The 72,089-nt window shown below is 38.5% G+C and overlaps 1 protein-coding gene across 1 annotated transcript; it reads left to right on the top strand.

Moving 5' to 3' along the window:
* Positions 1-30,465: 30,465 nt before the first annotated feature.
* Positions 30,466-68,671, top strand: PPARGC1A (PPARG coactivator 1 alpha). The gene is made up of 11 exons (XM_057726373.1): positions 30,466-30,660; positions 32,301-32,423; positions 33,320-33,524; positions 37,518-37,563; positions 37,673-37,746; positions 49,023-49,938; positions 50,514-50,618; positions 50,771-50,891; positions 60,159-60,280; positions 60,612-60,763; positions 67,185-68,671. The coding sequence occupies exons 1-11, from the start codon at positions 30,613-30,615 to the stop codon at positions 67,286-67,288; spliced, it is 2,016 nt and encodes a 671-aa protein (XP_057582356.1). The 5' UTR covers positions 30,466-30,612; the 3' UTR covers positions 67,289-68,671.
* Positions 68,672-72,089: the final 3,418 nt, after the last annotated feature.

Below are 72,089 nucleotides of genomic sequence, written 5' to 3'. Positions count from 1 at the left end.
TGAAGTATTGACCAGGGTATTATGGTAACAGTTACACTGCTGATTGAATGAAGATAAATGTCCAAGAATGCAACTGGTATTACCAGGCGCTATTGTTATTCCTGGGACCCTGGTCATCCCAGGAAGGCTAAGAATGGTCAGTGGGTGAATATGATCAAGCAGAGAGCGAGCTACTGCCCGCCTGGAACCACTGTTTAGATTTTGGCCCTTATATTGTCCTGCTTTTTCAGTCGTTATTTAGAATTCCTCGATGTTTTAGAATTCTTCTGTTGGTCCTCACTCCTTTTTTTCCTTCTCGCTCATATTTTCATATTTTCTTCTCACTTGTTAGTACTCATATTTTCATCTGTTTTTTGAAGGATTGTGGAGAGACAATAATTTCCATATTGACATCTAATTTCCCCCTCTTGAATTTAATGGCGCTTCCTCTGATAGCATCAGGGAATTCTTAATTGTCGCATATAAAGCCCTTTATCAGGTCCCCATTCTTCTGGAATTTTCTGTGCTATTTGAATATTCCCTATCGACCCGGATGTAGTAAAACTCTTTGCTCCCTTTGTATTTTATTTTAAATGTTTCAGTTGTTGTTAATATTCCTCTTTATAAGTCTCCTAATTTTCCTCCTACTTCTCTGAAGGCATCTCTTCTCTTTCCTTTGCTTAGAAGAGCCTAACATTCATGACCTGTCGCTTGCACTTTTGGTGTGCAGGCTGAACCAGAGCTAACGGTTCAAGCCAACGCTCACATCTGCGCTGGCTCTGTGGATTGTGTTGCCATCACTTCCAAGGTGAGCCTTGTCTTGGTCTGACTTTGGGACTGGCATTGTAAGCAACATCACCCTTCCCTAATTAACAGAGGCAACCCGAGGAAGAATGGTTTATGAAATGATGCTTGAGCAGGCTCCTAGTAGAACTTTATTTCCTGGGGAGAACACAGAGTGGATAATTGGTTTGAAGAGTATACTGGAGTGGGCTGATATTAAAAGTTATTATAATAATAAGGTAATTTATATTTAAAACTATATTTATTTGTTATATAAATTGATATTTATGTGTTACCTTAATTTATATTTGTTATCTTATAAAATATAAATATGAATTTTTACCTTACATTTATATAATTTACACTTATATAATTATATATTTATATGCCTTAATTTCTATGTATATTTCCAGTTACCGAGTCTGTCCATACGACTTTCACTAATTTTTCCTGCCTTCCTAAAAGGACTAGAAAGCAAATGTTTCGCAGAGTAGGGCTCAGTCTCAGAATTAAGAAGCTTGACCGTCTATGAGCTAGCAATGGCAAAGGCGGCATGTGACTCTCCGTCCTCTCTCCCAATTGTAGCATATTATCTCTACAGTGGCATTTTCGCATGTGTACGGAGGAATTATGGAAAACCTGCAAAAAACAAATGAGGGCCATATCTCCTCTTCACAAAAGGACACCGAGACTCAGAGGGCCTTGCCCAAATTCCTAGACATCAGCAACCTCCTTCTCCTCTGCATCCCAAGAACCCAAAGGCATAACAGGATGGTTAGGAGACTGGGTCCTGGAGTCAGACAGGCCTGGGTTTGAAATCCTAGTTCCACCACTTATGTGCCGTGGGGCCATGGATACATTTACGTAACTCCTCTGAGTCTCAGTTTCTTCTTTCATATACTAATGCCTGCCTCGTAGGATTATTCATTCATTCAGCAAACATATACTGATAACTTATTACATGTGAGAAATCTGCTGGACACTGGGGATTCAGTAGTAAACAAAGGAATAAAAACCCCTGCCCTCCTGGGGCTTATGTTCTAGTGGATTGTTGTTAGGATTAAATGAGATGATGCAATGAAAGTGCTTTGCACAGTGCCTGAACATGGTTGGATATGCAAGAAATGATTTTTAACAAATAAAAGATCTATAAATAGCTGGAGGTGATGCTATTTGTCCTTCATCCATAAGGGTATTCATAAAGACAAAAAATGTAATATGAACAAAGACTTAAATTTTCCCAGAATCAGTCTATTCCATGGAAACCATTCACAAGTTAACCATAATAGTTGGAATTTAGAATTTTTGATTTCTTTGGTTGTGAACAAGAGAATTAAAAAAAAAAAAAAATCAACTCCCAAGCAGAGAAGCAAAAGGATATCAGTGGCTGATGGAATTGATGAGAGGGATTGAAGTGAGCTTAGAAGCCTTGGAACAGAACTACAAGATGGCTCTGATCACAGTTCAAATCTTAATAGTTTTCTCTTGGGTTCTGTGCCAACTCCTGGGTGGTGAGCAGAGAGTGGGACTTTGGCTTTCTGGCTCTCAGTGTGCATCTAGCTGAGGAAGGATCATTTGGTAAAAGGAAACCATGGTGCTACTACAAACATACAGAGAAGTCAAGAAATAAGCCATGAAAGCTACAGGGTTCCTAAAGGTGGTTGGAGGATCTTGTCGGCACAAAATGCTTGACATTGAGGAGAGGAACAGGGTTCTTGCTCCCAAATAAACGGTGGGAATCCCACCACACTGTGACTCTCCTCTGAAGTTCCATAAATTAAAAGTAGCACTGATATCTTAATTACTTGTGCCTTCAAAATATAAATATACATTCATACATACGTATATATACACACACACGAAATACATTGTTTGAAACCTTTCTTCTGACATTATCTGCCAAAGTTGAGCCCTCTGTCGTGTGGTCTGTATATCTCATTGGCATTTGGCAGTGTGCACTTATAGGCTTTTATATAGCGATCCAACAGTCCCAGAGACACATACAGAACATCAGCAACGAGCCTCTCTGTGAGCCCAGTGGCATGCTGGCTCTGCAGGTGCAGAGGAATGTGTGTTGCGTTACATTCCATAAGCACACATATTTTGTTATCCCTGAGAAATCATTTGTGTGTCTCTACCAAAAAACATTAGTCTTCTCATTTAAAAATGTTTTTCAAATAATGTATGTAGAAATAATGTAAGGGAAGTGCATAGTTCAATGCTCGGATCTAATTGGTAGTCAATAAATGGCCATTTGTAGGAACATTCAATACCCCAAGCTTCCTGGATAGCTCTGTAAAACCCAAAGTGTCCTTGGGAACAAAAAGTGCAAGAGAATTCTGGGCAAGATTCAAATTCTGGGGAAGGAGTGTCCAGCAGCCTGCCCTGGGCTCTGTGCCAGCCCGTCAGTGATGAATGGGATGTGGGGTTTCTGCTTACTGACTTCCTAGTGTGTGTCCAATGCATACCTTGAATCCAAGGAGGGAGAGGCCATGTCTCTTTTATTCACCTCAGACCCTGCACTTCGCATGGTTCCTAGCACGTGGCAGGCACCTAAGAAATATTTGTTGAAAAAATGACCAAACTGGGAAGCTCTAGACAGAGGCCGCAGGGAAATGACTAAGCTACTTGCTTGAGTGGCTATCAATGCCTAATTTTCAAAAGCGATCCTAGAACGGGTGAGATGTTTAATCGCTGTCATGAAATGTAACCTTCGGAGGGAAGACAAGCACAGTGTGACTTCTCAGGGTGTCCTGCAGCTTTGAGCATGGCCCGGCCTCTCTCCCTGATGTGGCTGAGGAGAGCCAACAAGCAAAGGCATTTTGTATGTTAAAGTGGACCCCATTGAGTCAATGATATTTGTGATGACTAATGAGTCCATGGTAAGGGGAAACCAAGAAGCAGTGGCCTACACTACAGAAAATATCGACACAGGGAACCTTTGCTCAGAATACTGCTCGCAAAAGTTCAGCATTTGGCATCTGCAACGGCTGCTGTTTGATTTTCTTTATGATTGCATGGGCACGTTTGGGAAAGGCAGTAAGCTCTAATCTATGTTGTGTGAGTGATTTGGGGTGGGGTAAGGGCATATAAATATTTTTTTGTTTTGTAACTATATAATACATTTATATTATGACTATATAACAAATGCCCAACTACCATTTATTTTGGTTAAGTGTGGGAGTACCCGGTGGTAGTTAAATATTTAATGGGCCCCATAATGTAACACTTGTGTAATCATTCACTTATTCAGTGGTTATTTATTGAAAGTCCAGTAGATGCTAGGCCTGGTGACACTTTGGGTTTTTCTATGTGTAAGTTATACCATTTCGTTTAGATGTAGCACATCTCTTTGTTCATCTCTTTTCTGCTTGACTAATTTCTTATTATCATGCAGACTTCTGCTTCTACATCACCTTCCCTAGGCTCTCTCCCTCTGGTACCCAAGACATCCAGGCATCTCTACCATGTGCCCCCATAGAAGCTGTACTTTTCCCCGTGATTTCTCGATCTGTTTCTAATCTATTCTGCTTCTCCCACTGGATGGGAAGCTATCTGAGGGTCTGAACTGTGATTTTCACTAACATAGTCCCATTACCTAACTCAATGTCTGAAACATAGTCAGCTCTTATTATGCATATGTTGAATGAGTAAGGCATTAAAAAATCTGAAATTATTTTTGGAGCACATTATGAAAGGTACAATGCTAGGTATTAGGAGAACCATCAAACGTAAGTAGGTACTTGCTTGTGCTCAAGGAGCTTACAGTTAACTCAGCCATGCTCATTTTTTGTCAAGTGCCTTGAGAATGCCTACTATGTTCCAAGTCATTATCTATTTAGAAGTAAAGATGGGTATTTAATTAATTAATTCATTCATTCATTCTTTTGGCTGTGCCGCTCGGCTTGCAGGATCTCAGGTCCCCAATCAGAGATTGAACCCGGGCCACGGCAATAAAAACACTGAATCCTAACCATTAGACCAGCAGGGAACTCCCAAGATGGGTATTTTAAAAGATAATTAATATTAAGTGCTGTTTGTCTCGAGTGATGATGGGTTCAAATAAGACAACGAGAAATGAAGAGTGGCACCATGGGAGGATCGCTTAAAGGGACAGGTAAAATATTTGACCTTATTTTATTTCGAAATAAGGCCTTTCTTTTTCTTCTTTCCCCTTTTTTCCTTCACCTCCATTCATTCATCCATCTGGGATTTACTCAGTATCTGCTGTATCAGAGGCTCAGAATACAAAAATAAATGGCACATCCCTCCCTAGGAAATATACACAGGTAAACAGTTTTTAAAGTGAGCCCTGCCTTTGAGCCAAACATTTTAGTATAATGAGAATTATCAGTATTAAAATGTATCTTTATTATTTGAGATTCAGGTAATGAACTAAAGAATATAAATGATAGCAAACCTATGTATCACCATTTTTTTTGTTGTGGGCTGGTAAATAAATGCCAATATGTGAAGATTTTTATATGGAGTTGATTCTTTTCTCATATAAGTTATCACAGAATATTGAGCAGAGCTCCCTGTGCTGCACAGTATGTCCATGTTCGTTATCTATCTTATATGCAGTGCTGTGAGTATGTTCATCCCAAGCTCCTGATTTAGCCCTCCCTGTCACATTTCCCCTTTGGTAACCATAAGTTTGTTTTTGATATCTGTAAGTCTGTTTCTGTTTTGTAAATAAGTTAATTTGTATCAGTTTTTTAAATTAGATTCCACATATGAGTAATATCATATGATATTTGTCTTTCTTTGTCTGACTTACTTCACTTAGTTTGATAATCTCCAGGTCCATTCACGTTGCTGCAAATGACATTATTTCATTCTTTTTTATGGCTGAGTAATATTCCATTGTATATATGCACCACATCTTCTTTATCCATTCCTGTGGGGATGAACATTTAGGTTGCTTCCATGTCTTTGTTATTGTAACACTGGGGTACATGTATCCTTTCAGACAATGGTTTTCTCCAGATATATGCCCAGGAGTGGAATTGCTGGATCATATGGTAGTTATATTTTTAGTTTTTTAAGGAACCTCCATACTGTTCTCCAAAACGGCTGCACCAGTTTACATTCCCACCAACAGTGTAGGAGGATTCCCGTTTCTCTGCACCCTCTCCAGCATTTATTGCTTGTAAAGAGAACATACTTTCCCCTCCCCCAATTGTGGCTTTCCATATCAATGTTAGAGCATTCCTAATTTGTATACATGCTTCTGACTTTACTGGATAATAATGGCCAAATACTCCTACATTTGTTATAAAAGGTAATAGATTGTTAAAAAAATAATAAAAATAAAAATCACCTTTGTGGGACAAGGGAATCTTCGTTTATGGAGGTTTTCTTTTTTTCTCTCAAGCTAGGCTTCTTTGCTAAGCCTGTGAAATTATTTGGCTGCATGGTCTCTCTGTCTGCCCAGACGAGTTGTGAGGCCATTGGGAACTTGTACATGTTTCTGGTAATTGGATAGATTCATAATCAACTTGAGTGTGAGGTCTAGATGTGCTCACCATGAGCCTTCATTCACAGGTCAGAGGGAACACCTAGATGTCTTAGCATACCCAGACATTAGGCGAGGTCTGTTTTGTGATTGTTGTTGAAGGGATTTCCATGATGAAAATAATGTAACTGTGCTAAAAATGCTATGACTTTGGTAAGAAATCCCTTGCCTGGATTCCTGGCAACGTTATGTAAAACTAAAAGTGACGTTCCCTTCTCCGAACCAACCCTCAGTCTCTGGATGACTTACCTGGCGCATGTCGTATATCCGTGGCCTTGTGGACTTAGTTATATTTTCATTGTTCCCGTCACACTTCCTTGACTAGATTATAAACTCATTCAGGATGACAAAGATAAAACTTTTAACTTTTGAAAGCCTCTATGTGCCAGGTAATATTCTAAGCGCTTTACCTGTTTTAATTCACTGAATCTGTACAACCACCTTGAGGCAGGTGTTTTATAATCATCTTCACTCTAGATGGGGAACCAAGTTGTAGAGAAGTTCAGCAGCTCACCCTAGCTCCCCAGCCCCAGTAAGTGTCACAGCGAGTATTCATGCCCATACAGTCTGACACGAGCTCCTGTGCCCTTAGCACCTTCGTTGTGTGAACTCTCCAGCTATTTCATGCATTACTGCATGATGACTCGTACGTGGAACGGGCTCCAAAAAAATGAAATGATTGGTTTAGCAAATAGTTTTCCAAATGTTTTCATAATTTTATCAAGCTCTGATGTATCCTTCTGGATAGAAGATCTAAGGCAGTTATCACCTTAAAATTCTGGGGAGTTTCACTAAGGAGCAGGGATTATTTCCACATAAGAATTTTCTGCAGAAATCCCTCTTCATTTTCACTACTGAAAATTCATAGCGGCTAAGTGTCCATCAGGTTCAGATATGGAAACATGTCTGACTCCCTGATTTGAGGTTCATCTAGTATGCTTTCCCTCCTCAACATGTATCTCATATTTTTCCCCCTTAGGAAACATAGTAGATATAACTTAGGAAATCTTTCTTTTCATCTGTTTAATAAGTAATAATTCTTTGGCCCATTGTCTTAGAGCATATAAAGTATCACCACCCTGATATAAATATTGCTTTTAGGCTGAATTTTCTGTTCCACCTGCCTTTCCTACACACTTCTCACACTTCTCCATCCTAAGAGATGTTTCAGAGTGTGTCTTCCACTAAAGATGATCCCCTCTGTCTGTACTTACCTTTAATCAAGCTATGACATTCTAAGTAGTTAGAAGTTTTGACTATGTCTTTGCTTTCTATAATCCAAATCTTCTTCTAATATAGAAAACCAGTATTCTAAGTGCTAAATGCTTTAAAAAAAAAAAAAAAACTAACTTTAAAAATCCCTTGGGCTTCCCTGGTGGTGCAAAGATTAAGAATCCACCTGCCAATGCAGGGGACACAGGTTCAAGCCCTGCTCCAGGAAGATCCCACATGCCGTGGAGCGACCTAGCCCGTGAGCCACAACTACGGAGCCCACGTGCCTAAAGCCTGTGCTCCGTAACAGGAGAAGCCACCACCATGAGAAGCCCACGCACTGCAGTGAAGAGTAGCCCCTGCTCACCACAGCTAGAGAAAGCCTGCCCGCAGCAACGAAGACCCAATGCAACCAAAAATAAATAAATAAATTTATGAAAAAAAATCCCTTATACAAAAAGGAAAACCTCTGAAAGGAGGTCTATCATAGCTCCAGCATAAAATTAGCAAATAATCTTGCTTATAATTACTTCCTGTGGATTATCCTGTTTGTTTGCAAACACCATGGCATGTTGTTAATTCCTTGAAGACAGTGACAGTCTAGTTAAAAGTTGTGGTAATTGGTATACAAATGCACACACACAGACACACACACACACACACTCTTTTATGCTTATCTGAGTTTGGCATCTATCTATTTCACTACATAGATAAAGACTGATAAAAATGTGCTCATGAAAAGATAAAAACTAGGCTTTACACGGCAAGCTTAAAGTATAATAGGATGTGCTAAAACACTTGAAAAGAGCTATGTTGGTGTGCTTAAGTAATATTTAATGGGACAGGAAAAATCAAACAGGATCTTAAGCCATACCTAAGATTTATATGAGGGGAAAAAGTGGGAAAAAGCACTTTATATCAGAGATACCATAATGGGTAGGTAGGAAAATGGAGAGAAAAGGAAGATCAGAGGAGAGAGAGACTTTAATGCCAGTGGGAAATACAATAAGAAAGGCCACAGAAGCTCAGTGTGAGAACTGTAAGCGGAGAGAGTAGAGACCAATGAGGACATTCCTTGTGTAAAGTAATCAGCTGCTCCTCAAATCTTCCAATTTCTTTGGAAAAACAAAAGTTTCAGATGAAATCTCCACTTTAGTAAATATTATTACCCAGTCTAATAATGTGTAAAACCTTTTGTAGGTAAACACTGTGTTATCCAAACAAAACATACGTCTGGGCTAGTTCTGGCCCGAAGACCTCCAGTTTGAAACCTGAGCTAGAATGAGTGAAATGACATAAAAATCCAAGTCTTCATTCAAAATGTTACGGCGTGTCTTTCTAGTCACAATTAGCTGTAATAAACAGATTTTTTTCCGCCCTGAATGATGGGGACAAGTACTAGAGAAAATGTGCTGAGTTGATGAAGAAAACTTGAGACTTGCTACTCAAACTATGGTCCATGGACCAGCAGCATCGGTGTCATCTAAGAGGTTGTTAGAGACTCAGAACCTCAAGCCAAACCCCAGAATAAGAATCTGCATTTTATCAACATCATTGGGTGATCCGTGTGCATGCTATTGTACGGGAAGCACCTGATTTAGTACACTTGATGTCCTTGTTTGTAAATGGCCCCTGTAAGGCAAATTATACAGCCAGAATTTGAGCAGATAGCAAAATTTCCAAGAAGCTTTAGTGTTGCTAGCGGAACATGGAACTGAAAAAGTTTGCTCTTACTGAAGCTTGAACAGAGCAGTTAATATGGTAATGTTGACATATTTAGTAATGCTTTCACACTGTTAAGTTCTTTACAAGAACTTGGTGAGCCAAATACAAGACTCCACACAGGTAATGCATTTATTCAGTAATCAGTAAATTACCTTATACAGTCAGTAAATGTGGCATCCTGGACAACTGGTAAGATCGTTGGCTTTCACATGTTTTTTTCAATATTGTGCTCAGCCTCAAGTATAAATTGAATAGGGTGACCTTTTGATACTCTGTGAAATTGACTGTATTTCCTAAGATTCTGTGCTTTCAATTACCATAAATTCTTTTATATTGGGTCTTCAGCCATTGCATTGGTCCCAGCATAGCAATATCTTATCATTCTGATAATGCAGTCGACAGCAGTGGGGCATGTTGTCACTAACATGTGGCAACGTGCTGGTGTGTGTCCCCAGTCAGAATTTCACATCAAGTACAGGAACAATATGCAATTTACTCAGTTCAGATCTACTCACTGAGTGGATTGCAAAATGCAAGGGAGTTTTGGTCCAGCGATGGAAATTTTGTTCTAGGGTACTAGCTGAATCTTGAATTTGTGAGATAGATAAGTCCATGAGTGGTTCCTCAGTTTATTAGCAAACTTAATTGTCAGAACGTAATGGAAACTTCTGAGCTGCAACAATTCCTTAGAACCCGTGAAACATTTGACTGTTTTTTTTCTAGAGGAATATTCAGTGAGCTGTGTTTTTTTTTCCCGAAGAGATCTTGAAAATAAAATTATATTTAAGTTGAAATCACACCTGTGAAGGTATAAGAGTTTTGAATTCTGCCACTGGAAAAATGCTCTAGAAAAGTTAGGGACACTGAAGAGAAGGGGATCCCGGGTTCAAATTTCCACTTGGTCACATGTTTGCAATGTAAACTTAGGCGAGTTTCTTAACCTCAGTCTCTTTATCTGTAAAATGGTGAAATAATCGCTGTTTCAAAGGATTGCTTACAGATAAAAGGACATAGCAGGTACAACATCCCTAGCACAGAGCAAGAGCTCAAAGACTGCTGTTCTCTTTTGTCAACCTAGATATTTTTCTCCCCTTGCCCTTTATCTTGAAATAAGCTTGATTTTAGAGCAACCTTATTTTTTTCAAGATTAAATATATAATCATTAAGAAGCATATAGCTATTGTATTATCTACTAGAAAGAGAGCTGAATCTTGCTGTCATACTTGTACTTTACAGAAATGGACAGTTTCTGCCAAAACAAGGCTTTGCTTTTTAGTTCCCTGGTAGATTGTGGTTTGATTTTATTTGGCCTTTCTGGCAATAATACTCTGATCACTGTCACAGAAGCTCAAAGAAAAATCTTGCTTCTCCTCTAATGTTTTATTATAGCTGTAGCTCCCAAAAAAGATCTTGGCAACATTTAAGAATAAAGAGTTGAAGAGTTGTGTGTGGTGATTAAAACTTTAATTCACATTTCAAAGACAGTAATTATTTTCTGAAGCCCACAGCCCAAACAAAGAGTATAATATGAAAACAGTATTTTATTTCTAACTAGAAGTGATGATAAAATTTTGAATCATTCCCTTCTCCTTCTAGTTTTCTTTTCTTTGATTTTCAATTTTCTTTTTCTCCATCTTTTCGTTTTTTAGTCTATTTTTTCCTTCGTTTATTGTTTAAATAATTACATTAGATTCTATACCAATGACTGCTGAGCAGCTGGGATGCTGTAGACACCTGAGAACAGGGATGGTATCTGTTAGAGCCACTGCTGTGTGTCTGAGACACTTGCCATTTAAAAAGTATTTTCTAAGTATATAAATGAATAAAAGGGGGAATGAATGAATACAACCACATAGAACATGGCTATGGACTTCAGAATGCTTAAAAATGTGTTGAGGCTTTTCCCCCCTGTTTTAAAAGATATTATAAAAATTAAATACCTGGTATATTTACTGAAGACTCGATTTTAGCTAGTCTTATTTTTAGATAAGATGAATCAATTATTTCTTCCCCTTACCATCTTCAAACACCATAACCTTTTCTTTTCTTATAACTGCTGTTTATATTTCCTTTGACTCAATGGTACTGAATTTTTTTAAGTGATATTTTGGTCCTAGTTCAGCTATTCCAAATTGAAGGCAATGTCTGTAACATTTTATCAGTTACTAAACCCAATTTATTGTATAAATAGAAAGGCTATTTAATCAGGGGCAAAGATTGGGAAATGACTCATCTTAAGTAATAGATTAAGTTTTTGTTGCATAGGGTTTCTTAGGATATTCTCTTAAGTTTTGCTCTTTTATTGAAAGGGTAGCATTTTGAAATGATTTTTTAAAAGGAATGTCACTGGAGAAATAGTGGGAAATGGTTACATAGTGTTTTAGAGAGCCCTTTTGCCCAATATCTCATTTAATCCTTACCCCAATGTTACGAAGCAGCTGCCTCTATGTACAGTTGAGAGCAATGAGGTAACAGGGCCCACATGTCTTCTCTAAGGATATAGGCTAGTCTGGGACAGAATCAGAACTTGAACCCTGTTCTTCTTAGGCCACGTCTCATGAAATTTTGACTCTTACTTTGAAAATACTCAGAGTGGACATGATATCAATAGGAACAGAAGCAAAAGGAGGGAACTTGGGTTCATGTTTCAGGAATATTGAACCACTGAGCACTCTACCAGGGACCAAGTGAGCAGCGATGGATGCTGTGATGGCTCAGAACTGTTGTGCTGTCAGTTGCTAAAGCCACGTGTTTTCATATTGTGCCCAGAGGTGAAAGGATTTACTCCAGGGCCACCCTTAACTGATAGCATCAGATCTTTCACCCCTGAACAGATTACAGCAGGCTGACATCATGCCAACAAACAGACCTGGAAAGTCTGTCTACAACCATTGATGTCAGCTGGGGCCACACGGGTGTCAGAGTCATTTCTCAATCCCCTTCCCTGGCTTTGCTATAGAGTCTTCCAATGCAATAACCTTTTCCTTTCCTATATGTTTGTATTCCCTATGACTCAGTGGTACTTTTTTTTTTTTTTTAATGTTACTTTTGTCCTAGTTCAGGCAGTTCTGTCATGGTTCTTATACAGGTTCTCAACTCTTCCTCAGAACACACAAGTATTATGCTGTTTCTGCTTCCAATAACCTTCCGTGATGGCCAGGGCGTATGTCACTGCTGCCATTTTACAGTTGAGAAAATTAAGGTCCAAGGAAGGTAAATTCTAAGCCAGAGCCACAAAGCGGCGTAGACCTGGACTGATCTGGATTAATTCTTTAATCACACAAACTTTCTCTCTTGTCCCTTTTACCACGTTATTACACGTGCTTTTTGGTTTTATATTTTTATTCTACAAATATGAAAGTGATCGCTACAGAAAGATGAGAAAAAGACAACTTGAACTAAAGTCATCTGAAGTCTCACTTTCTTGTAATTTTCGGTGTTTATTCTTTCAGATGTTTCCCCGTATGCATGCATAGATCATGGGCTGAACAAGTGCTATTTGCTAAATTTCTTTGTTGATTTAATAGGATTTAATGGGTACGTTTCATTTTAATGGTGTACATCTGTATCATCATTTTCATGGAGGTAGCATGTCACTGTGTGTGTTCTCCTGGGCATCTTTCCACTCCAAAGCCAAGCTTTCATAGCCTTCCCAGCCTATGGGGGAAAGGCCACTCTAACGTGGTCTATGATGATTTTTTTTTTTACACTTTATATATACACAGTTTACTGTATGTCAATTATACTACAATAAAATTCTTAAAAAATATATTCGGTAACATTTTTTTATTTGTTTTTTGTTTGTTTTTTTAAGCTCTTTATTGGAATATAAATTGCTTTACACTCTTGTGCCAGTTTTTGAGGTACACCAAAGTGAATCAGCTGTATTTATACATATATCCCCATATCCCCTCCCTCCCACGACTCCCTCCAGCCCTCCCTTTCCTGGCCCTCTAAGTTATATGATGATTTTTTTAACGAAGGGATCCAATGGTGGCAGCAGGCATAGCAATGAGGCTCTTGGCTGGTGCTTGTCCCTGCCATATGCCAAAGAGGTCTATTTTATGGACTTATGAGTACTGAAGAAGGATCCAGCGCTGGAGAGAGAGATGGATAGGAACTAACCCAGGGGCTCAAAGGTCAAACCTTCAGCTCTTAGTCTGAGTGGGAAATTGAAGTGAGAACTGGACCTAGGACAGAAGGCCTCACCTAGCAAAGGGGCCAGGCTTGATGTGCACTGGATGCAGGTGAAGCATCCACATTCTGTGGAACATGCGAGAATGCAGGGTGACTCAGTGTGGGACACTGGCCTGCACTGATGGAAAAGCCCATGAAATATAGATCATAGCAAGTATTTTCACCTTCCCTCGAGGCTCTATCATTAAGTCCTGGCTCCCATTAGAATCCTGCCAGAGGACCTTTTTATATGTATGTGTAAATGAGATGGATAGACCTAGAGTCTGTCATACAAAGTGAAGTAAGCCAGAAAGAGAAAAACAAATATTGTATGCTAACTCATATATACGGAATCCAAAAAAAAAAAAAAAAAGGTACTGATGAACCCAGGGACAGGGCAAGGATAAGGATGCACATGCAGAGAATGGACTTGAGGACACGGGGCTAGGGTGGGGGGTGGGGGGTGAAGGGGCAGCTGGGGTGAAGTGAGAGAGTAGCATAGACATAGATACACCACCAACTGTAAAATAGATAGCCAGTGGAAAGTTGCTGTATAACAAAGGGAGATCAACTGGATGATGGGTGATGCCTTAGAGGGCCGGGACGGGGAGGGTGGGAGGGAGTCACGGGAGGGAGGGAATATGGGGATATGTGTATAAATACAGCTGATTCACTTTGGTGTACCTCAAAAACTGGTACAAGAGTGTAAAGCAATTATATTCCAATAAAAAATATACTAACTCCTTCTTCCAAAGATACTGATTTAATTGCTCTGGGGAGGGGGGGTTCAAGCATAAATATTTTTTTAAATGCTCATGTGATTCTAATATATACCCAAAGTTGAGACTCACAGATATCTTTACTTTGTGTAGAAGACATCAGGAAACTTTTCTCTGAGTCAAGTTTTGTTTGTTTGTTTTATTTATTTATTTATTATTTATTTGAAGCTCTTTCTTGGAATATAATTGCTTTATGCTGTTGTGCCAGTTTTTGCTGTACAACAAAGTGAATCAGCTGTATTTACACCTATATTCCCATATCCCCTCCCTCCTGAGACTCCTTCCCACCCTCCCTATCCTAGCCCTCTAAGTCATCACCCATCACCGCGTTGATCTCCCTGTGTTATGCAGCAGTTTTCCACTAGCTATCTATTTTACATTTGGTAGTGTATATATGTCAAAGCTATTCTCTCACTTGGTCCCAGATTCCCATTCGCCACCCCCCTGCCCCAACCCCGTGTCCTCAAGTCCGTTCTCTACATCTGCATCTGTATTCTTGATGAACTCCAGTGACAGGGCAAGAATGAGTCAAGATTTTGTACTAATAATTATATTTTCAACAGTTTAAGTGTTTCTACGTTATCCCAGTATGAAATATTTTCTAAGAAAAAGTCATGCCCTGTTTTGTAAATAAATCTGATTTTTTAAAATATTTGGCTTTTCTTTAATAAAAGTAGAATTCTTATTGATTTATCCAGTCATTTATTCCTCACAATTGTTTATCTCATTTACAGTAATTTGTTTTGTTAACCATCTCTCTTCCCTTGCTAGAATAAGCTCTGTGAGGGCATGGACACTTAATTACTTCGTTCATTTTTAATTATTTTGTTCATATGCCTGGTGTCAAGAATGCCCGACACATAGGAGATACTCAATAAATATTTGTTAACATTTTTTGACACTCATTTTGACGTGCAAGTCATGATTCCTGTTCCCAAGAAGCTTATGGTCTATTGAACAGCACAGACATAGAACTTAACTGTAGTCCAGCATTTCTGTAGAGGACTGAAATGGGAACTTTCCATTTACATTATTTTATTTTATTTTTTTAACTTTTTATTTTATATTGGGGTATAGCCGATGAACGATGCTGTGATAGTTTCAGGTGCACAGCAAAGCGACCCAGCCATACATACACATGTATCCATTCTTCCCCACACTCCCCTCCCATCCAGACTGCCACATAACATTGAGCGGAGCTCCCTGTGCTATACCATAGGTCCTTGTTGGTTATCCATTTTAAATACAGTGGTGCATACAGAGAAAGAGAAATATCCTGTGATATCCCTTACATGTGGAATCTAAAAAGAAATGATACAAATGAACTCATTTACAAAACAGAAACAGACTCATAGACTCAGAGAACAAACTTATGGTTACCAGAGGGGAAGGGTGGGGGAAGGGAGAGTTAGGGAGTTTGGGCTTGACATGTACACTGCCATGTGGGATATTTTAAACAATGTTGAAGCCTAAAGAATGCAGGTTTAGATCAGTTACTAATTGGCCTTGGGAAAGTCTATTTAACCCTTTGGGGATCAGTCGTCTAATCTTCACAATCCTGTGGTTGGGTGAATTGACTCTTTTAGATCTTATTGTTTGGTATTTCTGTTACTGGGCTCTTTCATTATATGAGGCTTGTTTCCTCCTTTCTGTAACTCTCAAATTTTTATCTGGTTTGGTTTGTACTTCTCTTGTCATTTCCCAAGTTGTTAAAGGCACATGCATTTTTATTTTTATTACTATTTTTTTAAAATAAATTTATTTATTTAGTTTTACTTATTGGCTGCATTTGGGTCTTCACTGCTGCGCGGGCTTCCTCTAGTTGCCGCTAGCGGGGGTTACTCTTTGTTGCAGTGCGTGGGCTTCTCATTGTGGTGGCTTCTCTTGTGGAGCACAAGCTCTAAGCGCTTGAGCTTCAGTAGCTGCAGAGCATGGTCTCATTAGTTGTGGCTTGCAGGCTCTAGAACGCAGGCTCCGTAGTTGTGGCCCATGGGCTTTGTTCCTCTGTGGCATGTGGGATCTTCCCGGGCCAGGGATTGAACCCATGTCCCTTGCATTGGCAGGCAGATTCTTAACCACTGTGCTACCAGGGAAGCCCAAAGGCACATTTTTAAAAATCCAGTTATCAAGACCACTTTTGAAAATGTTACCTTCGGTATTATTAGCCACTTTGTCTAACGGGATGTCCTAGGCTACCCTACTGTGCGTGCTAACTGTGTATGCATAGAAATCAATGATAATCATGAATGATTCTGTATTTAGATGGAATTCAGCATAAAATATTTAAAGATTTTTCAAGAGGGTTGCACTCAGTCTGGCATTAAAAGAAGCTCAGTCTCTAAATCCTAGGAGATTGCAGACTTATACGCTTTGGAAACCCAAACCTATGTGAAATACTTAGCTACAAAGTCATCGAAAAGATGAACTTCTCATATTGTATTTATTTGGCAAGTGTATATTGACAACCCACTCTTCTGTGCAGAACACTTTAATGGAAAATGAAAAGTGCTCAAGGAGCCCAAGGTCCAATCTCAGGATCTAAATGACTCCTATTCTCCTGGGGACAGGCCAAGGGTGGCATAGATTATCAGGAAGCACTCTTTGATTTCCTTTACCCTAGATGGCCCCATAGAGAGGACAGCCTTGCCTCTGATTAGCCTCTAACCACCTTGAGACAATTTTCTCTCATTTCAGTGCTATTGCCAGAATATTGCAGTAATCACATCATTTGACATCGCCTGCCTCTTGGCATCCCCAACCTTAATATACCATCCAGATCCAGGTGCCAGGCATCTGCAGCTGCGCGGTTTGCACACATAGCTCATGGTGCTAAATCTTTAGGAACAAATAGCATTGGCCTCTGTAATGGTGCCTTCTAAGCACTTCTTTGGGGCAGAAAATGTACTCAGAGAGAATTTATTAGTTGTAATGGAAAATTATTATCCATGTTTCTTACAGAGTCAGTCTAAAAAACATTGCTTACGCCCAGGGTTAGTATAATCTGCTTATTTACAAAAATAAAACTTTATGAGTCATTTAGAGTAAGCCTCCTTTCTGAAGTCCTAGTACTGCTGTTCTGATGGATCAATGCTCTCGTGGAAGCTTTGTTAAATATTTTCAGCATTCCCTCCCTCATCCTTCTACCAATATGTAAGCTGGGAAAAAAATTCATGTCTTACTCTTTGCAGGTTTGTACCTCAGGACCTTTCTACTTACTCTGTCCTTTGCCTAAAATATTTCTTTCTCAGGCATCATGGCTTGCTATCTCAAATGCTTTCTCTCTCTCTCTCTCACTCTCTCTCTCTCTCTCACACACACACACACACAATAAGGTATATATACAATACATATATTCACCCACATATATTCCATTCTTTAACTATCTATATGCTCCAAACATTTTGTCTGCTTCTCTCTCCTTATGTATGTATGTATTACATACATGTATATATATAAATGAACCAAATATATTCTCTCTATGTGTATATATATATATATATGTACTCTCTCTGTGAGTGAGTATATATATACTCTATATTATTTATATATAATATATGTATACATATATTTATACATATGTATATATATAGTCTAATCTTTGGAAGGTCTGCCATCCTCTCTCTGTCAAACTAAAATGTAAGTTCCTAGAAAAAATGGTTACAGCATGTAATAGTCACTCAATAAATATGCATAAGTAATGAAAGCATGTATTCGTAAACATGCACATGGATACAGTATTTATGCATGTGTGTGCACAGGTGGAGGGTACATCAAGTGTAGATATGAAAGTTCAGCTTGGTATGGATTTCAGGTGGTCACTTCATGTAATAAACATACAAGTATCCAGGGATTATGTTAAACCATGCCTGTTAATCTGGACATATCAGCCTTAACAAGTAACAGGTAGGCAATGAACTTTACACAAATTGTAGGGATTTCTGAGCATTCGTATATTTAATAATTCTGATCCCACATTTAAAATCTCTATATTGTGTCAGTTTATTGAGTAGAATGGTCTTCCTTTTCCCCTTCATTTTTTTATACCCTATCCCTACCTCAGAGTCTACTTTAAGTGTTCCCACTGTATTATTTTTTCAACAAATTTATATTTTGTCTCAGTTATTTTGAACTCAACCCAGCGCATGAGGACAACAATAACGAGACTGTGAATAGCAGCAAATGTACGTCCTTACTATATACCAGGCTCTGTTCTACATGATATGCATGGATTGGCACAGCTGAGTCTCAAAATTACCCTACAGTGTAAGTCTTATTATTATAACGCACTTCTCAGACGTTAAATCTGAGAGCCAGAGAGGTTAAGTAACGTGCCGACAGTCACAGACCTTGTGAAAATGAGTTCAGGATCCCAACTCAGGCAGTCTAACTTCAGAATCTATATTTTGCTTCACTGCCTCTTTCGTAAGAACATGAAAATCTTATAAGGCTTTTATGTGCTTTTGATCTTTAAAAAAAATCTTAAGAAGTCTAGAAATGTTTAGGAACTCTGTGAAAGTATATAGAAGAAAATCCTCAAGAATCATTTGGCATCTAGTCTATGTAATCAAATCAACTACAAAATGAAAATGAACTGTACGATGATGATGATGGCCAGAAAATGCTGCAGAAAGAGGAGAGTGATTGGCAACAAAAAGAGTAAAATGCCATAGAACTAATCCAAAAGAAATTCAGGGAGTAAATAACCAATAAGCTGCAATCAACAAGGAAGCACAGACTGTAAAACATCTAGAAACATTAATGTAAGATATTAGAAATTAGCATTCACGTAGAATAAATTAAGAATGTTATTAATAACTATTAAGCACTACTAGAATTGCATGTGTTAGAAGTGATAAATCCAACATACATAGAATCGTATATTCTAACTTGATTTACGCACTTCTCAACAGTCACAAAATAGCAACTTACCCACACTTTCATGGTTATCAGAATCACTTGGGATGCTTATCAGAGCTACAGAATCCTGGACTGTTCCTCTAGGGAAATTGTTCTCAATTAGGGGAAATTTTGCCTCCTGGCAAATTTTTGGCCATATCTGGAGACAATATTGGTTGTCACAATTGGAGAGGTTCTATAGACATCGAAATAGGTAGTGGTCAGGGAAACTGTGAAACAGCCTGCCGTGCGCAGGGCATCAGCCTCCCAGAGCAAAGAATGATCTGATCCAAAATGTCAACAGTGCCAAAGCTGAGAAACTCTGATCTAGATGTTTTCATTTGGTGGTATGCGGTGAGATCCAGAAATCTGTATTTCTAGCCAGGAATCCAGGTCATTCTTATAAAGACCTGAAGACATCGGTATGAGTTGGATTTGCTGAAAAACTTTTCATTAAAGAGGGACCACTTATAATAGACTTTGAGGTGGGACTCAGAGATTTGAAAAAAAATGACGGGGAAAGGGGAGATCATCCTAACAGAAGAGAAAATCACACCCAGTAGGACTAAAGATAGGCAGTAACACTGGGCCAACAATAGGTAGTAAGAAGCAATCTCAGAGAAACCACCTCTTTCTACATGGAAGGCCAGCTCTGCTTCATGGGATGTAACTATATTTCTTCACCTTAGTTCTCACCTGTTGATAATGAACTGGTATGTCTTTCCAACTCATTTTGTACCCCCAAATGTGAATACAGATTAGACTAGCCCATGCTACCTTCAGTTTTGTTCTAATAATTTCTTCCATAAAATCCCAACATATAAAAAAAGGGAGAGAGATCAAGTTTTTATCACATGTATCTGGTTTGATATCCACCTCTGCTTCTTACTAGCCACATGAGTTTGGGGCTACTAATAGGGTTACTGGTGGTCTACATGAAATAATATGCATAAAAATAACTCCGCACCATGCTCATGAGAAGCACTTAGTAAAGGTCAGCTGCTGTTTACTATTTTCTAAATCAAAATAACAGTTATATGTCATAATATTTTTGACACTATTTAAATGAACATAAAAAAGTGAAGTTGGATTATAATGATTGCTTTCTTGTAGCAATCTTAGCAACGGATTGTTTTGTACTTTGTTTTGATTGAAGAGGACTGAGAAGACCCTGCTTCATAGAAAGGAGTATTTGTAAACGGCTTCAGGTTTTAAACTGCTCATGTGCACACCTCAAGATATTTTTAAATCTTAAAACCAACACCAAATGATTCAGCTTGGCAGATTAAGGCAGAGGTGGTCTCCACTGTGTTTATGATAATACAATTGTGTGCATTTTGCTTCATAAAAGCAAATTAATTATATTTGCATATGAATTCAATTGAATGAAATACATCACACACTAAAATATTTACAATCAGTCCTTGCAGCAACTGTACTGATGTCCAGGGTTCCATGGAACACAGTTTGATAAACCCTCTGGCTAAGAGTAACATATATTCCCAGCTTGTAGATGAGTATGTTATAAGGCATGGAATAAAGAAGCTCACTCTAGTCCAGATAGATTATATCAATTGTTTTCTCTTGATTGGTGAGCCTGATGCTCCTGCATGGAGAAATATTTAGTTGGTCTGGCATGATTTTTCTCTTGGCTCTTTTGAGATATTTACAAATTAATTGCTGAATAATGCATTCCAGTATCTTTCCAAACACCAGAATTGGTGAGAGTAAATCTCTACATTTACAAGATCCATCCCAAACCCTTCCTTTACAAAAGATGGATTTACAAAAAATGAATGAAAAATGAATGGAAGCTAATTTTAAATCAGAGCCTAAGATAAACGTTACTAATAAGACAAATCTGCTGGGGGTGAGAAGAGGTGGGGATTACAGAGGATACAACAGTGGCAATAACCAAAGGAGGATGAAAAGTCACATTATATTCTTAGAACTGGTTAGACTTTTTAGTTATTACTGATTCATTTTTATTAAGCTTCTACTATAAGTCGCATATCTTAATAGCAATCAGATAGACCTTGCAGGGCTTCTATTTTAGATAGACCATAAACAATAGTCATTAAATATATATACTAAGTTATAGCAGTAAGTTTCAAAGTGAAAAATAAACCAGGAAGGTGGATAGAATGTGTCTGGAGTGGTTGGGAGTGTCTCACTGAGAAGGTGACATTTGAGTAAATGAGGGGATAAAGGATGCAAGCCATGTGGCCTTCTGGCAGAAGAGCCTTCTAGAAAGGAGACAAAGCAGGTGCAGAGCCTTGGGGCAGGGGAATGCCTGGCATTTCTGTGATCTAGTAAGGAGCTCAGAGTGTTTGGAAAGGATTCAGCCTTATAAATGTGGGTGTTGAGAGCATCAGAGGATGTAGGACTGATATAAGGCAACCAAGCATGCATCTCAGTTAGGCTGCAATAGCCTTGGTTAATCCCCCAGTGGTTGATTGTTGCTATTCCCACTGACTCTAAAAAGTGTTCTGGCTTGGGTGATAAATTATATGGTGATCCTAGGCTAGTAGGTTATTCTTAGAACTTTGACTCTTAGAGACATGGGAAGCCATGGAGGGCTTGGTCAAAACTAAGGCAGGATAAGACTTATGTTTTATCAGGATCACTATCTTCTGGGCTGAGAATGGACTGTTGGGATGGGGTGGCAAGTGGCTAGGGTGAAAATAGGAAGCCACTTGGGAGGCTGTAGAATGATCATCCTAGCATGTGCAAGGCAGCCAGAATTGACTTTGACTTGGGCCATACAGATAGCTAGTGGTCCAAATGGGACCAGGATCCGTTCTCCTGACTTCTTTTCAATCTGCCCAGTTTCTCTCCTGGCTTAAGCTTGAGGACAAATGGAATGCCTTACTGGCACTTTTCAGGTCTATTAAGCCTCCTCTTTGATGGCACAACCCAGTTGCTTCCTCTTCTTACTGTGAGAAATAGACATGAAACATCTCCCCCAACCCCCACCCCCGAACTAGTTCATTTTGTGAGTGCATCGACCAGGATTTTCCTAGGCCTTTCTCTTGAACTTCTGTATTTACACTTTTGGCTCATGTGACCTCTTCAGAATAATGAACTCCATATGTTCAGGACATGCTTATTAACTCATGAGTGTGTGATATAAGCTAATAAGTTAGGATAGAGCCTAAGTACAGATGTGAACCTACATTTTATGCCTGCTTAAATAGGAGCATAAGTATTAACAGGCATTAAATGGACTCCCACAGGTGTAAATATATCTACGAAGGGAATCCTTCAGTTTTGCTTGTATTTATTTCCGCTCGATTCTTATTTCATTTTTGCAGGAATTATCATCAGTTTTTGTTCATTGCTTTCTTCAGTTAGAGTGGATAACTTGGAGGAAGAATACACACACTGATTATACACTTACACAGTCAAGGACAATTGAATATGTAGAATACACTCAAGAGATTGAGATGCACATATACATAGATTCTATTTAAAATATGTCCTTGACGTGCAAACTTGTAGGTGTTGAAGGGTGTGGTGTGTATAGACACATTTACATACACGATATTTTAAGTAGCCTATAGGTCCTTGGGGAGTTGCCTAGACAGTGAAATTAAAATTTGTGTTCTTTCTACTATAGCCTCTGCATTGTACAACCAGGAACTCTGGCATCTGACAGGGCAAATACAGTGGCACCTAACGTACTCATTGTATCTCTCCTGGGAATAAAATAGAGGGATAAGCTAACTTTTGGGGTGTTTGTAAAAAGTGAATAGATGCAAGTGTTTTTTTATAAGAAATGTGTGATGTGATGGTTAAGTTGGTCTTTATTGTCTTGATTATTTTTCTGTTGGGCATATATGCTTGAGATTTCTTAAGTTGTGTTTTTCTTTTCCACCTTCAAGTGACCATCCCATTTTGAAAACTCTTTATTCCATATGCTAAACAAAAAAATAGTGGATTATTTTAGAGACTCTTCTGTCAAATGGGGTAGGAGTTAGCAACCTATAAGCAGTGACATGTGGGGATTCTGCCCAATTTGGAGTGTCAGAAGGTGGACAGACATGCTGTTGGTACCCATGCCTGGGTGTAAGAGAAACAAGAAAAACCACAATGGATTGTAGAGTATTCAAGGAGAGAAAGAGAAAAAAGAAAGAAAAAGAATTGGTTGAAAGCGGTATTCAAAATGTTTAACAACCTCTTCAGCAAAGACTCAGACCACTCAGAGCAGACATGTGCAATAAACAATTAGTGAAGTGGTATCTGTCCTCATTAAGATGGTTTTAAAACAACTTAAAAACCTCAAATTCTATTTCAGGAGTTTAATTTGAATTGTTACTTTTTATTTCATTTCAGAAAAAAAAAAGCTTCATTTTGAATTCAGCTTCTTGCTGAATTCAAAATAAATCTTGACTCAAACTTTACACATCAAAACCGACCTTGATACATGCAAACATTTTTTGTCTTTTTGTGCATGAAACAGAGGTACAGCACTTTATATACGGTGATTCAGGAAGGGAACTCCTGTGATCAATTGTATTCCTTATTTGAGCTCCTTAATCTATCATAAAATTCACTTTCTTATTTATTTCAACTCCTGGTGGGGTCTAGTGGAACAAATAATCCAAAGTAGTGGATAATCCAAAAATGTCATTTATATTTGGCTTCAGAATACATTACCAGATGTTACTCTAGCAGATTTCCCTTCTTAATTAGGCCTCACTTAAAGTAGGAGTTAATTTTGTATTCATTAGCTGCTTCCAAATCAGCAGGATGGGGCAAGAAGGAAGCCCAAAGCATGCTGGGAATTTGGGAGGACGCTGGACCAGGGCTAAAAGTCGGCCGTAGAACATGCTCGAAGAATGACGTTTGAATATGGGTCATCAAGATGATGGGCACATGCACAGGAGACGTTTATTGAGCACCTTCTTTAAGAATTCTCAGGCCTTTATTACCTTTTTTTTTTCTCTCCTGATTACTCATGAGTGCAGCAAAATTCTGTAATAGGAATTCGGCAGATAATAACTGGAAATTTGATATAGTAAAAAAATAGAGGCTCAGAGAGGTTAAGTGACTTCTCACACAGATTGATCTCAGAGTAAACAGTACCTAAGGTACTGAAACCGATCAATGAATGATAAGTAGACCCCACTGTTTCCTTCTTATTGATGATTTGAATAATGAGGAAGAATTCTCCTGGCCGAACTCGCATTGAGAGCTAAGATAGTGAAGCTGTGGTTAAATGGCTATTAAACTATTTTTATCAAACAGAGATCAAGCGAGTGTGAGAATCTAGGGATGCAGATTGTAACTGCAGTTCTACAAGATGTGGAAAAATTTACTATCATGAGCAGGGCATGGTCCTTCCAGAACAGTCTGCGTTAAAAGTCTTTGGGATGCCTCATGCAGTTTTCACTCTGTGTTTCTCCCTTCAGGTGTCAGCATCTCAGAGTCCCTCATCTCCTCCTTAATTTAGTGGATTTATTCACTCTGTGTGCAGTTGGGTGAGTTGAATGCATTGTCTGCCCCGCCATCTGTATCTGGTTGGAAGATGCTTTTGCCAACCGCTCACCAAAGAACAAGGCCCAGATATTGTACACTGGATCCCAGATTTCAATCTTGAGGTGATTTGGGGTGTGTGAAAGGCCAGAATCTACCTTCCTTCAACTGTACCTTTTGAATTGTATCACACTTAGCGCAATTCATATAGGGATCTGGCAGTCCCAGAGAAAGGTAATGAATCTTCCTGTTTCATTGACTGTTCTGAACTATTGTTTGTTAATGACACTACATGGCTTCAGATTTGTTGCACATTCTAAATTGTGGGCTGTTAGTGTACATGTATGTGTATCTGTCACTGGAAATTCTGTACACCTTGAGTTTTTGTTGCTATGCCTTCTTTATTCCTGGAGAGCCCTTAGAGATTGAAGTGTTACAGTCACAAGGACCTTTATTTAGGTCAGAAGAATAGCAGCGGACTTCCTTTATGTAAGGAGAGGCCAAGGTTGAAACCCATCGTAAGAAATGTGGCTTGATAGCCACAGAGCTCCACGTGGACTGCTCCTGGCCGCCTCCCACCCTTACTTCTGCCCTTCTGCCCCCCACTGAGACAGAGCTGTTTGTATAGCTGTAGATCACTACCCAACTGGTGATCTGCACTCTTTTTCACCTCTCTGCTTTTTTTTCCCTAACTTACATGGAGCTTATAAGTATATTTTTATAAAAACAGTACTTTTGAGCAATTAGAAAGCAGCATCAGAGCCAAGTCTTGGAAAGGTTATCTTGCAATGTCATTTTCCTGACTCATGTGTTTCCACGCCCTGTGAACAGACGTGTTCGTAGGCCAGTGGGCTTCGTCTGCAGCAGCTTTGATTTATTTGCTCTGTAAATTGGGACCAAAGCAATAATGGCAAGTGACATTAATTGTTTAACAGAGTTCTTTTTGTCGCATGCATTGCATTCTCCGGGGTGTGTGATTGTTGAAACTCATGCCAGATTAATTGAAATTGTCAGAATGAGGGACAGTGCCCACACAACTTTCATGTATGAATGTCTGTTGAGCTTCACACAAAAGTGTCACCAAACTTTCTTCCCAGTCTGCTATGATGAAAGAAAATGGAAATTGAAATCATAGCATTCTTTTCTACCTTAATTCAGGAACAACTTTATTAAAACAAATGGTCTTGGAGCACCTCTCTGAATCACACATATATAAGGTGATAATAAAAAGGTTTAATAATTATTTCTAATGGACACTGACTGTAAATAATGATTACAGTCACACTGTTCCATACGGATTTAAGAACAGCCTGCCCTCCTCTCCCCACTACTCACACCAACGCTAGTCTTTCATTCCCCCTTCCCCCACTGGGGTTTCAGCAGAAAGAAGAATTTAAATGGTGGGTGGTTTAATCAGGTCTTGTAAATTAATTATGACATTATCAAGTTCCAGTATTTCTGCCACTGTATTTGGTGTACATTCACCCAGGCTTATTAAAGAAATTGGAGAAAACTAGTTGATTTAAGTGTTCTTGTCATTTTGACTTGCTTGGAATTATCATCGTTTGTTTGTGCTAGGGATAGAACTAAGACACTATTGTATTATGTGATTGAAAGCAAATAGGGAATTGTAGTACTGCTGGGAAGCCAAACACAAAATTTAAATAGGAGTAAACAAAATTGCTCATTTATTGGTAAACATGCTTAACTATTTTTCCTGAGCTCTTTTTGAACTTCAGTGAAATAAGCCTTTCTGAAAACTGGGATACCTGGAAAAAATGTCCAATTTATTGAAAGTGTGTGCGCATATGCTTCTGTGTGTGTGCACACATGTGTGTGTGTGTGTGTGTGTGTAAGCATGTGTGTGTATGCTTGAGACATTTTCAAAGATCATATTTATTAGGTAATATGTGGATAATTTATATTAGTGTAAATCTCATGATTTTGAGATGACTTAAAATATATATTTCATTTAAATATAACTTTTAATCAGAATAGTTTAATAACCTGAATTTGGGTCTTGGTGCATAGGGGAATCTAAATTAAAATTAAAAGGGAGATGGGGCTTCCCTGGTGGCACATGGTTAAGAATTCACCTGCCAATGCAGGGAACACGGGTTCAATCCCTGATCTGGGAAAATCCTACATGCCACGGAGCAACTAAGCCCGTGTGCCACAACTACTGAGCCTGTGCTCTAGAGCCCGCGAGTTGCAACTACTGAAGCCTACACACCTAGAGCCCGTGCTGTACAACAAGAGAAGCCACAGCAGTGAGAAGCCCACGCACTGCAACGAAGAGTAGCCCCTGCTCGACGCAACTAGAGAAAGCCTGCGCACCACAACAAAGAGCCAAAGCAGCCAATAAATAGATTAATTAACTTCAAAACAATTAAAAGGGAGAGATTGGAATCTTTGTATACCAGATTATGATCCTCTGCAGAAAATAGGGGCAAATTATTTCAGTATATTTATTTATTTATTTATTTATTTATTTATTTATTTATTTTTTAAGAACTTTTATTGAGATACGGTTAATAGACAATAAACTGCATATATTTAGAGTGTACAATTTGGTATTTTTTTTCTTATTAGTAATGTATATATGGCAATCCCAATCTCCCAATTCATTCCCCTCCCAACCCTCTCTGCTTTCCCCACTTGGTGTCCATATGTTTGTTCTCTACATCTATATCTCTATTTCTGCCTTGAAAACCAGTTGATTTGTACCATTTTTCTATATTCCACATATACGTGTTAATATACAATATTTGTTTTTCTCTTTCTGACTCACTTCACTCTGTATGACAGTCTTTATGTCCATCCATATCTCTACAAACGTCCCAGTTTCATTGCTTTTTACAGCTGAGTAATATTCCATTGTATATATGTACCACATCTTCTTTATCCATTCATCTGTTGATGGATATTTAGGTTGCTTCCATGACCTGGCTATTGTAAATAGTGCTGCAATGAACATTGGAGTGCATGTGTCTTTTTGAATTATGGTGTTCTCAGGGTATATGCCCAGCAGTGGGATTGCTGGGTCATATGGTAACTCTACTTTTAGTTTTTCAAGGAACCTCCATACTGTTCTCCATAGTGGCTGTATCAGTTCACATTCCCACCAGCAGTGCAAGAGCATTCCCTTTTCTCCACACCCTCTCCAGCATTTCCTGTTTGTAGATTTTCTGATGATGCCCATTCTAACTGGTGTGATGTGATACCTCATTGTAGTTTTGATTTGCATTTCTCTAATAATAAGTGATGTTGAGCAGCTTTTCATGTGCCTCTTGGCCATCTGTATGTCTTCTTTGGAGAAATGCCTATTTGGGTCTTCTGCCCATTTTTTGATTGTGTTGTTTTTTTGATATTAAGCTGGATGTACTGTTTATATATTTTGGAGATTAATCCTTTGTCTGTTGATTCGTTTGCAAATATTTTTTCCCATTCTGAGGGTTGTCTTTTCATCTTGCTTATAGTTTCCTTTGCTGTGCAAAAGCTTTGAAGTTTCATTAGGTCCCACTTATTTATTTTTGTTTTTATTTCCATTACTCTAGGAGGTGGATCAAAAAAGATCTTGCTGTGATTTATGTCAGAGAGTGTTCTTCCTATGTTTTCCTCTAGGAGTTTTATAGTGTCTGGCCTTACCTTTAGGTCTTTTATCCATTTTGAGTTTATTTTTGTGTATGGTGTTAGAGAGTGTTCTAATTTCACTTGTTTACATGTAGCTGTCCAGTTTTCCCAGCACCACTTATTGAAGAGGCTGCTATCCTGTTCCATTGATCTATATTTCTGTTTTTGTGCCAGTACCATACTGTCTTGATCACTGTAGCCTTGTAGTATAGTTTGAAGTCAGGAAGCCTGATTCTACCAACTCCATCTTTCCTTCTCAAGATTGCTGTGGTGTGGCTCAGTATCTTTATTATTAAGGTTACATGGGCAGAGTCCAGAAGTGTTGAGGGTGAGGGGATGCTCAGTAAAGTCTTATTATTGAATTGAGCAATTTGGATTTTAAAGGATTGATCAGTTTATGGAAAGAAGTGGTACAATTTTGAAGTTAACATTTCACCCCTTCTGATTAGGATTTACCTCCTGAACTAAAGTCTAAAAACTCAGAATTGTCACTCCACCCTCTGCACCCCAAACCATTTGACTCACATCAAGCTCAGGGCCTTTAGGGAGGTGGAAACAAATGCCAGAAGTGCCAAATAAAGTCTACCATGAATACATAGGGCTCTTCTAGTCTTCTTGAATCCAAAAGAGAAAGAATTCATAGTTTTACTCCTGGATGGAGACTCATCAGTAATGAGAGAAAACAATTTTTATGTGAAAATAGAATGTATACGTGATAAAGGCCTGCCTAATTTCTCTAGTAATACAATTTGATTTTCTGATTAGCTGTCTTATTCTGTGATTCTTGTGATTTTGTCAGGTCAATTAACTGGAGTTCAGTGCTAGAGAGAAAGAAAGTGTGGGCACTGCTGGCTTCATTAGATGTCAGCAGCTTAGGTGCATTTTGTAATAGAATCTGTGTGGGATAATTTAGCTGATATTGTTAATGTCATAGCATACGGAACTTAAAAAATGACTTATGAAGCAGGTCAGACTGGACAATGTGAAGTGCTAAAAGAAGGAAAAGAAAGTGATCTACACAACATATATTTTAGGCCAAAAAAATGCAGATCGATGAATTGATTCAGCAAGTAATCAATGACTGTCTATACTGTATGCCCAGCACTGGCATTGGTTGCTCAGGTACATAAGAATATAGCATATGGCCCTGTAGTCAAGGTGTATAAGCTCCAGTTTGGAAGATCTGAGTTTTTTTTACAGAGTGCTGAAATAAATAAATATTCTGTTCTATAATAAAGTGTTACTGTCCTTCCTTGAGCGAGTTCTCAGAGGGGCAGAGTTTTGTCTTGTTTCTCTTTGTGTCTTCAACACCTAGCATGGCCCTAACATACGGTAGGTGTTCAAAAATGTTTGTGTGATGAGTAACTGAAGATGAGCTCTCCAAGGATGTGCTGGTGGGAATGAGTATGGCAGGTGGGAAAATGAGTTAAACCATGTTTGCAAGAGCTCCCATTAGAAGGCACCTTGCGCTAGAAAGTACCCCTGGTCACAAGAAATGACTTGTAAGGCTCTGCCTAGCGACTGGCCAGGTACGGAGGACTCAAGGCAGTTCCAGAGTTTAGGGTCTGAAGAATTATTATCCAAATTCAGAAAGTCAAGACAAACAGCAAGTGTTTGTTTTTGTTTTCTCACGGAAGGTCCTAAGTTTGGATTTTGAGATGAGGGAGCTCTTATCAGGTAGAAATGTCCAATAAGCAGTTATGGATTTATGACTAAAGTTGGGAGGGATGTCAGGGAGAAAAATAAATGACTGTCGAGCGTTCAGTTATGAGATTATAACTGAAACCATGAAAGTGTAGAGTATTTTTTGGTATAGTTTCAGTTTCTGGTGGTGTCCGAACAGAGGGTTATCTAAACATTTTGGTGGGTATGCTGTACAGGAGATTGAAACACTATATCTGAAGATGCAATAGATGATGGTTAAAATGCTCTCGAGCCCTGAGATTCTCTAAATCTTCAGGAAACAAGGCATAAATATACGGAAAATGATTGGGAACAAGACAGAATCATATTCAGCAGTGTTAACACTGACACAATAAATAGCTAAATTGGACATCTCCACAATCAGAGATTGGTACACTAGAGGCATTAATTGATTGTGAGATTCAGTCCAAAAGGGAATTTGGAATTTGAGGAAGACGTGATCTTCATGTGCTGACATGAACGTTCCAAATTTCACGTGTCACATACTCATTTGGTTAAACATATTCCATCTATGCTGATTAATAGATTACTCATCTCCCCATGTCTACTCACTCGTGACTTCTGCTTTACTGTTTTTTGCAGAAGATAGATGAAGAGAATGAGGCAAACCTGCTAGCAGTCCTCACAGAGACACTGGACAGTCTCCCTGTGGATGAAGACGGATTGCCCTCATTTGATGCACTGACAGATGGAGATGTGACCACTGAGAATGAGGCTAGTCCTTCCTCCATGCCTGACGGCACCCCTCCACCTCAGGAGGCAGAAGAGCCGTCTCTAGTAAGAACCCTTCCTACTGTTTAGCAGGAATTGGAGTTGCCTCTGGCTGCCCGCTGCATGGCTGTGAGGTAGTCACAATAGGTTTGGATTTTGCATTTAGACGGATGCCGAAATAATCCCTAAGCACACTCAGAGCTGCAAATTCTGTGATTCTGTGTTGAAAAATGTTGATAATACAGTCCTCATGTGGTCTTACTGCAGATTTTTAAAACTACCTTTGGCTATTTATTTGTAGGTTTTTATACTGAAATCTTTTCTTTTAAGATATATCATGAACATGTTTGTGAATTTGAAATAGATGCATAATTTTGAATGGTTGCATAGTATTTTCTTATTTGGAGATAAACTAATTTATTAAGCAGTCCCTTATTGTTGGATATTTAGTCTTTTTTCTGTTTTTTTCCATGATCATAAATTGTATGATAATTGATGTATTTGTAGTTTTATTCTCATGCAGATTATTTTAGAAATAGAAGGTAGATCAATGAGTATGCAATATTCTAAGGCTTTGGATTCGTAATTCTTATGAAGATTGAAAAATAATAGCACATTTGCAACCTAAGTTACCTAAATTTATGGTAGGCAATGAAGAGTGGATTTGTTGGCAATGAAAGTGAATTTTCTTTTCAGTGCAGTGCTCGACCAGGATTTTATTAGTTCTAAGACACAGTTTACCTTCTCAGCTATCATAGCCATTTGTCATTTGCTGTAAATCTGATGTAAGAGCACCCAATCTAAATTATGGAATGCCGTCCTGCAAACTTTAATAATGTGCTTCAGCCTGCCATTTAGGTGTTGTTTCTCTCTCATCTCTAAGTTTTTATATGTCAAAGCATTCCACATAAACCTATGGAGACCCTACTTATATTCCTTTGCACTTTGAGATTTCTGGTCCAGAGAACATCATAAGCAATGGTAACATATGTATTCCCCAATTTTTCCATGCAGCAGTGTCATTGGCTTTGCTGCCTAGGACTCTGATTTCTTTACATGGAGACCCAATGATTTTCATCCACACGATGGTTTCAACTGGGAGGGGTTGTTGACTCAGAGTCATACTAAATGTCCCAGCTGGGAGGTCCTGGGAGGCCAGTGAGTCGAATGAAGAGACAAAGATCAAGAGAGAGGAAATGCTTATCCCAAATATTATTTGAATCAGTAGTGTTTTATACTTGCTTGTGAAACATGATTCAAAGAATCACAGAATCTTTCATTTATTGCCCCTTGATTCATCTGGGCTATTGAGGGGAAAATGTAACCAACCCTGCCCCCACCCGCCCCGCCACTTCCCTGGTCTTCATTTAGCGAAGCAGCTTTTCTCACCTCGTAGGTATTTGGAAAACTTTTTAGGAAGATTCTTTTGGCTTATTTTATCTAGAAGAAAAATTAAGGTAGAAACTACTAAGTCTCATGTAGGAGAAGGTAACACTTTCACAGTTGGTAGTGTAATGCCAAACTTTTTCTTATTTTTAAAAAATGTTTCCTTCAGCGCTATTGTGCTAAGATGTGCTGTGATTAGAGTGAATTCACTTTTGTAATTATAATTAATTAATGTTAAGTTTAAAATGTCAGTAACTTATTCTAATGCTGAAAAGATGCCTAACTCTTCTTGCTTTCCCTCTTCCTTGATATGTTTCTAGCTTAAGAAGCTCTTACTGGCACCAGCCAACACTCAGCTAAGTTATAATGAATGCAGTGGTCTCAGTACCCAGAACCATGCGAACCATAACCACAGGATCAGAACAAACCCTGCACTTGTTAAGGTACAAATGTAAAGTTTTTTTTTTTTTTTTTTTTTTTAATACAGGAGGGGTGGTAACAAGGGATTTTTGCTTAAAGCTATAAAGTAAACAATGGGTTTCTATGTATTAATTCAGCTGGAATCCTGAATCATCATTAGCTTCATAATGATGAAACAGATTATGAAATGGGTTTCCAAAAGCAATACTCTAGCTGTTTGAAACTAGGAAGAGTTCATCAACGCTTTGTCTTTGGACGATTGAAATGAAAGTTCTACCGTCTGTTACTTCTTGCCTACTTTATTAATACACAGAGCAGTGTGGGCTACAATAAAATTTGCTGATAGGCTGGTATCATTCTATGAGTGACTTTAAGATGCTGGATTGCCATTTTGCCAGCTGTCTAACCTGAGAAAGATTGCTCTGGAATCATTGCAAAAGATCTATCTCTGCCATTAATTGGATGGAATGCTGGCAGTGACATAATTCGGTTAGCGGGCTGTATTAAACAATGTTTGTCTTGCCATTCACTGTGAGTGAAAACGGAACGTTAAGGGGTACTTAAGAGAATTGTGAATACCGGGCTCTGGCAATCACTGGCAAATTAAGGTTTAAACCGGCTTTTCTTTTCTTTTTTTTTTTATTCACAGTAAAGGCGCTGTAGGGTCTTGTTAGTTACATGTTGCTGAGTAGGAACATTGAAATGTAGGAGAAATGAAATAAAAAGCTGCATAAATGTCATTTAGGAATTTTAAATGTAATTTTCTTTCCTTGTTCTGCAAACAATTATTCACAGCTCATAGATCTAGTACACTTAGACTGAACACTTCATTGAAAATCTCATCTCTTCAGAAAACCTATATCCATTCTGATAAGGTTCAGTTCACTAATTTCAGCTTTCTATATGCCTTGTTTTTAAGACCGAGAATTCATGGAGCAATAAGGCAAAGAGCATTTGTCAACAGCAAAAGCCACAAAGACGTCCCTGCTCAGAGCTTCTCAAGTATCTGACCACAAATGATGACCCTCCTCACAGCAAACCCACAGAGAACCGGAACAGCAGCAGAGACAAATGCACCTCCAAAAAGAAGGCCCACACGCAATCGCAGTCCCAACATTTACAAGGTAGGCAGCGGGCTGGGACCCAGACACCCAGGGCGAGGGAGGGAGGTCAGGGCAAGCCTGCCCTGGGCTGAGGATACCCAAACTTCGGGCTTCTGTTCCATCAGTGTCTCTTGTGGAAGAGAATTCAGCACTTTACGATAGCTGGGGGAAGAAAATCCTTCCTTGAACACAGGTTGAACGTATCCTATTCAGCTGAGATGCAGCCTAATTCACCATCACCAAAAGGCACCTGACGTGTTAGCTGGGTGGGGAGCGCGGTGGCTGCAGAGAGAATTGCAACCTCAGATGAGGTTTATAGGAGTCTCTGAATTGCTGAGATAACTGAACGTCTCAGCAAGCTGGGCTAGCCAATTCATGAAAGAGCTTTTATTTTTTGCCTTCCAATAATGGGAAAAAAAAAAAAATGAGGCACTGTGATTTGCTGTCTATCCCTTATGAAATAGTAAATAGTATTTATGCAGTCACTTACAGCTATGGTGTGCATTCTTTATTTTAGACTATATGATATACTTGTAAATTTTATTTTGTAAATAAGGTTTGGAAATTCCTGCATATTTTAAAATTTGCTTTCTATTTAAAAAATAAAAAATATATATTGCTTGCATTACACTAAACATCTGGGTTGATTTTTATTGTCCCCATACATTACTAGAAGGCTGATAATTCTGAGGCAGAGCAGGGTGATTTGGGGAAAATCTCTCTTGGCAAAGATAAATTTTTTCTTTCTTCCTTTCTTCCTTCCTTCTTTCCTTCCTTCCTTTCTTTTTCTCTTTCTTTCTTTCTTTCTCTTTCTTTCTTTCTCTTTCTTTCTTTCTTTCTTTCTTTCTTTCTTTCTTTCTTTCTTTCTTTCTTTCTTTCTTTCTTTGTTTCTTCTTTTTCTTTTGTTGTGTCTTCCCTCAAAATAGTCTAATTGTAGAGGCCCAAAGAGAGCCCGTAGAAAGTTGCTGTTGCTTTACAATATTTAACTTCCACGTTATCTGTACCTCTGACTTTGTAGTGGAAGCAGACACGTTCTAAAATAGCAGTTTATAAACATCCACCTCTTTTTTTTTTTTCCTTTTGTTTCCCTAATTCCCCTTCCAGCTGCAGAGTGGTAGCCCCGATCCCTGTTTTGAACCATGATTATTTCATACAGGTATGCTGTTGCTGCTGCTTTCAATACGTCTTTTCTTTCCCAGTGTTTTGAATTTCCCTCTCTCATCCCTACCTCACCACAAACCCAGGATTTTCATATTCCTTTAATTTTTTAATTGGCTCTCACTTAGGTTTTCCCTGATGGATATCTCAAAATCACTGTCCCTCCCTCTCTGTCAGTTCAGGGAAATATGTTTATCTAAATTGCCATAGTCTCTTAGTTTGCCGCGCCCTGATTGGCCTCTCAGATGCATGCGCTGGAACCGTTTTCTCATTGCTGAACTAGCCGTGCTGTGGGATTCTAGTGGGTGACCTGACGCGAAGTCTGGACTACTCCGCATGTGGTCCTGGTCATATGTTCATTTTCTGGGGCTTAATTTGAAGCCCCAAACTTGCTGGAACTCTGTAGTCAGTGAATCTAGTCCAGCAGCACATGTTTTAAAGTGTTTTTTTTTTTTTTTGTCTTTTTAATTTATTTTTTAATTTTAGTTGGTCCTTTTGGATTTTGAGGGTTTTTTAATTTTGTCAATCCGAGTACCACTAAATATTATTGTAATGTTACAAACCATAACAGTGAAGAACTAAATTGGCCTGTAAATTCTTTAGATAAAACCTGCTGTATGTAGGTTTTTTTGTTTGTTTGTTTTAAGGTATACATCTGTAGTGAGGCATCAAAAGTGTACCAGAACAGAACAAAGCTTGTTAAACAAAAACCTCCACCCCCCCAAAAAAAATTCCTATAGTTACTAAAGGTCTAAAAGAAAATAAACATGTAAACGTGGTTGGCTGTTAACAATAGAAAATAAATGCTGAGTTTCAGGGACTATTTAAATTATTATTCAAAATTTCAATGTAGAAAGTATCAATAACTAAGAGGAATTCCTGAGGTTACTGTATTGAACATGTTGTCATTTTTTTGCACTGAGCTTCTTGTGTGCTCTCTGTACCACTGTGTGTGGGTCAAGTTCTTTACGCTTCCCCAAGGTCTGGACTTTGGCAATTGTGGAGCTCCCATTTATTCATGTATTGACTTGTTTGCTAATGCATTCGTTCATCAAAGATATGACTTTCATGAAAAAGATTCATTCCTGTCCTCAAGGATCTTAGAGTCTCTGGTCTACCAGTGATTGGAACAGCCTGGATTAAACTTCCAGTAAACCAAATCAGAGCTCCTCTAGTGGAAGTTTCTGTGTTCCTCGCCTTGCATTGCCATAGGCCTTACCTGTACCCAACTATCAGACTTTTGGGGATCTTCCTTTTTTGTGTTCCAGATAGCCTACCCTACACCTGCAAAACTGGAATTTCAGTGGCTGGTTTTCCGTGCACATTACTGTGTGACAGAGCACATAGTTCATACCTGGTGATAGTTTGTATAGAGCCTATATTGTGTTATCTTATTAGTTGAGCACCATAGAATTTGGTAAATTTCCTTCACAAGTGTGTTTTTGTGAAAGGCTCATTATATCAGTCTTCCTAAAAAATTAATGTCAAATCAGTTCATTTATTGGTATATCTGAAAAAGCCAATCGATCAATGTACCTAATTTACACAGGACAGCATGAGCTTCATATTCCTGGATGCACAGTGGATAGATGATAAACAATTCGATTGTTTAAAAATGAAATCTAAATCTACAAATTAAATATGTACCTACTATTTGTCCCAGTAAAGTACCTAATTTCAGCCTAATTTGGATGTAAATAATATTTTCACATTTCAAAGGACCTTAATTACTGCTGTTGATTAATTTACTTCAATATCTATTGAATGCAATTCCTTTTGATAATAGAAGAAAGAAAACATCTTCTGGGCCCGACTCTGCCAGTAACTAGTTTTATGACCCTGGAAATATCATTTAGCACCTTAGGTCTCAGGTTTCTCATGCATAAAATAAGAAAGTTTATTCTAAAGACCTTTTTGGTTTCCAGTCCATGATTTTCATTACATAAATGACTACCTCTTGACCTTTTGAAAGTAGTTATTTTAATGAGAAAAAATTGACGAAACCATAGATAAGCATATATATATATATATATATAATATATATATATACACATAACATGTGGATGTATATCCCAAGTATGTTTCTTATCTTGTTTTCCCCTCCTTCTGTTCAAAATACAAGACTGCCAAGGAGAAGCAATTGAAATTTTGGAGTGAGAAGAAGATTCTTACTCCACCCTTCATAATTGGGAAATGCCTCCTGTAGGAGGTAAGATTTAGGAAGCATAAAAAGAAGTGGATAAGTTCTGTTTGCAAGTCTGTAGGTCTCTCAACTGATAAACAGTATTTTTATGTTAGTTGTCTATCAGATTTGGAAATCTGAACCCCTTTTAAACTGTCTGGGTCAGTGTCCACAATTTTCCATAATCTCTCAATTTTCAGTGAATAGAATAGTTGAGTGAGCTCTGGCCTCATAGAAATAACCTATTCTCAGGGCTAGATATAAAATTATACATTTTAGGAGAAAAATCAACTGAATATTCATAACGTTCTGTCGTCGTGTAGTTACTCTGCTGTTTTCTTGCCTAAACAAACCGTGTACTATATTCCAAATTAAAATAGAAAACATTATTTCTCTCTGATGGTCTGATGCAAATTTTGGATCCTTAACAGTGCTGCTACATTTGGGGGAAAATTTTGTTTTCGTATGTATTTTCAAATGATAGTTTACTGATGCAAATGTTGTTTGTAATTTGTTTTAGCATAATGGACTGTTATCTGACTTTGATCCAATATTCAGAGATTTCCTTACTTTAGTTTTCCAGTTTCCAGTTTCCAACTTGACTGTTATAGAAAGAAAACAAATCTGAAAAGCACTCAATATTTCATAATTAGTTTCCTTTTTTTTTCCTTTAGCCAAACCAACAGCTTTATCTCTTCCTCTGACCCCAGAGTCACCAAAGTAAGTATTAAGAAATGTAACCATTTTCAGAAAGGGAAGGGGATTCTAGTACATTTGGCTACAGCAACTCCATTTCAGTTTGTTTTTATAAATGTGCCATATCTTCCAGTGACCCCAAGGGTTCCCCATTTGAGAACAAGACTATTGAACGAACCTTAAGTGTGGAACTCTCTGGAACTGCAGGTAAGCCTTACATTGCACTCGGACCTTTTTGTGTGGGTGAGTGTGTATGTGAAATATATATTAGAGTCTATTCTCTATGTGATGAATGAAATCAACAAAGAATACAAACAGTATTGGATACAAAGTGATCCAGAAATACTTTCAGTTGTTTATTTTTTTGAGGAGACATTTATTGTGTGTCAGACCTGGGCCAGACCCTCTGATGTATCTTATTGATTTGGGTCCACAAAGAAACCTTTTTCGGATTAAGACACTAAAACTTGAGCAGGAGGAGAAATTAACATTTATTCGTCTTTTACTCAATAAATATGCCAAGTGTGTAAGTGGTTTTGGCTAATTTCATAATGACCTCATGAAGATGGTGGTAGTATTTTTCATTTTTAAGTTGAGAAAATAAGGTTCAGAGATGTTAAGTAACTTGCCCAAGATCACAGAGCTAGAAAGCAAAGAGCAAAGCCTTGAACTCAGGTCTACTAATTATCAATGCTTCACTTGAAATATTTTCTTACACTCTATTATACTCAACAGTATAATGCTCTCCTATATATGTTACTGTTTTTATATCTTTTCAGTAAAGGAGAAAAATGAAAATATGTCCATTCAACAAAACAAAATGTTCTTACATATTTTAAACAAGAGCAATTTCCATCACCATTTGGACTTCTGAATTTATTTGGCCAGTCTTACTTCACATTCTGAAGAGGAAGAAGCTTTAAAAACTTGAACTAACCCCTGAGAAACTTACAAATCCAAAGAGTTCCTAGGCAGACTTCTGAGTTGGTTGCAAATGGTACCTTTGCAGTAAGTGCTTAGGTTTAGGTACTTGAACCTCACCAGAAAGTGGATCTGAGGATGTCTGAACAAGGAGTTCCTAGGCTCTGGCCATTGCTGATAAGGGTAAAGGAACAGTAAGTTAAACAAGATGCTTTCAACCAGAACTATGGTGCCTACACGCACCGTGGTCATTGTCACTAAGTTTAATTTCACACTTTGAGTTTGCTAAATTACCTCCTTGTGAAAGGTCTGTGCATGATTGCATGATTTGGTCAAGCAGTAGAGCAGTTAATTTCATAGTATTTATATATATTTTATGTGTGTGTATACAAGTATAAATATATCGTTAGACAGTACATACATATACACACATGTATTCGCACATAGAGCATATACATAAAATCATTTCTTAAATAAACTACAATTACACATGTGATTGTAAGTAACTTTTGTGTGTGTGTGTTATGTGCAGTAGAGGCCTTCTTTTCTGACCAATGATGAGTATTTGGTGGGTTTATCTAAAAAGTTGACTGAAGTATACACAGTTTAATCATTTTACTTTTGCGTAAAACATACGAATTATAAAATTCAAATATAGAATTTTCGGTATAAGACAGAGAGACCTCTGCATTGAACTTAAATGTACTGACTGCGGATCCATTCATGTTTCTGGCATGAACTTCACTTAATGAAGGGTCTCAGATGGTATTCATGTTTCATTGCTTGCTTTTCGAAGGAAAGAATTAAGGGTATTTGTGTGGTAGTCTGAGTACAGAATCGCTCTAGATTTTTTAGTATAAATCATAATCATAATTCCTCATGTTTTCCCATACCACCCACCTACAACTAATTTGACAGCCCTTCTTTTAGTAACATACCTTTATTGGGTCTTTTAATAGAAACAACTTCTCTTACTAATATTTCATTCATTTACATAATATTTCATTATCTGACATAATTTTCAGTCACCAGTATAATGGATATTAACAGCTTTGAGAAAATACACTACCTCGGCTGTAGTAACAACCCAGCTGAAAGGAATCTATTAACTAGGAGTGTTCAGGATGCCGTGCATGTAAGTCACTTTGGTTTAGAGAGGATTGAGAAAGCTCTCACTGTATATACCAATACCAAGCTTTCCATTCAAGAAAGATTTTTTATTTTTCTCTGATTATAAATAAGCTTACTATAAAAAATGTCAAAAATACAAACTAGTGGAAAAATTGTGTATAGTTCTGAATTGTTTTCTAGGGACATTTTTACATCCATCATCATTTTGTATATACATAGTTTTGCATTCTGATTTTTCACTTAAACATTTTAATAAGGAAGTTTTATATCATCACAGACCCTTTGTTATCAGGCTTTTCTTAGTGTGCTGTGTAACGTTAGTTTGAGTAGGTACATCAAAATATATCAAAAAAGAATTATACTCTTATTATACATTTAGGTTGTTTTAAAGTGTTACCATTTTGAAATAGCACTGAGTGGAAATCTTTGTTTATAAATTTTTTAAATCTTATTTTTCTCAAAATAAATGGCTAGTAGTTATTAATACGAATATAAAGATATAAATATCTTGGGGGCTTCTGATACTTTTGCCATGTTGCTTTCTGAAAGAAGTCTTTTCATGTATAGTCCTGTTATCACTATCTGGATATATTTGCTTTATTATATCCTTGCTAGCATTGCGTATCTTCATTTTTAAAATGTTTTGCTCATTTATGTGTATAACATATCATTTAAATTGAATTCCTTCTATTCATGAGATTATGGTCTTACAAAAGAACACTATTTTCTTGTCAGAAGTTTTATTATTTTTCTTATCGACCTAATTTTAATAATTTAGTTATACATTTGAAAGGTTAGTAGGTTACACTATTGGGATTTTACAGAAGATACTTTAAAAAAAATACTTAGCATCCTTAAAAATATATACAGTGGATTTACTTCTGTTGGTGAACCAGAATTCATCTTACTAGTTTAAATCCCTTTTTCTTAGTGCTTTGAAAGATTACAGAGTACAATGGAAATCAATTTACCAATGTGTATAACATACTGCTCTACACTTGCAACAGAGTGGGACTTGGGGAACATATAGCAAGCATAAGACATAGATGATATTGTACTCGGCTCATAGTAGGTGCTAAATAAATGTTCTTGTTTTCAAGATGTGGGCTTATAGTCAGTTGGGAAAATAACACATATTGTCCAAGTGGCATGAAGGGGAAATAGTACTTACTATTTATAATGTTTTGCGACTTTCTAAGGAAGATGGGCCCAGAGGTTGTTTTTGCATTTGCTGAAGCATGATGGTAATGAGTGCAGATACAAATTAGACAAGCTGATGTATGGCCAAATTGCATTACATACAAGAAGGGATTTCAAGCTACCGGAAAAGCAAGGGATGAAGAAGAACTTGGAGGCTGTAGAAGGTGGCCAGAAGGAGAAGTTTGAAACCTGCTGGGAGGACAGTATAGGGAGGAGGAGAGGGTTTTTGGATAGAGGTCTTGTGGGTTTGAAATGCTAGACCATGTGTAATGTTCATGACCTCCACCTCCACTAAGCGTCTTCAGTAAAATTTGTTGTGCAGTAGTATTTCGAGGATGTGACAAACAGATTGTGCCTCAAGAGAATCACCAAAGGGAGAAAAGAAGCTATCAAAGGGAACTCTGTAACATGGCTTCAAGTTAGATACCATGATTGTGCAAAAGATTGAAAAGAATTGTAGAGACAGTTCAGGACTGAAGGAAGCATTCAGGCAATACCATTAGGCAGTGAATGACAGAGTTGATCCATGGAAAGGAGTTTGGAGGAAATTGAGCACTCCACTGACTTGGGGAGCCTTAAGGGAGAAAAATATTTGCATCTGATTTCTAGGTGTGTGGGTAGAAAGGAGAGAAGATATTGATGGAGCAGAAGATACTACATTGTAAATTGAAACATAAAATTGCCAGTATTCAACATTTTTTGACATACAAAAAAAAAAAAAGGCAATTTTGTGTGGTACTACCTGTTAAGATACTTTATAAGCTGCAAAGCTCTAAATGAAAGTAGTCTATTATGATTTTTTAAAAAACAGACAGCATAGTTTAGTGAAGTTGTGCAAAACCTTGGTTCTGATATTGAACAAAGCCAAGTTCAAATTCTGGATCTACCCCCATCTAGCTGTACAGCCTTTGGTCAATTTAATTAAATTCTGTAAGATTCAGGAAACTTATGTATCAAATGAAACTGATCACAGTACCTGCATCTCATTGAGTCACTGTGAGGATTAAATGAAATAAAACATGAAAAAGCTTAGTCCAGTGACAGCATGTGTGTTCAATAACTATTAGCTGTTTAATTATTAATTCTATGTTAAATTCATCTCTGGAGGTCATTGTACCTTCCTGCTCATCTTTTCAACTTTTGACTACCTTTACCTGTTTCCTTTTTTGGTCTTAAGACTATCTCCTCTTTGGCACTCATATATGAAGCTATATATTCTTTTTTGTGGTAAAATTCCCCTAATTCCCCATGAAATTGAACATACACTGCTTTTGGCGTGAATGTGAGATTTACCAAATCAAGATAGAAAACTATCCTCTTGGGCATTCATTTTCTCAACAACTGGTACTTCTGCTGTTACTACAAATCCTAGAAGCCAGGTACTCTCTAATAGACATTTCACATATATTATTTTTTGACTCTCTGTCCATTTAATTGTTAAGGAAAAAACTGTATGTTGACTCTAGGTCTGTGGTGGACCCTGGGTTCAAAGCAGATCTGTCTGAGTAGAGATTATGTCTCTTTCCTGAGGCCTGAATTTTAAAGATAGTAGTGGACATCTGTTGTGTTAAATAGGTTTTATTTCACTTGCCAAGTGTCATTGATTGGTATTGGCTGCCAGAAACATTGTGTTGAGAAGGATTCTAAGGCCAAGTCCGTACTCAGTGGGAATGTCACCGTCAATTAGTAACGTCTGCCATCAGTACAGCAGGGGGGGTACACAGGGTGGGAATGGTGTTCAGGTTGTTGATTTGTTGACCTTTGGTGGTACAGGAGTAATGCCTTTAGTTACAACAGAGGACATGGATCAAGCTGTTGCCCAGGACTTTCAGGTGTCTTCTTAGTCTTTACTTTTACCAATTTTGGTGAAATTTTCCAAATGTTTAAGTGCAAATGTAAAGAGTCAACAAAATTCTAAGACCTCCAGAGTCATCCCTCTGCCCCATCTGCAGAGTCTTTGGGAAACAGGAGGGATGAGACAGGAAGTTTGCTTTATTAGGTATCACCAGCTGGTCTGACTTTGTGATTGTCCTAAACTGGCTCATTTTGACTGATAAAAAAAAAAAAAACGCTTCTCTTTTACAGGTGTAAAAACTAATTTGATTTCCAAATAGCTGTTAGTAAAGCAAGATGAGAGAAAAGAGAATGCTCTTTTGGCAGAAGGCATTTAAATCTATTGCATATGGAGATGTTCAGAGTGCTAGACTTTTTGTTTCTGAAATGGGAATGGCAAAGCAGTGTCGGCTGAACAAGATGATGGTTTTAACCACAGGACATGAAGGAATTTGATCAGGGAGCAAAGTGGATGACCCCCCAATTTTAATTTATATATATGTGTATATATATGTGTGTATGTATATATGTATACGTATATAAAAATACATATATATATATAAATGTTTTCATTGTTATTACTATAAAAGTAATAAGAATCACTATAACTATCTTAGAACTACTTAGGAAAATGAGAACAAACTCATCAGCAACCTCATCATCCTAACGCATGAGGTCTTAGCAATGTTTTCCTCCATCGATATGTACATTTTCCCCACGGTTTTCATGATGGTGGACTTCTGATTTGGTATCATTCGTTTTTCACTTAACGTTTTCCTGTGGTTTAAATCAACAGTTATTCAAATTGCACGTCAGCAGACGTCCACTTAAAAAACTCCACTCGTTAACCCTTCGGTGAGTAATTTCTTATTCTTTTACATGGAGTTTCATATCGTCGTTTTTGGACTTCCACTTAGAAGCTGATTTTGCTGGATGGAACACTGACAAACAGCATAAATTTTCTCTACCCTTTTGGTATAGACGTCTTTTGTATGTGACCTCTCTGTGGGGACATAGAGCAAAGCAAAATATGAGCAGTAGTTGGTAGTTTTAAAGGAAAGCCACAGTGACGGACAACTAGGAGGTGATTTTGACAGATCATATAATCCATCCCTGTGGCTGAAGAAGCCAAGAATGGGAGACCCAACAAATTCTCTTTACGGCCCATTCCAATGTCTGGCAACTCGTCCTGGCAGGAATTTCTTCCGTATTTCAAGTATATCCCTCATTCTGTATTTTTAATCTCATTCTTCTTGACTCAATGTCTGAAAAGCACCTCAGTTTTCTTTTCTGGAAATGGCACTATCCAATCTCTACCAAGCCAAACATAGCAAAGCAATTTTCTCTCCCACATCAACTTCAGGGGTTTGGTGGGAGACCCCTGGAAAGCCAGACTCCTCCCTCCCTCACCCCGACCCCCTCTCCTGCCCCAGCTCTGTGGGAAAGTGCCCGAGGGCCAATGAATAACAACTTGGTCTTCCCCGAGCAAGAGTTGGGGCATTAGACACACGCCATAGGAATGTTCTGCAGCTTTTCTGTAAGGCCTCAGGGGTGATATAGGAAATCCTGAGAAAAGCAGGAAAGGCAGGGGCTCCATCAGTCAGAGTGGACATGCCAGCCTGGGTACCAGAGCCAGGGGTGGGAGGCCCTTCTGTGTCAGGGGTTAACACTTCGGTTGCTGGCTTTTGTGGAGATCCAGGGAGATCTGGGGAAATTAGGGGTGAAGAGGGAGCCCTGGAGGAGTTTTTATCAACAAAATATTTTAACAACTGTAGCAGTAACAGTTCATACCGATTGAGAATCAGTCCTTCCCATGCGCCCTTGACACCCACTCCAAGTTCTTGAGGCCAAAAAATGTGTGAGTAGAACTCAAGTCACACACCTCTCTTTGCGCAGTCCTGCTTCTTCGGTGAGTTGTTAATTAGAAAATCATCTCCTCATTGTCTTTGCTTGAGAAATCTTTGAACTGGCATGTGACAGAAGAAAAACCCCACTGTCAAAACTCCAAAGCGAGTCACAGATTTAGCAGGAGGTTGTGTCAAATGTAAACTGTAAAAGTGTGTAAACTATTAAAAAAGAAAGCTTGCTGCAGTCATTGGCTGGATGGCGGAGCACAGAATACAGAGCAGAGGACTCACCATTCATCAGAGGTGTTCAATTAAACAACCAGCCTCCCCGAAAGAGAGCTCCTCAAAGGAGGTCGTTTTATAGCACATAATGAAACACAAAACCAAACCAAACTTGTCTCTGACTTTTTTTTTTTTAAAAGGCTGTTTAAAAAGATAACTAGAGAGTGTGGACCACTTCCCCCAGATTTGCTGTGCAGAAGTACATAAGTGTGAGTGATGTAGAGGTACTTGTTTATTATAGAGCACATTTCAATGCAGTAATCATAAATATTGCTAAGGTTGTGCTCTGTTGAAATATGACCTACATACTCTTGATTGTTTGTGTTACGTGATTTGTCTGACACCCATTACATTCTGGGTAATAGCAGCCATTTGTTGCTCTGCACAGCAGGCTCTTTTGACAAAAGAAAATAGGCAGCAATAAAAAAGCTATAGTCTGAATTACATTCTGCACAGTGCTGCACTGCTGAGAGTTTGTGCAAGTGTGTTAACAATGTTCTGAACTGCCTCTTGTCAGCCTTCAGCCTGTAATGGCCATCTGTCCTCACATAAATCTGTCAAAACCTGCTAAGTTCAAGAGAGAGCATGGAATATACCTTGTACTGTCAACACCAAAATGTACACATTCCCCAGAAAATCAACACACAGGAAATAATCCAGAGGTTACGGGAGGCGTGAGCACTGTTGATTTAGCTTGTGGGATGAGATTGAGAGTCCCGCGATTAGCGGGAAGACGACAAAGGTAGTGGCGCTGAGGAATTGAGTATCGACTGCCCTCCTGCCGCAGGGGAAATCGCTCTGGGTGGGGAAGTGGGGTTAGAGAAATATAATTAGTTCAGGGGCAGCAAAGGGTTCCCTGTCCCATCCACAGCTCCTCAAAGTTGGACATCACGTTAAAAGAAAAGAAAAAAAAGCTTCTCACACTTTTGTTTGGCTTTGTTTTGTTTTGCTCTGGATCTCAGCTCTATCTGGAAATAGATTTTCAGTGAGGCACCGGTGACAAGAAATGATCATTAAGATGTCTCAGTCTTGCTCCGGGGTATTCTCCTCGGATTAAAGAAATTTCAGTAAACAGTAAAACGGTTAGGGAATGATCTGAATTACGTTTCCCTGCCCACCGACTCACTAATCCTAAAAGAACTTCCACATACTAAGCAAGTATTATTTATTTGTTTTGAGTAGTGTCACCCGAAATGTATACCCCTGATGCTTTCACTCACAGGGTATATCTGGTTATCTCAGGGTGTTTCTATAAGTTTTAAGCAGATACAGGAGAAAATGTACCTTCTACAGATTTTAAAGAATGATCTCTTTATGACGTCCTGGGGACTGAATTCCTGAAATGCCGCCATTTGGTGGAGTATTCAGCACATAGTAGGTGATCCGTGAATGTCTATTTAATTGCCACAGGCCATCTAAAATGAAAAGGAAGTAAAAGGCTTTGTTTTTAACTCCAAGAAACTACAGTCATGTGTTGGCGCTCCCAAGAGCAACTTGAGAATCGGTTATTTAAGCGGTAATGAGCTTAGGTACTAGGACAAGGGTTTCAAATGTGCAAGACGAAAAAGAATTTCTATATTTAAAATCCCTAGATAGCTGAGCTATTTTTAGAACTAGTCTCTCTTTAATAGTGGCCTAATTTGGTGTTTCTGAAGTTTAGGGTTTCTTTTTATAAGTCTAGAATGTCAGTCAAAATACATCTACCTGCGATCAAGGGAGGGTACCACATAGACACGACGGGACAGTGGCTCTCCATAAGTGGTCTCTGAACTGTGTCATTAAAAATATTTGACCAGCTTCCCAAGCGATCCTTGGGCCACTGAAATGGGACACCTATGAGTAAAGGAGGATCTAGAAAAATAAAAACGAGGGAAACATTTTGCGAAAATAAGCCCAAGCAACATTCCACTGAGAGCTTCTCATCTGTTTGGAGAGACAAGATATAATTCACATTCAAAAAGAGATAAGCATGAAAATATAGCAATATCTGATAAGTGAGTGATCCTGGCAGTAAATTATTGGAAAAATAAAAATTACCCCAATTCAGAGTATCATGAAAAGATTTATGAAGTTGTATTTGAGGATGTTGAATGTCATTTCCCCCAGTGCAAGGGCTATGTCATTTGGAATATTTGACTGTTCTTTACTCAGCAAAGAGAGATTATTCATCATTATTTCTTTGAGCACCTTACCTTCCTGTGAGACATCTTTGAGATCTTGTCATTTCCTTGCTGGGAATTGGTATCTTTAAATTTGTTGTAGTGGTAATTGAAGGTAGCATGTGCTAGAAATCAGTGTGTGTGAATGTGAAAGCGTAAAAAGTAGAAGAAACGAGAGAGACAGACAGACAGAAAGATAGGGAAAGAAAGAAAGAGAGAAAAGGAAGAGGAGGAGGAGATGGAGGAGCAGGAGGCGAAGGAAGAAGATATGGCGGAGGGGGAGGAGGAGGGAAAATTAGCCACATAGGAATTTCTTAGCTTGAGTAAAATATATACTCATCTGTGAAAGAGGCAACACAAGGAGTGTGGCTTCAAGGACACAGATGATTCATTCATTAATGTCACCTCCCTATTCTCTTCAAGCAAAGAGTGGGGGACAGGCATACAGTAGGCTGCTAATAAAGGGAAGCTTCCCTGAGACTCAGATGTGTCACAAAGAGAGAGCCGGGTCTGCTTCTCTTTGGGTTTGCATTTCCCTGTCTTTCTGAACTTTTCTGGGATAGATTTCCAAAGTCAAACCTCTTTGCATTTTTGTACATTTCCTTCCCTTCTTTAGGGAGAATTAGCTATGTGTAAGAAAAATCACCAAATATTGCAGCAAAATATTTCATCTTAAGGAAAATATTAATTTCTTCTACCTCTTTATTGTAAAGTAGGGGAGAGAGGCAGTGTCTTCCTGTTCATACCAAAACTTCATCTTCTGTGACCTACTTGGTTATGTGTATGTGTATATATATATATATATATACACATACACATATACATTTTTTTCCAGCAAGGTGGAATTTTCCTTGAAACATGCAGTTGCCTTAAGTCTAACCCCAGGCTTCTTAGCAAACTTAAGTTCTTTTTTGCTGAATAGCATTCACCCATCCTCCTAAATGAAAAGTGTATTGTAAACTAAAATGTTCCCTTGTGAGCATAAAGTCATTTGAACTCCAGCCCACCCTTCTTCAAAGTTCCGTCAACTCTGGAGCTTTTCCGCAAGTCTTCTTCCTCGGCCTAAAGGGCTGAGGAGCACTTACTCAGGCGTGAAACTGAACAGAGGCAACCAGCCTTCACACACTCGCCCACAATGACTTTTGATGGAATTTTCTGCCCTCTGTAGAAAAGCACGAAAGGCAACAACCGACAGATTTCCCCCCTTCTTCCTTTCTTTTTTTCATTTTTTTAATTAGCTGCCGAAGCTTGGATGCGTTTCCATCCTTCAGCCTCGTAACCCGCCCCGATGCAGGGCTCTAAATAAAATGATCTGCTGGCACTGCAATATTTAGTGTTACTGTTCACTTAGGTTTCTGTTGCAGAACCATATTTTAGACAGAATGTATTAGTTATGCTTACAAGAATGTATTATACCTACATTAGCCACGGTTTACTAAGTTAATGAACTGTGGAGACAAAGAATCATTGCCGTCAGCTTGCAGAGTTGTCTGGAACCCTGCATTAGCCAGCTGTATTTTACTGAGCTTACTTTGATGTTGCCTGTGTCATTCCCACCCTACCTCACATTTGCCGTCATCCCATTTTTTTTTTTTTGAAAGTTGCCTAATTCTTTGGCTCTGTGGGTAGATACCCTTGATTGTACAAAAAGCGTGACCCACCTGCATCCTCCCCAGCATTCTTTGCAGACAAATGCTACCAACCCTCTTCTGTGTTTTCCCTGAGTCCCACCGCGTTAATTTTCCATAACGCAGACTGTGAGGTGCCCTCGTCAATCTGAGCTTTGGTAACGCCTGGTGGTGGTGCGTTGATGTTTCCTGGAAAGCAGGATCCATTCGCATCGGCGTGTGAAATACAAAATATCATGGCTTTCACCGCAGCCTCGCATTGTAGATCCATCTTTTCTTGGTGACAGAGGCTTCAGGGGACAGAGTCACTTTTTCAGATCTTATCATGAATTTAGTTAGCTTCCTCCCTTTTCACTGAGTTTTAACCATTGTCTGAAATCTTGGAAAAGTTAGGAAAACGTATCTTGGCATTTAACAACATATCTCTGTCTCTTTTCTCTCTCTCTCCCCCCTCCCCCCCTTTTATTCTTTTATTATCTTAGGCCTAACGCCACCCACAACTCCTCCTCATAAAGCCAACCAAGATAACCCTTTTAGGGCTTCCCCAAAGCTGAAGCCCTCTTGCAAGACTGTGGTACCTCCGCCATCAAAGAAGGCCCGGTACAGCGAGTCTTCTGGTACCCAAGGCAATAACTCCACCAAGAAAGGGCCCGAGCAGTCTGAGCTGTACGCACAGCTCAGCAAGACCTCCGTGCTCACCAGTGGACACGAGGAAAGGAAGGCTAAGCGGCCCAGTCTACGGCTGTTTGGTGACCATGACTATTGTCAGTCAATTAATTCCAAAACCGAAATACTCATTAATCTGTCACAGGAGCTCCACGACTCCAGACAACCAGACGATAGAGATGCCTCCTCCGACTGGCAGGGGCAGATGCGCGCTTCCACAGATTCAGACCAGTGCTGCCTGAGGGAGACCTCGGAGGTGAGCAGGCGGGTCTCTCCCGGCAGCATCAGGAAACAGCTCCAAGACCAGGAAATCCGAGCTGAGCTGAACAAGCACTTCGGTCATCCCAGTCAAGCTGTTTTTGACGACGAAGCAGACAAGGCCAGTGAACGGAGGGACAGTGGTTTCAGTAACGAACAATTCTCCAAACTACCTATGTTTATAAGTTCAGGACTCGCCATGGATGGCCTGTTTGATGGCAGTGAAGATGAAAGTGACAAACTGAACTCCCCTGGGGACGGCACGCAGTCCTACTCGTTGTTCAACGTGTCGCCTTCTTGTTCATCTTTCAACTCTCCGTGTAGAGATTCCGTGTCGCCACCCACATCCCTGTTTGCTCAGGGACCCCAAAGGATGCGCTCTCGTTCAAGGTCCTTTTCTCGACACAGGTCGTGTTCTCGATCACCATATTCCAGGTCACGGTCAAGGTCCCCAGGCAGTAGATCCTCTTCAAGGTAAAACTTGTCAAAACCCACCCAAAGCCTAAGGCATCCCCAGGAAGTGAAAAAGCAAAAACTAAACCAAAAAAAACCAAAAAACGCATTCAGAACCCACAGGCCAGCCCAGCCCCTCACCACTGCGTCCCCAGGGCCACTGGAACCAAGGAGGCTGTTGTTACCCACACACTCCTCCCCATCTTCTCTTAAACCTGTCATCCTTGAGCACAGTGCCTTGAGCCAGTCAGATCAGAGAGAGCAATTTGTAAGAAACTTGCTCATCTAACTTTTCCCATTACCTGGAGAGCTGCCCTGTGCCGGGATAGTTGAGATCCGTGCAAGATAAAGCTGACAGTGTACCAGGCCGGCGCTGGGCACTGACATCAGTAAGAGACGCGGCAAGAGAACACGTCACTCCCAGACCTCTAAGCTGACTAGACGTCACAAACTGTCACTGGGAAGTCTCCCTGGGAGCTGGGACCTGAAAGCCGGTTTCTGTAATGCGGAATTCCAGGGGCTGTTCAGTCACGCCCGTAAACTGGGGTTCCCCGGCAGTTGCAAATGCCCTTTCTGTTTTTCCTCCTCTCTCCCAGATCTTGCTACTACTCTGAGTCAGGCCGCTGCAGACGCCGCGCGCACCGACATTCTCCCCTGCGCGCAAGATCACGTTCAAGATCGCCCTGCGGCCGGCGGCCCAGGTAATGATGCCCGTTGGTTTCCCTCCTCACCTCTCATCCCCTCCCGCAGATGACCGGGTGGAGTCTAAACCCTTGCCCCCTCCCCCGTTTTTGACTCCTCGTGGTCCTGTAAATGGAGGTGGTGGACTTAATGACGAAGTTATGTTTCCCAGGTATGACAGCCACGAGGAATATGAGCACGCGAGGCTGAAGAGGGAAGAATACCGCAGAGAGTATGAGAAGCGCGAGTCTGAAAGGGCCAAGCAGAGGGAGAGGCAGAGGCAGAAGGCAATTGTAAGCAGCTTGGCGCTTACTTTCATTTTACAGGAGGGTTTCTTTTCTTTTTCTTTTTTTTCCTTGTCTTTTTTTTTTTTTTTTTTGGAGGGGGTGGGGAGTAGATTAGACTAGATTAGAAAATAAGGTAAGGTGAGGACTGTTAGACTAGGCGATACTCAGCCTTTTGGCTTTAAGGCATCCGTGAGTCTTCAATCTCTCTTAACACAGATTATCGGAAAACGAAATGTGAAGTTCAATGCTTTTCTCCTCCATACTACCTGTTTCTCATTCATGTTGAAGCTCCGTGCCGTTTTCCACCTTTGTTTCTGAAAATGGAGGGAGGAGAGATTTATCCTCCTCCAGTACTGGTCCCATTGAGCCAGAGGAAGAGTTCTTTATACTGTTCTCTGATGCTTTTTTCTCTGAGTGGAAAATGAGGAGATATCGCTGTCTGGTTTCAGTTTCCGTCTTTTTGGCAGACATGAGGGTTGGATTGAGTTAGATTTAAAGGCGGCGGCAGAGAAAGATTTGCTAAGAAAGTCATCATTTCTTCCTTGTGTCAGGTCAACACCTAACACATCCACATTTCTTATGAACTGCTTTTCAATAACCTATTATGGATTTCAGCTCCACTTACTGCAGGGTATTGCTTTCACTTGACGTATACACAGCACTGACCCTTTGGGGTAAGGATCCAGGTGATGTGAGTCTAGTTCATTCTCTGTTGGTCAGACCTTCTTTAAAAGGCAAAAATTAGGTCCTCCAATTGTCAGCATCCAGTAGTCTTTCAAGGCAGATATTCCTAATTGATTAAGGAACACTTTCCCACTGAGCCCCAATAGAGCCTAAAGGGCTTTCCCAACATGGAACTCCAGGAAGCCTGGCTCATACCCTAGAAATGGCACTGCTTTCATTCACGGCAGCTGTTGTCTGTCTGTTAGCTGCTAAGTATCATTTCAGTGAAGATCAACCTTGGACACATCTTGCACGCAAGCTAACCAGGGCTTAGGGAAATGATTTTTAACTGTAAAGGTTAGATGGATATGATACCTTTAAGACAACCCACAACCATCAACAAAATCTGAAAAAACCTACATAAAAGAGCTGACGAATAGAGTCCAGATCTAGCGTTGGCCCACAGTTATCAGCTGGAGGAAAAAGGTTAACTGAGAGGTTTGTTAACTCAGGCACTCAAGGAGAAAGAAGGGAGAAGTAATTGAAAACTTAGGCTAAAGGTCTAGGGCTTTCCTGCCATTTAACTTTGAAGCTACGTAGGACTGAATTAAAGGCCTTGTGAAAATTATAGCACTTTCCCTCATTTTTCGCAACTTTGAAATGAGCTGTGATATTAAGATCTGCCAGAGTATCATTAGTTAACACTTAAGAAGACTAATGAAAATTAAAAATTCAATTTTTCTAATTTTGCTGTTTTTAATTACTAGCCTGTTCAATAATTATAATAATTCACGTTTCTAGAGTGCTATATAGTTTACAAAGCCTTTAATATGGCACGTGACAGTTAATATATACCAAAGAGGGTCATGTTGAGTAAGCAGGTAGGAAAATAGTTATTTCAGTGTTTTCAAATTCATATTTGATAAAACTCTTCATGTTTCTTCCCAGAAGAAGAGAGAAATTGTTTTATCCTGTATTTGCTCATTTGCACAAACTATAACACAGCTGTAACCAAAGCTATGTAGATACATGTAGAAAATGACATGTGCTTATTCTATTCCTTCCAAAGATCATTTAGTGCCAGACACTTACTAGCATGAAAAAAGGGAGGGAGGGGTCTTTCTGCTAGTTTGGTTCTTACAAATAGATCAAATAGTGTGATTGGTCTGTGTTCCACAGATGCCTGGGAAGAGCACTCTTGAGGCCACCAGCCTCAATCTGGAAGCAGATACCACCCTGCCTCTCCATTGTGTCACAGATGTTGACCAGTTCCTTGGTTAGTTCTTTGACTAAGACAATCTTTATCAGTTCCCTTTGAAAGACAGCAATTAGAGTGCAAATGTCAACTTGGCTTATGTTAAGTCATTATAATTAACTAGATGTTTGTGAGAATGTTGGCTTTGAGGTTTTTATTTTTGTTTTTTCAAAGCAGATGTGAAAAGAAAACTAGGACATAGAGATTGTTTACTAACACAGTGACCCACAGGTAGTGAGAGCGTAATAGAAAGATTTGGGACTTACACTTAAACCAATGCCTGCTCGGACAGCTAGATGCTATTTCTGCTTAATATAAGTGAGAACACATGACTATGTGAGAGACATTAGTTAGGTGCTTGGTTTATAAAATTAGGTGAGACCCAGACCCCTCATCCAGGGAGCTTCCAGTCTACCGGCTGGTAAAGACACACAAAGAGGCAATAGGGTGTGTTCGTAGCTAACGCAGAGTATGCATGTAAGGTACTGCAGTGGCATACAGGTGGGCACCCAGCCCTGGAAATGAGGGAGGGCATACCTGGAGAGGGTGAGATTGATTTGAAACCTAAAGGGAGGAGAGGGTAAAGATTTGTTATACCTGTGTTGTCCAGTGGGGATCCCTTAGCCAGGAAGCTAATTCAGCTAGTCCCAAATTTAGAAGCACTATACGTGTGATTGAATTTTGAAGACAGTACAAAAAAAGAGTGTAAAATACTTCATTCATATTTTTTACATCGATGACAAGTTGAAATAATAATATTTTGGCTAGATTGAGCCAAGTAAAATATATTATTAAAATTAAATTTGTTTCTTTTTACTTTTGTAAAATGTGCCTCAGAAAAATTAAAAATTACATATCGTGCATTATATTTTTATCGGAAATTACTATTCTAGGCAGAGACTTTAGCTTATACGAAGTCTCTGGAAAAGAGCAAGGTATATTGGCAAACTGCTAGTCATTTAATTAGCACACTGGGGTACAGGAGACGCGAGATGTAAGTCTGGAGGGCTTCATGGTAGCCAGATCCTTGAAGCGTCCTGTAAGTCATAATAAAGATTTTGAAGAATATCTTGAAGGCATAATGAAACTATTTAATGAGACTACCCACAGGAAGTTTTTCTGATTGATTTCCTTCCTCAAAATGATCTGCTTTCTTGTGCCATAATGTGTTTGCAAAGTGTATTTTTATGGACTTGGACATGGAGATACAGGCAATGGTTTTTGACTCATTTGACTAGATTAGCTTGAAAAGTCAGTCATGAAACAGCTAAAGGAACTAGGACAGTTTGCCTAAGTTGGTCGAGTAGGTGATTTGCATTCAGATTTCTGAGACACCCTTAAATAATGAATACATAGCAAATTACGTTTGGAATATCTTGGGTTCAGTGCTGGATTATTCATTGATTCAGATAAATTTTAAAATCAGGGGACCAGCAAAACAGAGGCTCCAGAAGGAAATGAAAAAAATAATGTTACAATCATGTAATAGGTATTTTACAAAATTAACCTTTGCTACCTTGTCTTGTGGTCTATATTGCTTTTTTTTTTTTTTTTTTTTTTTTTTTTTTGAGTTCCATAAGAAGGAGATGGTTTAGGTCATCTATAAACTTTTTATTGTGTGTGTGTCCAAAAGTCTTTATTCAGACCAACTTCAGTGCATAACATCAGACAGCTAAGAAAAGACTAATAATTAGTAATTACTAACACAGAATCATATGTTGTGGTTGAATATTTCCATTGTTTAAGTTGCTGTTTTCTTCCAATTTCCAACTAAATGCTCTCAAAAACCATTTCATCCTCCACTTTTCTCAGTCTCATAGGCTTGAAATAATTCAGGTTATATTGGAACTCTGCAAGCCAGAGTTTAGTACTTAATGTCTAAACTGTCACTGCTCTAATTTCTTGTGGAGTTCTAAGTCCAACTCCATTCGCAATCTCTACAGTTTCCTGCCAGAAAACATGATAATGGGATGTTAATTTAAAGGGCAAATCTAGACATTATGAAATGGCTCAGTGCTTAAAACCAAAACAGATGTGCTTGGGCAATGACTGTGTCATTTCTTTTCTCTTCTCCATTGGTCGATATGCAGCCCAGGAGCCAGAAACAGTGCCTCATCACTGATAATTATCAGCTTCTTCCAAATGAAAAGAAAAAAAGTTGTGTAATTTCTCATAGTTATTCTTTTTGGAGAAAATAAAGTAGTTTTCTATTCAAGCCCATTTCGGGAGCTATCCCATATGGGTGAATACGTTATGTTATGAGTCTAAGCTCACAACTTAGAAATATTCAGTTTTATCAAAAGTAGTTACACATGCTCTGAGTCAATAGTTTTCATGTTTTCTGACTTATTACTGTGTTTACTTGCATCTTAGCATCTTGCATCTTATATCTTATTAGCTCTTATTTTTATATTAACCCTTAAGTAGACATTTATCCAACCTTAGTCACTAAGGAGGAGTATTCCTGGGCTGTACTTGGATGGAAGTAACTTTGGTGAATGGAAAGCTATAGCTTTGTTTCTCCCCTGAGAGTGCCCCCTGGTAGCAGACTCTTCCTGAATGCCTCCTGAATCAGATGAGTGTAATCAATGTTAAGGACAAGAAAAACATAAAAATAAAAAAGGAAATTTTTGGTTTGACATTATGTCAGAGTTTTGGCCATTATTTCTGTCCATTCACAACTTTCCATGGTCATTCACCCCTCCCACTTTATCTTTTACATAGAGGACCTAGCTATTCACTCCAGAAGTGGCATGGATTTCATCCACTTATCTCATCTGTAGGATTTGTAATATCCTAGGAATTTTTGAGGAAGTTAGGTTGTAACTAATCTGGAAATGAACGTAAATCTTTCATTGCCAAAATTGACATGTAGTTTCCTTAGCATTGGAAGAGGAATTGTTACATTATCCTGACTTGGAAATGTAGAATAAAAGTTCTGAGAACCAAAATCCAAATTATATTAGGCTGTTCCTAATTGTTACCTAGCATCGCAGAGCATTTTACAGAGAGAGTCCACAAAAAAGCATCAAGCACAGTACTCGGCATCTATTAGAGTTCAGTCAATGTTAATCTCGCTAGTAATTTCCTTTACTTGCTAGTCAAAACCCTTTTACCAGGAGTTGCTTATTTTTTGATGAGAAACAACCATTGTATGATTTCCCCAGCTAACTAGGAGGCTCTACACACTTTTTGATAATGCAAAGTCAGTTAATTCAGTCAGGTTTTTTTTCTTTATCCCCTGTGTTTTGATATAATGAGGATTTACCATACCTGTTAATGCAACATAAATTCTCACTTTTATTATCCACCCCATCAGCACACTAGCTTTTGTGAAAATTGAAGCTAAAAGATACTTGATAAATGTTCCATCTTCCTCGATAGTGAAAACTGGTCTGAACATCATTTTTCAAGGAGCTTTTTCCAAAGGTTTAGAGTTCCTCCAAGCCTTTAAGAAGTTGGAAATGGTATTAAGCATTTTGATTTCTTTTCCTTTCATCTCCTGTTTAGAAATTAATGTCTTGAAAAATTGGCTGCAAATGTTAAAGTTTTTTAAAGATATGGAATCTATTCATCTGTCTAATAAAACTGCAACATGTTAAAAAATAATCGGTTCTTCGCTAGACATTTTGGCCAGTCTTGGAAAGATTTTTGTCTTTGCTTTTCAGACCTTCAGATGCCTTTTAATTTCATTTTTAGCGCTAGGAAAACCAAACACTCTAATCATTTCCTCAAATGAGAATTTCAACGTGTATTCAATCTCTGATCTTTATAAGTTAGCAAGACGTGTTCCCATTCTTATGTTGCATAAAAGAAGATTGGCAGTCAAATAGGTAATTTAAGTCATTGTGGAGCAGCCCTTTGGATTTCTGTCTTTCCTGTCTAGGTTGTGTCTTCTTTATACTGCAGCATGTATCAGTATCCAATATAAAAGGTCCTCTGGTTTATCTTCTCTGTGGGATTACTGTTGCATACAGTTTTGTATAAAGAAGCAATTCAGAGACTATCGCAATATGTCTGCATATGCACGTGCATATGGTCGATTTTCACTTTAACTTTGAATTTCCTTGAAGATGAACATAGGCTGTGTATGTTCCCGTAATGGTAGTTGAGCAATTTCTTTGTGATGGTTCAATTTCTTTTTCTCTCTTCTGCATTTCTCCCTCCTTTTCCTCTATACAGTAGTAACCTTCCTAAAAATGTTCATTAAAAAAATACATAACACTCATGCGAGCAGGCGCCAGGAAGTTTAGATAACAGTCCCATCAAATTCGGCTGTTGGGCTGGAGCTGGCTGCATAAATAGAATGGAATGTGATGTGATGATTCTCTTGCTCAAGTGTACAGCACCGCCCCGGGGTGAGCCTCACTCTCCATTTATAATCATTGACCTCCAGGATGTGCTGGGTGCTCTGGAACAACACACTTACAGCCTTCAGTTGAGACATACAATCTACATGGAAGCGAATCAGGCAGCCTGCTCTGCTTGCTGTGCTTCATCTGATCAGTTATGCAGGCTCAATAGTTGCTGTCAGAGGAATGGTGTTTTATCACCTGTCTCAGTGGAGTGAGAAAAGTGAGAGTCCTTACGCTTAAACCTGTAAAAACAAAGCATGGAAACCTTTGTTATTACACTCTGCTGAGCTACATGGGCGAGGTTTTTCCTATGGTAAAGCACCAATCCGGGTTTTCATTCTCCATCATCTTAGTCTCAGAGAGTAAGGACCATACTTAGGCACCTTTGATATAATGAAGGGTATGGAACTAGGTGTTAAAAGTGATTGATTGGTAATTGATTGATTTTTCAACAAATATTCTTTAAGAAGACATGTTTCAGACACCCTTAAAATATAGTAGTCGAGAGGACTGATATGGTCTCTGCTTTCATGAGGCTTTCGTTGTTGGGGGAGATAGACATTAAACACTGAATAAACTATTGCTTATTTAATTACAAGTGGGCACAGAACTACAAAGGAGAAGTACAGTGTTCTATCAGAGCAACTTGTAATAGGAAGCTGGACATCATCTCAAGTCTCAGAAAGGAAATGACTGTTGAGTTCACTGTAATTCTAAACAGTATATGTATGTTGGTGGAGGAGAGGGAGAGGCAGTGTGGAAAAGATATTCCAAGTAGCAGAGAAGCAGCTTGTGCAAAGGCCTTAGAAAAGGAAGGAGCACAGGGACTACTAGGGACTGATAGAAGATCAATGTGGCTGGAAATAGAAGAAAGGAGAGAATGGGCTGTGGGAGCTGAAGCCCAGGATGAAGATAGATTCAGACCCTGAAGGTCCCGGTAGGTTCTGTTAATGATTTAGGTCATTCCCTAAGTGTTATGAGAAACTACTGAAATGTTTTAGATCTTAATTGGCATGATTGGATTCCCGTTCTCTTAGTAAAGACTATTCTGAAAGAAGTGAAAGAATAGGTTGGAGGAGGATAAACACAGACACAGGCTGTTATACTAGTCCAGAAAGAGATGCTGGCAGCTTGATTTAGGGGAGATGCAATAAAAGAGTCAGATTCAGGAAGTAAAAATCAACAGGACTTAAGGAGTGATTGGAAATGCGGAGGAGACTAAGCAGGAAGAATCAAGGAAGGCACTTGGGTTTTTGTCCTGAGTAACTGGCTAGATGGTGTTAACTTCACTGATACAAGAACATTGCAGAAAGACCCACTGGGAAGAGGATGAACTAGAGAGTTTGGTTTGGGTAATGCTGGTATAGTTTGAGGTGCCTAGGGCACATCCAACCTGAGATGTCAAATAGATAGCTGGTTATTTGCATCTGAAGCTCAGAGGAACTTCCCTGATGAAAAGGGAAATATGAGTGTTGCGTATGGTAAAAGAAGGTGAGAAAAGGGTGATCAAATCACCTAGGAGGATACATTATAGGGTCTGTGAATTGCTCAGTTACATTTCTCAAGCATTTATTGAGTGTCTACTTTTTACCAGGTTCTTTGCTAAATACTGGGCACGCGAAAAGGACATATGTTCAGTAAATAACATAGGACATCTCTTTGCTTTAAGCCTAAATGACTTTTTTTTTAAAGAACTTTTATTGAGATACAATTGACATACAGTAAATGACTTTTTACCTCATCCAAGACAAGATATTCCCAGCACATCCAGAGAAGACTCTTAGGCAGGCTAAATCTGTTCCTTTGCCCTGTGTTTCCTCGTCTCTGCCTCCATCTAACTTAAATCTCTCCAACCTTAAGTTCATTTCATTCTTGTTTGCTGTTAATAGACATACAGACTAATTGGCAAGCACGTTCATATTATTAACTTCTTACGTTCTCGAAAAAACCTTTCTCAGTTTTGAGAGGCATCATCATCTTTGGCCTTGACTTCTTGGAACAGGAGATATAGGATTACTTCTTACACTAAGAATGCATTCTTGTTCTTTAAAAAGCAATCCATTCTCAGGCTATAAAATATTCTTCCCATATTTTGTAGGTTATAAATTGCTGTTGACTTTCAGATTATGATGATATTGACTCTACTTGTGAAAGTTAGGCCACACCCTTCTCATCTGTTCCTAAAATAAAATTCATTGGCAAAGTGAAATTTATGGCCTCTTTTATAGCTCTTATTCTTTGGAGACCCATGGCTTAAAATGGCCTATATTTTAAGACTGTATTTTTAAAATTATTATCTTTGGACCACCTGTATCAGAATCACTGGGGTGTGCTTGTTAAAGATCATTGAACCCTATCTTCCAAATTTTTTTAATACATCTGGGATAAACCCTAATAATTTGCATTTTTAATAAGCACTCCAGGTGATTTGTATTTATACTGCAGTTTAAGAGTCAATATTTTGAGGGATGTCAAAATTTGTAGATCAAACTATCATGCTGTATGCCTTAAAATTATACAGTAACGTATGTCAATTTTTTGTCAATAGAACTAAGAAAAGTGTACATTTGATTATTACAATTCTGAATTAAGGAGAAATTAAATGGTTTTGCCAGCCAGGTCAGTTTCCTACCAATTTTGAAGATTAATAATCGAGTCACAAGTGTTAAAATATTTAATAGATATTGTTCAGCTTTTCAGTGATGAAAAGATCGCATTACACAGTTCTTCTATAATACATCGTTTCATGTGACAAAGGAACAGAGATGGATAGAAAAAGTAGAAGAGAGTGAGATGCAAAAGAGAGTGATATTGAAGAAATGGAAAGTAAAACTTGGTCCAAGTGTAGTCTTTTGTTCGGTTTTAGTGTGTGTTTTGCCTTAATTGGCATGCTCTGGGGGCTTGTCGTTATGCATGATTGTACATTTATAAATGTTTCTAGCATTCAGCTTCTCTCCTGTCTTCAGAACTAGCAAGTCTCTTCTCACTCTTCCCCGCTAGGAAGAACGCCGTGTGATTTATGTTGGTAAAATCAGACCTGACACAACACGGACAGAACTGAGGGACCGTTTTGAAGTTTTTGGTGAAATTGAGGAGTGCACAGTAAATCTGCGGGATGATGGGTGAGAATCTTCAAGATTATTTCTTGTTTAGAAGCTGACATATGTAAAAAATTACGGCCATAAGATTACTAGGATGGGAATGCTTTGACAGATGACATGTTGAGTTCAGAACCTTATTTATTTTCTTTCATCCCTATTTATTAATCTTTCTAGTTGAGATTTCCTGTCCTAGAAATAAGTATTTAGCGGCTTGACAGGACAATCACACTGATAAATGGATGCAGTGGTTCAGACGTTGGCAGCAGAGAAGTCTCCAAAGTAGAAAGGGTTACAGTCATATATGCTAATGCTTCCTCACTAGCTTTGAACTTCTCCTCTTTGTCCGTTGCAGAGACAGCTATGGTTTCATTACCTACCGTTATACCTGTGATGCTTTTGCTGCTCTTGAAAATGGATATACTTTGCGCAGGTCGAATGAAACTGACTTCGAGCTGTACTTTTGTGGACGCAAGCAATTTTTCAAGTCTAACTATGCAGACCTAGGTATGCATTTTACTGTTCATAGAGTGAGGAATCCATATGTAGAGCAGAAAATGGAAGCATATGTAAACCGTAGGCATATTGGGTTGGACCATCCCTTTATTTTACTAGAGGGAATATTTGAATAGAGATTTTATCTTATTTTTTATTTTTTAACACACAAGACAGTTTCAGAAGGAAGAGGCTTAAGTTTTGGCAACAAAGGGAAGAAGAAAATTTTTTCTACTGTCTACCCAGATGCTGAAATCCTGCACTATTTGTGTGTCTTTGTGTGTGTGTGTCTGTGTGTGTGGTGTTATGTTTTGAGTGTGCATGTGTTGTATATATGTGTAATCTGTTATTGCTTTCCGCACCTACCCTGAATCCTTTTGTGCAAACTATAGAATTAGCATCATTGCTTTGCAGAATGGAATATGCAAAAGTCTTATTCTTTTTCCCTTATTATCTCACAGACTCTTAGAAATGTTAACATTTTCTAGAAATCACACTCTGAGAGAAGAAAGTAAAATTTCATGTGCTAAACCCACTGTACTTTCTTTAAAACAAAAGAAGAAAGAAACCTGTTATTTTTTGAGTACTTCCATATGCTGGGCACTGTGCCAAGGCTTTGCAAGCATATTCTTATTTAATTACCAGAACAATCCTAGGGAGTGTATATTATCATCCCCATTTTACAGATAAGGAAACTGAAGAATAGGTAAGTATTCATTTTTCCTGTTAAAAAAGTTGTATAGACTCAAGGGGTAACATTTGGAAAATATAAAAAGATATTAAGAAAAACAGTAAAATAACCTATAAGCCTATCACCTAGAGATAACCACTGTTACCTAGTGTGCGATTTGCTGTTTGGTATTTTGTCTCAGAATGTCCAATTTCTTTACAGTTGAGGTCATAGTATATATATATACTTTTAAATTCTACTTTTCTCAATTAATATTATATAAGTTCATTTTCCACTGTGATTCACAGGATTGCAATGACTTACCAATATATTTTAATGGTTGTGCAGTATTACATTTGGTGAATAGTACCATTCTATGTAATCATTCCATTATAGCTAAATACATTTTTTGTTTTTGACATTATACATAATGCCACAATAGACATCTTGATTTCCTTTCCAATTTTAATTTTGTTCCTTTACATGTCATTCCCTATCTAATGTGTATATTGGAAGCCTTTAAATTCCTTCATGAAAGAGTGAAGGAAGGAAAATGGCGAATGTCTTGTGCCTATGACAATTATTTAAATCAATTTATAATAATCATCATGAAATTAACACATAAATCTGCTCCTAAGTATTAGTATGTGTCTACCTGCACTTGCTTTGGCTTGGTATAAAGAAAAAAAAAATGAATACCAAATAGAGGGCTATTTTCTTCCTTCCACTGAAGTGATGTCTTCCCAGAGTAATTGGTACAGGTTGGGTGCATTGTTCGGGGAGAATATGCTATAATTCACTTCACAAGTTAAGTAGATAGTATGAAGTAGGGGAGAGGCAGCTGACTGTTAGAGAGATAGAGGCCTAGGGATGAAAATATAAAAGGTGGCAACTCATTTGTTCAAATGTTGGCTGCTAAAAACAGTCAAGACAGATTGAAGTCTTGAGTTGATTTGACTTATTTTCTTCAGTGATGAAGGCCAGGGTGTTTTCTAGTCTCTCAAAGCATCTAGAGTTTAAAATAAGCTACCTAGAGGGGCCTTTAGATCATGATTCATCACCGGTAGAGGGAGGGTAGGGTAGTATTTCCAAATTGAACTGAAGCCTCCCTGAAAGATTTCAAAGAAGAATGCGTCCCCTCTCATTATCTCTCTGCCTCACCAGCAGTGATAGAAACGTTGCCATTGCTAAGTTAGCTCTGTATTTCCTGAAAGGAGTGTTTGATGTGTAATATAGTAGCATGGGTTTTTCCAATTCCCCCCAGTCTTACAATTGCAGAAAGCGTAGTCGATCTGAGTGTAGGCCTGGTGTAGTTGAAAGCACCTTGGCTTTGGAATCTTGCAGGCCTGGTTTTAAAACCTGAGCTAGCTTTTGACCGTGAGCAATTAAACTCCCTCTGCTTCTGGTTCTTCACTTGTAAAATACCTTATAATGTTGTTGTGAAGATTAAATACATGTTTCTGAAGTCCTTAGCACAGTGTCAGTGTCTGGCACAAAATAGATTCTCAGTAAATAGTAGCTATAATTACAATAAAAATGATGGTAATGAGAAGTTATAAATTTCAAGTTATACTTGAAATTTAAATAAGGTGCATATAAGCAAATACTAGACTCTTAGAGGGGTTGGGGCATATGTGTATGTCAAGAGTAAAGTGACAATGACGTGATACTGATTAATTTTACCAAAAGTAAAGCAACCTATCATTTTAGATAGATTACCAATTTTTAAAATTTTTATTTGCCTTCCCAAATTGTTAGCTCACATATCCCATTTCTCTGCTAATTTTAAACTGAAGTATAGTTAATTTACAATGTTGTGTTACTTTCAAGTATACAGCAAAGTGATTCAGTTATACATTGTGTATTCTTTTTGATATTCTTTTCCATTATAGGTTATTACAAGATATTGAGTATAGTTCCCTGTACTATACAGCAGGTCCTTGTTGTTTACCTATTTTATATATAGTAGTATGTATCTATTAATCCCAATCACCATTCAACATTTAAATGATGTATGATGTTTGTCTGTGTCTGCATTACTTCACTTAGTATGACAAATGATAAATTCTAGGTCTGCCCATGTTGCTGCAAATGGAATTATTTCATTCTTTTTTATGGCTGAGTAATATTCCATTTTATATATAATGGAATATATATACATAATATACCACATCTTCTTTATCCATTCATCTGTTGGTGGACACTTAGGTTGCTTCCAAATCTTGGCTATTGTAAATAGTGCTGCTATGAACATTGGGATGAATGTATCTTTTCCAACTAGAGTTTTTTCCAGATATATGCCCAGGAGTGGAATTGCAGGATCATATGGTTTAGCACTAGTTTTAGTTTTCTAAGAAATCTCCTTACTGTTCTCCATAATGGCTGCACCAATTTACATTCCCACCAGCAGTGTAGGAGGGTTACTTTTTCTCCATACCCTATTCCGCGTTTATCATTTGTAGACTTTTAAATGATGGTCGTTCTGACTGGTGTGAAGTGATACCTCATCATAGTTTGGATTTGAACTTCTCTAATAATTAGCAATATTGAGTATTTTTTCATGTGCCTGTTGGCCATCTGTATGTCTTCTTTGGAGAAATGTCTATTTAGGTCTCCATTTCTCTGTTGTTGAGGCCACTTAATGATTACTACAATACTATTAATGCAAAACACAGTGATTCTAGTTATTATTTATGAGCCAGATTTATAAATGAGACTCCGAATTTAAAGGGATGATCAAGCTTACCGTGATGAAGTCAATATTTAAGTCTGGTTTCTATGAATCTGTAATCTGTGTGTTTTTCTGTTTACTGCTCTATAAACAAATGGATCTTTCCATTTGAAAGAGCTTGATGAAACACCTTAAAAAGGAAAGACAGAAATTAAATTAGGACTTGGGTCACAATGGAAGGATGGGTCAGGATTAAGAATATGATCATTTTGATCAGAAATCAGTTATGGTTTAGAACTTATACTTAAATAAGAAAAAGTAACATTGGCCACGGACTCATTATTAACACAAAGAAATGTATTATATTATCATCTTGAATATATATGTAACTTTACATATACCCTTGCCATTTATTGGTAAATCAATCCCAGATCCTAACACAAATATTTCCAATCATGTTTTTAACAATATGCAGGCGTTTAAGATTAATACATTTATTAGACAAATATAGAGTGCCTACTTTGTGCCAACAGTTCTCTAGGTGCTAGAAATACAGTTGTGATGTGATTTGTTTCTATCAATACAGTATTATTATTTATAACGATTTATTTTTAAAATTTATTAGAGTGGCTTTAATGGTTATTCCTATAAAAATTTCATTATACCTTACTTGTGTTGCAATATCCTTCCTTTAGTGGAGAGAAAGGGGTGGAGTGGATGACATTGCCACAGGAGTTGCATGTAAACACTATTCTCTCTTCAAGAAATGAAAAAGATTCTGTGGGTGCCTACTGACATAGTATGCCTGTGAAAACTGGTATATACATAAGCACCAGCTACCGTATTTCATGGTGAAGAAACTCTTGAAAACCACTGTATCAAAGTACTTTTAGTATTTGCTAATGAAAATACAGAAACACTGAAATTCTGGGTTTCATGTGGAATAATCCCGAATTAAGACATTTTAAATATTCTCAAAAAATTTTCAAAGGAAAGATATGCATATATGTTCTCGACGGTTCTGTGCTGACTTTATGTCACACAGACTGCCATCACTGGACGACTCTTCCATCTTCATCTACCATGCAAGTGCAATTCTGATTTCAGGATCATCTCTAACATGAGCAGGACTTTTTTGTGCGTGCATGTCTACAAAAAGAGGTTTTGACTCCAACAGCAGCTGCTCATGAGGCTTTAGTTGTACAAGCAAACTATTCATTAGGCTGTGAAGAGAAGCGTGTAAGCCAGTATAATTTAAGATTGACCATGTAAAATTTTAGTGAGGAAGATGGGCCACTTTTGTCCTGTTTCTATACCTGAGGCTGACTGTAATTATTCATCTTACCTGGGAAGAGAAAGGCAGTAAAGACACGGGATGGTGAGAATGAAAAAACAAGTGAAGGAATTTCTTTGTCTTTAAATCTAAGATGTCTTTATATCTAAAGCAGATTGAAGCTGGTCAGGGAGGGGAATCAGCCTGGTTCTGAGAGGTTGAGGGATTTGCAGCCTTTCCAGCGGAACTTGCCAAGTCAATGATTAGTTTCCATGTTATCTACTATTACCCTTTTCTGTTACTGAGAATTTCTGTTTTGTAATTTAATCTAAGTAAAACACAAATATTCATTTGAGTAAGATTGTTAACGTTTCCCAGAAAAGGTTTTGTTTTCCCTTCAAGTAAGTGCTTTCCAGAGAATGAATGTGTTTGCCAGAGGCTGTCTGTTGTATTTCCAAGATACCCTTTCTCAAGCTGAGAAACCAGCAGACAGAGTTGACTTTCTCATCGATGTCAATGCAGAAAAATCAGAAATATTTGACAGACTCTTACTTTACATTCATTGTGGCTGAAATATGTCCCTTTTGTTCAGGGCTACTTTAGGTGGCATGTGGAGATTTGCACAAAAGCTTACTTGGACTAGTTTAAGGATCTAAGAAAGACCATGGCTTTATTTATACCTGCGTATTTTTCCTCTCCTATTAATGAGTCAAGAGGCTGAATTTGGCCTCTCTAGGCATGGAGCATTTTCCTAAACCTTCTAATCTGAGGAGAGTTTGTGCCACTGTTGCTGTGGCCCCGCAAGGTACTGGAGATTGTAGGTCCCTCCTGCCTCAAAGGGGAGCAACAGGGTGATGAGTGGGTGAAGTTCTGACAGTTGTCTCTCACCCACTCAACTGGCTTTCATGGTCAATGAAATCAATCCCATTGAATAGGAAAATTAGTTCCAGCTTCTACTTTTACCTCTGCAGCTAAGTTGTGGAGGAACCTTGGGTAAGTCATTTAACATCCAAGAGGGGAGGGGGCTTATTTTTAAAACATATTGATTACCTAAGTTGCTATTGAAAAGGAATATTAAAGTCTGTTCTGATTACCTCCCAGGAGTGTTTAAATCTGAAATGAGTCAATAGATGAGTGTTTTGAATTCTCATCACTCCTTACCCTCTGCAAATTATACATGTCATATAAATAAATATATAAATATATAGTTAATTAACTAAAATATTGGTGTGTATATATACCAGTACCATATACCATATAAATACTTTCAGCAAATATATATACACACATATAAATACCTCCTACAAATATATATATGCAAATATATGCACATATAAATGTGTGCACCAATACTAATATCATATACTAATAAAAGTTGGGCATATTTTTTTAAATTAATTAATTTTATTGGCTGTGTTGGGTCTTCATTGCTGTACACGGGCTTTCTCTAGTTGCAGCGAGAGGGGGCTACCCTTTGTTGTGGTGCATGGGCTCCTCATTGTGGTGGCCTCTCTTGTTGTGGAGCATGGGCTCTAGGTGCGTGGGCTTCAGTAGTTGTGACACACGGGCTCAATAGTTATGGTGCACGGGCTTTGTTGCTCTGCGGCATGTGGTATCTCCCTGGGGCAGGGATCTAACCCATGTTCCCTGCATTGGCAGGAGGATCCTTAACCACTGCGCCACCTAGGAAGTCCCGGGTGTATTTTTTAAAGTGTATCAGTTGGATGAGTTGCTCTTGCATCAGGTAATGTGAGTCTAGATGGCTGAGTTAATGACCATCAGCAAAGGGTACATCTAATCTGGCTTGGGTTTCTTTCAGATTCAAACTCAGATGACTTTGACCCTGCTTCCACCAAGAGCAAGTATGACTCTCTGGATTTCGATAGTTTACTGAAAGAAGCCCAGAGAAGCTTGCGCAGGTAACATGTTCCCTGGCTGAGGATGACAGAGGGACGGTGAATACCTCACGGGACAGCGCGTCCTTCCCTAACAGACTATCGCAAGTCATACTTAGGAACTTCTCCTACTTTACACTCTCTGTACAAAAACAAAACAAAACAACAACAATACAACAAGAACAACAATGGTTTACATGAACACAGCTGCTGAAGAGGCAAGAGACAGAATGGAAATCCAGTAAGCACATGTTTATTCATGGGTGTCAGCTTTGCTTTCCCTGAGTCTCTTGGTGATGGAGTGTGTGTGTGTGTGTGTGTGTGCGCGTGCATGTGTGTGTGTGTGTTTGCCTGGTTTGGGGGAAGAGTGTATGTACAGGTGGGGACTGGGGGCACCTGACCAGAGGGTGCAAGAGCAAACCACTTCGAACGGCAGCAGTTCCATGAAGACACACTTAAAACCTAGAACTTCAAAATGTTCATATTCTATTCGAAAGGAAAAAAATGCGTACATCCAAAAGGAAAGAAAACTAACCAACCAACCACAAGCCACCCTAAAATGACAGCCACTGATGTCTGGGCATCAGCCTCCGTACTCTGTTTTTTAAGAAAGTGCAAAATCAACTTGAAGCAAGCTTTCTCTCATAACGTAATGATTATATGACAATCCTGAAGAAACCGCAGGTTCTGTAGAACTCACATCCTTTCTTTCTCTCCCCTCTCCCTTTTTTTCTTTCTTTTTTTCCCCTTTTTCCTTTTGCCATGGAATCTGGGTGGGAAAGGATACTTCGGGCACCGAATGCTCAACTTTCCTAACATTTTGAAGTTTCTGTACTTCGTCCTTTCTCCTGACACCCATGTAAATGTCCGAAATGTTGATCTTCCACTGCAAATTTCAAAAGCCTTGTCAATGGTCAAGCGTGCATCTTGTTCAGTGGTTCTTTCTGAGGAGCGAGCGCGGTGTTACATTACTAAGGAGAGTCGGGTAGAACTCTCTGGGAGGTGTTCAGATAGTGTAATTGCTACATTCTCTGATGTAGTTAAGTATTTACAGATGTTAAATGGAGTATTTTTATTTTGTGTATATATGATACAATGATGTTCTTTTTTTGTTACAGCTATGCACTGTAAATGCAGCCTTCTTTTCAAAACTGCTAAATTTTTCTTAATCGAGAATATTCAAATGTAATTATGAGGTGAAACAATTATTGTACACTAACATATTTAGAAGCTGAACTTACCGCTTATATACATTTGATTGTAAAACAAAACAAAACAAAGGACAGTGTGTGTGTCCGTTGAGTGCAACACAACAAATCGATGCTTTACGCACAACCATCCCTTCTTAGGTGAGCTTCGATCCAAGCATCTTGTCAAGAAATCTCCTAACCCCCTAAAGGTATTAACCACTTCTGCGATATTTTTCCACATTTTCTTGTTGCTTGTTTTTCTTTGAAGTTTTATACACTGGATTTGTTAGGGGAATGAAATTTTCTCATCTAAAATTTTTCTAGAAGATATCATGATTTTATGTAAAGTCTCTCAATGGGTAACCATTAAGAAATGTTTTTATTTTCTCTATCAACAGTAGTTTTGAAACTAGAGGTCAAAAATCTTTTTAAAATGCTGTTTTGTTTTAATTTTTGTGATTTTAATTTGATACAAAATGCTGAGGTAATAATTACAGTATGATTTTTACAATAATTAATGTGTGTCTGAAGACTATCTTTGAAGCCAGTATCTCCTTCCCTTGGCAAAGTATGATGGCGGTATTTATCTGTATTTTTTACAGTTATGCATCCTGTATAAATACTGATATTTCATTCCTTTGTTTACTAAAGAGACATATTTATCAGTTGCAGATAGCCTATTTATTATAAATTATGAGATGATGAAAATAATAAAGCCAGTGGAAATTTTCTACCTAGGATGCATGGCAGTTGTCAGGTTGGAGTTTAAGTGTTTCATTTGGGAAATTCCGCTTTTGCAGAAGCAGTGTTTCTACTTGCACTAGCATGGCCTCTGACGTGACCATGAAGTTGTTCTTGATGACATTGCTTCTGCTAAATCCAATAAAGACTTCAGAAAAACCTCCATTTTTGAGCATCAGGATTTCCTCTGAGTGTGGAGCCCTGGAATGGAAGTCAGTAAAGTTTGGCGTGTGTATTCAAGTTTCTAAATTGAGATTCGATTACAGTTTGGCCGACATGACTTTTCTGGAAGATGCGATATACCTACCGCGTAACCGTTCTTTTCCTGTCTCTCGCCCAACACGATCTTATAAAATGGATTTCACCCCCAGGCCAATGCAGCTAATTTTGAAAGCTGCATTCATTTATCACCAGCATATTGTGTTCTGAGTGAATCCACTGTCTGTCCTGTCGGATGCTTGCTTGAGTTTTTGGCTTCTTATTTCTAAGTAGGTAGAAAGCAATAAAAATACTATGAAATAAAAGAACTTGTTCACAGGTCCTGCGTTACAACCGTAACACATCTTTAATCTGCCTAATTCTTGTTGTTCTGTAGGTTAAATGCAGGTATTTTAACTCTGTGTGGACGCCAAACTAAAGTTTACAGTCTTTCTTTCTGAATTTTGAGTATCTTCTGTTGTAGAATAAGAATAAAAAAAAGACTATTAAGAGCAATAAATTATTTTTAAGAAATCAATATTTAGTGAATCATATTATGTGTTCAAGGACCAGATGCGTTCTCTATTTTGCCTTTAAATTTTTTGTGATCCAATTTTCAATACATTCTCCTTTTTGCCCTGGATTGTTGACATGAGTAAAAGACTTGGTTTCTTTTCTTACTCATCAAAAGACAACACTACAGATTTCATGCTGAGGATTTATTTATCCCCCTTCTGGCCTGATAAATATTGTTACCATGAAGATGGGTTTCCTCCATGGACTTCAAATTGCATCTAAAATTAGTGCAAAGAGAGAATCACTAGACCATCCAAATAGAGCTTTTGTAACTTATGCAGACACTGTGGGTAGCCCATCAAAATGTAAACTGTGTTCCCTTTATTCTTATTTTTAAATTTTTTGGAGAGACTATTTCAAATGTACACATGCACCCCATCATCACTGGAGGCAAATTTCAGCATAGATGTGTAGGATTTTTAGATGACCCCGGGCCATTGCCTTCATGCTGTGGTAAGTGCCACATCAACAATTTTGGTAACTGAACTGGTGCTTTAGAAATGTGGTTTTTTGTTTTTGTTTTTGTTTTTAAAGAGATGTAGCAGAATAATTCTTCCAGTGCAACAAAATCAATTTTTGCTAAACGACTCCGAGAGCAACGGTTGGGCTGTCAACATTCAAAGCAGCAGAGAGGGAACTTTGCCCTGTTGGGGTATGATGGTTGGGTCAGTTGAAAAAAAGGAAACCTTTTCATGCCTTTAGATGTGAGCTTACAGTAGGTAATGATTATGTGTCCTTTTTTGATGGCTGTAACGAGAACTTCAATCACTGTAGTCTAAGACCTGATCTATAGATGACCTAGAATAGCCATGTAATATAATGTGATGATTCTAAATTTGTACCTATGTGACAGACATTTTCAATAATGTGAACTGCTGATTTGATGGAGCTACTTTAAGATTTGTAGGTGAAAGTATAATACTGTTGGTTGAACTATGCTGAAGAGGGAGAGTGAGCGATTAGTTGAGCCCTTGCCGGGCTTTTTTTTCCACCTGCCAATTCTACATGTATTGTTGTGGTTTTATTCATTGTATGAAAATTCCTGTGATTTTTTTTTTTTAAATGTGCAGTACACATCAGCCTCACTGAGCTAATAAAGGGAAACGAATGTTTCAAATCTACTTCTGCTTTGCTTATTTATCATAACCAAACTCCTGGCATATTCCTCCGATCAGTACGCATTACTTGCTTATCGTCATTCTGTTTCCTCCCTGGATCGGCCCCCTCCCCCTGCTTTTCCATATTCATGGATGGATTTCAGCTCTAAGGTAATGTGCACCTTCTGTATTTTACCTTGTCTCCTTTCAAATGGCAAAGGCGGAAGTGGTGATTTCTATAATGAGAAGTGACGTGGGACTTTATCAAACGGATTAGCTCTGTTTTTTGTACTTAACACTGCAAAGTGTGAATTTTAAGTACAAGCCACAGGCCCTAGTGAGAAACCTGCTAAATATTTCAGCTTAGGAAGCAATTCTACTGTAATGGACTGAATTTTTTTTTTTTGAAGTATAGTTGATTTATAATGTTATGTTGGTTTCGGGTGTATAGCATGGACTGAATGTGTTCTGAAGACTTGTAACAGAAGGCACCTCCCTGTACCCCCCCGTCATATGTAAGTCATCAGTTAAATATGTGACAAGCTGGTAGATAGCTGCTGGTATGAGTTGCTGTCAGGATGTCCACTGTGCCTTGTAGATGGTTGGTGGTCTTGATGGCAGAGTGTGTTATGAGTGCTCCGCCGTGTCCGGATTTCAGATGGTGGTCCCCACTCCCAGACACTTGCATTGCAAAATTCAGCATAAGTCTAGCCATGGGGAAAGGTGGGGAAATATATTCCAGCTCCCAGTCCCCCCTTTCTCCTACAGAAAAACAAATTCGTAATTATTCAAAATGTGATAGAGCTATCAATAGTACATTGAAATCTGCTAAATAACACAAGAATCACTTCCCATGGCTCTCTTTCTATTTTATAGCACTGTAAGAGTTGCCAATTATTTTATCAAAATAGAAAATGAAAACTTACCATTATCTTACCCAAATATTGTATTCATCTACAGCCGTGATTCCGTGGACAACCCTCAAATCGGGACTTGTCTCCAGTGATGTTTACATTGTATAGGGCAT

This window comes from Hippopotamus amphibius, chromosome 3, assembly GCF_030028045.1.
Source record: "Hippopotamus amphibius kiboko isolate mHipAmp2 chromosome 3, mHipAmp2.hap2, whole genome shotgun sequence".
NCBI lineage: Eukaryota > Metazoa > Chordata > Mammalia > Artiodactyla > Hippopotamidae > Hippopotamus > Hippopotamus amphibius.
The sequence above is the reverse complement of the archived record's forward strand: the minus strand, read 5'-3'. Positions and strand labels throughout refer to the sequence as shown.

What these genes read in the sequence shown, in the direction of transcription:
- PPARGC1A (XM_057726373.1), top strand. Translation starts at nt 30,613, where the DNA reads ATGCCTGACGGCACCCCTCCACCTCAGGAGGCAGAAGAGCCGTCTCTA. An exon ending in AGGCAGAAGAGCCGTCTCTA is followed by an intron (nt 30,661 to 32,300) that starts GTAAGAACCCTT and finishes ATATGTTTCTAG; the next exon opens with CTTAAGAAGCTCTTACTGGC. An exon ending in CAAACCCTGCACTTGTTAAG is followed by an intron (nt 32,424 to 33,319) that starts GTACAAATGTAA and finishes CTTGTTTTTAAG; the next exon opens with ACCGAGAATTCATGGAGCAA.